We start from the raw sequence: 72,089 nt of genomic DNA on the forward strand, positions 1-72,089 counted from the left end.
TGGATAGACATTATGTAATTGTACCTATGCTGAGCTCCTCCCAAGTGACAAGCTCCTGACCCTATCTCGCCCAGCCAGCCTGTGGAGAAAGCTCATTTCGGCCGCCTGTATCCGGGATCTTGTTCTTTCGGTCATGACCCACAGCTCATGACCATAGGTGAGGGTATAACGTAGATTGACCGGTAAATCGAGAGCTTCGCCTTGCAGCTCAGCTCTTTCTTCACCACGACAGACCAGTACATCGACCGTGTTACTGCAGAAACTGCACCGATCCGTCTGTCAATCTCCCGTTCCATCCTTCCCTCACTCGTGAACAAGACCCCAAGATACTTGAACTCCTCCACTTGAGGCAGGAACTCTCCACCAACCTGAAGTGGGATTTGGAGGTGCTGTTTCTCATCCCAGCCGCTTCACACTCGGCTGCAAACCGTCCCAGTGCATGCTGAAGGTCCTGGTCTGATGGGGCCAGCATGACAACATCATCCGCAAAGAGCAGAGATGAGATCATGTGGTCCCCAAACCTGACACCCTCCGGCCCCTGGCTTCGCCTAGAAATTCTGTCCACAAAAATTATGAACAGAACCAGTGAAAAAGGGCCCTGCCGGAGTCCAACACATACCGGGAACAAGTCTGACTTACTGCCGGCAATGCGAACCAAGCTCCTGCTCCGGTTGTACAGGGACTGGACAGACCTTAGCCCACAGGACACCGTGAGGGACAGTCGAATGCCTTCTCCAAATCCACAAAGCACATGTGGATTGGTTGGGCAAACTCCCATGAACACTCCAGCACCCTGGAGAGGGTATTGAGCTGGTCCAGTGTTCCACGACCGGGACGAAAACCGCACTGTTTCTCTTGAATCCGAGGCTCTAGAGTATTGCATTTAATGAAACTAATGCTTTTCTTCAGCAAGGGAGCATTAAATTGATCAAAAGTGACAGTAATGGCATTTATAATGTTACAAAAGTTTTCTGTTTAAAATAAATGTAGCTCTTCTGAACTCTCTAATCATCAAAGAATCATGAAAAAATGTATCATGATTTTCACAAAAATATGAAGCAGCGAAACTTGATAATAATTGGAAATGGACCCCAACCGACCCCAAACTGTACCTTAAAATTAAAATGTTATAAATAGATATGTGTTGATTGAATACAAACATATCAAATGCATAAATATGTATTTAGTCAAATGTATCATTTTCTCACCTTTTTCTTGCATGTAAAGAGTCACACTAATATATTTGTATTTCAAAATATGAAGAAAAAAAAAATCCTGTTATATAATATAAAATATTGTTAATCCAGTCTTTTTCCTAAATTTCACCAGTGTAAGAAATGTTCTCCAAGGACATGTTTTCTCTCAGGCAATAACAGTGTGAGTTCAGTGAGTTCAGTGAGTTCAGTGATTTCAGTGAGTTCAGTGAGCGAGTGCAGTGCTCTACGACCATTCACATAGTGTATCACTACTTGCAGACCAGCCTGTACCCACCACAGAGACGGTGAACTGTTGTTTTTATTGCGCCTTTGTGTCTCGAAGGAAAGCGATGTCTGTTATTAGACAACATTATGACCCATTAACTTGTATTTATCTAAGACTCCCTCCCTTCCTCTGCTCCCACTCTCACTCCTGCCTTTGCTTAAGAACCGGCTGCATTTTTAAAAGAGGTATTGTTTTCTAGGCAGAAAGTTTGTTTTTTCTTTCGAATGAAATTTCCCCTACCCTTTTGACATTTCAATCGCTATCCTGTCTACGTGGCTCATTCTTTGTGACCAAGAAATTAATTTTGTTGATTTACCTCTCAGATATCTCTCATAATCATTTCCAAGCTCAAAAAATATCTGAAGCCAGTTGGGTTTGAGTCTTTTCAGTAAAGAAACACTGAATTTGTATATCCTAATTTTACAGAGAATAACTCTAAATTTTTTTTAGAGTATTTTTCTGTTATTTTAAATTATATTCAAAACTCTGTAAAATTACAAACAATATCTGTAAATTAATTAATTGACTGTTAATTTAAGGATTATATCATTAATTACAAATTAAAGTGATTCTTATTTTTTTCACAGGACAATTACTGTATTATTTATACTGTATTTTTCTGTTTTTTATTATATTCAAAACTCTGTAAAATTACAAACAATATCTGTAAATTAATTAATTGACTGCTAATTTAAGGATTATATCATTAATTACAAATTAAAGTGATTCTTATTTTTTTCACATGACAATTACTGTATTATTTATACAGTATTTTTCTGTTTTTTTTTTAAATTACATACAAAGTTGTGTAAAATTACAATCAAATTGTGTAATTAAATATGTAGCTCATTATATTAAAGGTTTATATCCATACTAACAATTTAACATATTTCCTTGTCATTTTAAAGTAAATGTTATTATTTTTAGATTTAAGTGTATTTTTACATTTAAACTCTGTAATTCTGGATACAAGCAAACTGCACAATTATTGTTAAATTGACCTTGCTGGTCAGACAGCAGGCCAACGGTTTAATATATAATCTGTTTGCTCTGTTAAATTGCTGTTTAGCAGAGCAGTGGTAAATATATGTTGTTATACAAGTTATTTTAAGTTTAATTTTTAATCATACACTGCAATGAAAACACCATTTAACCAATTGAATAAATATAACAGCCAGCCTACAAATACAGCTAAATAAATAGCACGTGTATATTTTTTCAAAACATGTCATCTTTTCCTGTAATTGCAATGTTACCACACTATTGGCTGTCTCTCCGAGTTGTTTTGAGCATGATTGGTTATTCAGACTGTCATCCAGGAATCTGGCCAATGACAACTATGCGCGCCTTTTACAGGTCAAGTTTGAATACGTCTGTTGGGGGTGTGTGTGTGCTGCTCGCTCGGGATCTCGTCGGTTCTGTGGCAAATATTGTTTAAAACATGGATTATTTTACATCGGACTGGTAAATTTTTATTTTGAGTGAGTTGCGGGATGTAAATGAAGAACAAACAAGGAATATGGACAACGCATTTTAACAACGTAACGGACATATTGCAATCTGCGGAAGGTAACATTAAATAACTTTTTATTTTATAAAGACAATTCTGCTACATCAAAATAATAGTGTGTTAAATTGAGAATCTAAACGCGATTAGAGCTATATCGATATTAGTACATGTTTCAATGTATTAGGCTAATGTTATGTGTTGCTAGCATGTGTAAATATTGTCAGCTAACGTTAACTTAGTTTAAAAAAAACAAAAAAACTCGGCATAGTTTTTGACTGCAATGACTGAGATCAATTGTCTCTTTAGACGGAGAGGGACTCGAACCACACTCTTTGACTCTAGAAGAATATGCAAACTAGGCTTTTGAATAGTTGTTGATCGCGGGATACGTTATAACGTTAGGCCTAACGTTACCGATCAGTCATCATAATATGTTGAAGTTGGTGAGTACAATTTTGCAAGCTTTCGCAAATGTCTCTGTTAGTAAAATGCTAATTAAGGGCGGGGGAGAAGGAGAGAGCGAGGCCCGCGGGAGGGGCTCCGGCGAGCGCTCAGCTGTTCCATCCGGCTCGGGAGGCCTTTGAGAGCGGCGTTTCTTCTTTTGCGGCCCGGTAGAGGCAGCCGGAGAAGGGGGAGGATCGTCAAACATGGCGAGTCGAGCCCGCAGGGTCGACATCGGCATATCCTCACACTGTTCGCAGCCACCCGTGGAGAGGGCGCGGGCTGCGTGGTCGAGGCCCAGGCAGAGAGCGCAGATCACATGGCGGTCTCTGTCTCTGAGCGGGGCTCTGCACGAGCCACAGGATGAGCGAGGCATTTTGAAGCAAACGCCTCGCGCTCTTTTAGATGCAGAGTGTGTCGCGGAGCGAACACACAACAAACAACACAGAGCAGTAAAAAGGATATAATCGCCGGATAGCGAAGCAGGCAGGGAATGCTGAAGGCGGCGAAGACGGCCGGCTTCCTCAGGTTGAGATCCTCGGCTTGCTGGTCGCTTGATTCGACGTCGGCTTCCTCAGAGTTCAGCGATGCGGAGAGCTTCGCTGAAGAGACAGAAATCAGTGAAGCAGCCTCTGAGCCTCGCTTATATACGCTAAGCCACACCCCTTTTCGCGGGCTGTGATGCATGAAGCACGCCAAGCGCGCTCATTGGACGTGACGTCACGCCAAGGCTCAGCGATAGGCTGCTGCAGTTGCCGCAGGGCAGCCAATGGGCACGCTAGCTAGCCTGCCCTAGGTCTGCATGCTGCTGCACTGCGTTGACAAGATTATTCAAAATTAAGGATAATTTTTGGCTTCAGTATCTCGAGAAAGAAGACTTTCCCGCAGCGTAAGCTACTTACGCAATACGAGAGAACCTCTCGTAAGAGAACTATCATAACTGTCATCTATTTGTCTAATGTGCTGCTCCTAGTGGACACTTACCAAACTACAAATGTATTACCAAACATTACATTTTAAATAAATGTTTTAATAATCCATCAAAGAAAACTTTAGAATGACAATGGCACTCTTTAAAATTATAAAGCCTTTATTATCGGATGGCTACATACAAAAACATCTAAACACTTTTCAGCGTTTCGGCCAATGCTCTCCTCAGCAGCACAACAAACTCAGCAACAGGTGAAAGCAGTATCATTTACTATGTCTTCTGAATAGTTAAAGAGGTCATCGGATGCCCATTTTCCACACGTTGCTATGATTCTTTAGGGGCTTCATGTAAAGTTTGTAACATACTTTGGTTAAAATTCCTCAATGGTTGTGCAACACCCTTTTTACCTCCTCAAAAACAGCTCTGTTCACAGCGACCCATTTCGGTGCATGTCTCTTTAAATCTCTCTTCCATGGGGTGTGTGGACACAAGACATGTAAAGTGCAGTATACAAACCAGTATACAAATAGCTAAGGGCGGAAATATGCTAATATGGAACAGTCCATCAGCGGTTGTGGGCGGAGCATGAGCAATATGACATATTGCTAAGAAAATCCAAACGGCTTGATTATTGAGTATTTCGGCTTTTTGAGGATTAAGAAAAGGGTTGAATGGATTTTTTTTCATTGTATGGTGGTTGTGTCCACACACTGCAAAGACATATTTGTACGCAAACCATATACAAGTGAATTTTGCATCCGATGACCCTTTTAACATATGTCATGTGACCAGCATCTCTTTACAGCATTTAAAATTCACCAATACAATGTATTTCCATACTCAAAAACATCACTTCAAATGTAAAAAAAGAAAAATAATATATATTTTTTCTTTTTTACATTTGAAGTGGATTTAACTCATTTTTATAATCTTTTTTTAATTATGTAGGTATTTTTATGTAAAGCAAACACTTTAAAAGTATAGCTTAATTCACGATTATATTGTCTGAGTGAAATGTATTGCAAAGGAAACTTCGACTAAATAAACATTACTCAACCTTTAACTAGCCAAGTTACTTAGTTAAGCAGAGTTTACTTAATTCCATATGTGAAATTTACTTAAAAAATATGTGTGTGAAATTTACTTTAAAAATATTTGTGCAAAAACTTTAAGTAAAATTAAGTAAATTTGACTTCTTTTTTTTCCAGTGTGATATTCACATGATCAATACAGTTTTAGGGTAGATGGACTACCATTATGCATTACTTTTTAAATGTTTTGCCATTTGATATTCTTCATTTACCTTCTTGGTGGCATATTTATGTTCAGCCAATCGATCCAGTAAACGTATTTTTGTTCTCCCAAACCTTACATTGAGGACATTCCAATTTGCACATACCACAACATGTCTAAACATTGGGTATAGCCAGGTGAAAATGCTTGTTGAATCTTGTTGACACATAACAGTAAAATACTTAATGTTAAGGTCTAAACCCAATGTTTAGACCTGTTGTGGTATTTATGCAAATTAGCACATACGTAATTAGATTATGCACCGTTTGTCCATGTTAACAAACGATTTAAAAAAACTTGTAATACAATTTTTATTTGTCTTGATGTAAGTAATCAACTCTATAATTTTCATGGTGATATCTAAAGGTTAAAATTTTTACCCTATTCAAGTCAGAAAAAGAATGAATAGGTGTATGAATAGGCTATTTGTGGGTCTTTTTCAAAACTTTCCCATAATGGGATTCTTCGGGACTTTTTTTCCTTACTCAGGACATATTGAGGATACAAAATCAGTTGAGTTTGCTTCTGTTGCAATTTGTTCAAGGTTGACCCCCATTTTGGCTTAAAATGACTGGACTATAAATAACATCAGTAGTTTGGCAAGACAAGAGCCTCTCGTAAGAGAACTATCATAACTGTCATCTATTTGTCTAATGTGCTGCTCCTAGTGGACACTTACCAAACTACAAATGTATTACCAAACATTACATTTTAAATAGAATGTTTTAATAATCCATCAAAGAAAACTTTAGAATGACAATGGCACTCTTTAAAATTATAAAGCCTTTATTATCGGATGGCTACATACAAAAACATCTAAACACTTTTCAGCGTTTCGGCCAATGCTCTCCTCAGCAGCACAACTCAGCAACAGGTGAAAGCAGTATCATTTACTATGTCTTCTGAATAGTTAAAGAGGTCATCGGATGCCCATTTTCCACAAGTTGCTATGATTCTTTAGGGGCTTCATGTAAAGTTTGTAACATACTTTGGTTAAAATTTCTCAATGGTTGTGCAACACCCTTTTTACCTCCTCAAAAACGTCTCGGGTTACGACTGTAACCCTTGTTCCCCGAGAAGGGAACGAGACACTGCGTCGTCGTGACGACACTATGGGAACGCCCCCAGCGTAAAGCATCTGAAGCATGAATGAAATCTGTCCAATCCTGATTGGTGCTGCGTCATGACGTAGTAGATGACGGCATACCCGGAAGATACAAAGGGACGCCGGCTCAAACACACGTTAGCTACTTTGCGATGAAGCAAGCGCTCTGAACGTGATAGGTGTGGCGGCGAGACGCAGTGTCTCGTTCCCTTCTCGGGGAACAAGGGCTGAGTCCCAATTCGCCTACTTATACTACGACCTAAAAGTATGTACTTTTTTTGTGATGAAAAAGTACATACTTTTGAGTGTGTAGCAAAAAAGTATGCACGTTCTGGGACATACTTCGATGACGTCATGCAACGTGAACTTGAACGTGGTTGCCTAGTTACGCACACCGCGACTGTTAACAAAACATTTAACATTTCATTCATTCTTATATATCTAATATAATTTTATTTACTAGTCCCATCTTTTTTTTCACAATACATTTACAATGTGTTTACCAAATTGAGGAGTGAAGCAGGGCGTCGTCGTAGATCAACCAAACGCAGGTCGTTTGTGAGGCGGCTGGTTCTGACGTTCATGTGCAAATGTGTGTAACGAAAGCTAGCGCTACTTATTTTCTGAGTTAAAATATTTAAAGTTTATAGTGTAACTATTGTTTAACGTATTTTATACTTAATCTTATACTTATGTATAATACTTAAAAATACCCCGATGAAAATGAACCATGCTTTTACTATAGTAAAAGTGTAGTAACCATGTTTCTTTGGTTGGACTGATAAAGTTAACATATGTACAGCCACAGTATTACTACAAATAAGTCAGACAGAAACATCAAAAGAAATACATAAAAAAAGAGCCTTTTTATTTATTGTTTTGTAGCCTGCAATGAGGCGCTCGGTATCTTCATCGGACCCTACAAGATAAACACGGTACTTTTTTGGCACAACATAAACCCATTAATATTACGAGACAATAAAATATAACTTTAATTAGGGTTAAACATTTGAATTCTTACACTTAAAAACTGAGGGCGCATCTCCGCTGCTGCATCCGACTGCCAGGTTTACATCACCATCATCACCGCAAAGCTCCTCCCTCCCGCACGCGATGGGTTGTGGGCAATATTAGCCGTTAGAGTGTGCATTGATCTGCACTTCGAATTCTAACCGGAAATAGTAGACCATCCGGGTATCTTTGGAATACTCATTTCAACATACTACGATTTGGGACGTACTAATTCTAGTTTCGCATACTATTTAGGACGGATAGTATGCGAATTGGGACTCAGCAAAGGGTTACAGTCATAACCCGAGACGTTCCCCTTCGAGGGAACTCGCACTGCGTCATCGTTGTGACGACACTATGGGAACGCAATGCCCACTATGCCACACCGTAAGCACGCCACCCTAGTATGAAGCTGGAAGACCAGGCACACTTAGGACGCGAGCACTCTGGCGCCAGGCGTCACAGGGAGTTGCAGACTATAAAATCTTATGAAGGTGTGCGGAGTGGCCCACCCAGCCGCTTCGCAAATATCTTGAAGCGAGGCTCCAGAAAGGAGGGCTACCGAAGAGGCCATGCTCCTGGTAGAATGAGCCCTCACAGCTATAGGTGAAGGCAGATTGCGCACCTGATAAGCCGTGGCTATAGCCTGAACAATCCAATTACTGATTGTCTGCTTGGATGCAGGCAGCCCTTTCTTGGGTGAACCAAAGCACACCAACAACTGGTCTGACTTCCTCCACTGAGAGGACCTCTCAAGGTACACTCTCAGGGCTTGATAACAGAGCAGGTGAAGTCTCCCCTCTTCCGCCGTCACGTGAGGTGGAGGATGGAATGCCTGAAGAACCACTGACCGTGCCACATTAGATGGCACCTTGGGCACATAGCCCGGTCTAGGGTGTAAGATGGCCTTAACTCCGCCAGGGGCAAACTCCAGGCAAGTTGGCATTATAGCCAAGGCCTGGAGATCCCCCACTCTCCTCAGAGAGGTGATAGCAAGGAGAAAGGCCACCTTAAGGGTCAGGTTCTTTGCCTCAGCCGACTTCAGTGGCTCGAAGGGGGCCTCAGCCAACCCTTCAAGTACCACCGCCAGGTCCCAGGTTGGAACTCTGGAGCGAGCCGCAGGCCTCATCCTCCGAGCCCCACGGAGGAAACGTACAACCAGATGGTGCTTCCCCAAAGGCCCATCACCTACAGACGAGTGGAAAGCCGCAATGGCAGCCACATACACCTTAAGTGTGGACGGGGTTAGACCGGCGGAGAAACGATCTTGGAGGAACTCCAGCACTGAAGCCACTGGGCAGTTAACTGGGTCCACCTCACACTCTCTACACCAAGTGGAAAACACATTCCACTTCAGGCTGTACAGTCTCCTGGTAGAGGGAGCCCTGGAGCTGAGTAAGGTCTCGACAACATCTGCTGACAGGCCAGCCTCTAGGTACCGAGCCCCCTCAGGGGCCAGACCCAAAGGTTCCACAGCTCTGGCCGGGGGTGAAATATTGAGCCCCCTGCCTGAGACAGCAGATCCCTCCTCAGAGGGACCTGCCACGGGAGGCCGTCTAGCAGAGCTATAATGTCCGAGAACCAAACTCGGGTCGGCCAACGGGGTGCTACTAAAAGTACACTGATCCCCTCTCGGCGAACCCGCTCCAAGACTCCCGGGAGCAGAGCGATCGGGGGAAATGCGTACAGACGCAGCCTCGGCCACGTCTGCATCATGGCATCCAGCCCCAGCGGAGCTGGATGCCTGAGAGAGAACCACAGTGGACAGTGGGACGTCTCTTGAGACGCAAAGAGATCCACTTCCACCGGGCCAAATCTCACGCATATGGCTTTCACCACCTCTGGGTGGAGTCGCCACTCCCCGGGCCTCAGCCCCTGCCTTGACAGGACGTCTGCTCCCTGATTTTGGTCCCCGGGGACGTACATCGCTCTGAGAGACGACAGTTTCCCCTGGGACCACAGGAGGATCTGGTGTGCCAGTCTGCATAGAGGGCGCGACCTCAGACCCCCCTGGTGATTCAGATACGCGACAACGGAAGTGTTGTCCGAGCGTATCAGGACATGGTGGCCGCGGAGGTCTGGGAAAAAGCTCCTCAGAGCTTTGTAGACCGCCAGCATTTCCAGGCAATTGATGTGCCAGGAAGAGTGCCGGGTCTCCCACAGACCTCTCGCAAAGCGGCCGTCCATGACCGCGCCCCAACCAGTGAGGGAGGCATCTGTTGAAACGGTTTTCCGGCAACATGATGCTCCCAGCACTGGTCCCTGGGACAGGAACCAAGGTTTCCTCCATATGACGAGAGAACGAAGGCCTCTGCGCGTTACTCTGATCATACGGAACTGATTTACTCTCTGGGAAAACCCCTTGGCTCTCAACCACCACTGTAGGGGTCTCATGTGTAGCAGGCCAAAAGGTATGACGTTGGACGCTGCTGCCATGTGCCCCAGCAGTATTTGAAACTGCTTCACAGTGAGGTTGTGGCCTAGCTTCACTCTGGAGACCAACGCCTGTATGGAACCCACCCGAGCAGGAGACATTTGTGCCCGCATCGTCATGGAGTCCCATACCACTCCCAGGAACGTAGTCCTCTGGGAGGGCGTCAACACGCTTTTCTTCGTGTTGAGTCTCAGCCCCAAGCACCTGATATGAGCGAGAACGACATCTCGATGTTGAACTGCCATATCGTACGACTTGGCTAATATTAGCCAGTCGTCGATGTAATTGAGTACATGAATGCCCTGGAGTCTCAGCGGAGCCAGCGCTGCATCCATGCACTTGGTGAAGGTGCGAGGGGAAAGAGCTAGGCCAAAGGGAAGAACCCGATATTGGTACGCTTCGCCCCCGAAAGCGAACCTCAGGAACTTCCTGTGACATGGAAGGATGGAGATATGGAAGTATGCGTCCTTCAGATCTATCGTGACGAACCAGTCCTCGAACTGGATCTGACTCACGATGGCTGGAATTGTGAGCATCTTGAACCTGAATCTCCTCAGAGAACGATTCAAGTGCCTGAGATCTATTATTGGACGCAACCCCCCATCCTTCTTGGGAACTATGAAGTACCGGCTGTAGAACCCGGACTCCCTGTCTGGCAGAGGAACACGTTCTATGGCCTCCTTGACCAACAGGGATTGAACTTCCTGTTCCATAACCCGAACCTGCTCTGGGCCGACCACAGTCCAGACCACCCCGTTGAACTTCGGGGGAGGGGAGCTGAACTGCAGTCTGTAACCCAGCTCTACAGTACGCAGGGCCCACGCAGATATATTCGGAAGGCATGACCATGCGCCGAGATAATCTACTAAGGGAACCAGCCTCTCGAGGCTGGCCTCGGGTGTCAACCGAGCCTCGTTCCCGACCCCCTGAAGCGGCTGACCGGCAGGGAGCAGTCGAGAATGATTTTCGGTGTGCGTACGCGTTCGCTGCCCAGCCGCAGGTCTTACTTGAGGCGGCTGGAGCGGCATGCGTGCGCGGGAAATCAGTGTGGCCCGAAGCGTACTGGACGGCGGGAGCACAGCACTGATTCCCCGAGAGCTCCGGGACGGAGGCGACCTCAATCGCTCCATCCCGGGGGGGACAGCTCTCAGTGGTCCGGCCACGCCTAGGACCGCTTAGAGGAAGCCTTCTTCGCCTGAAGGACGGTCCTCAGATCGACCTTAGGCTGGGAGGGCTTACCTCGAGAGCGTCGCCTCCTTTGCCAGGCTCCCTCAGGAGGGGCGCGGGCGGCGACACTCTATTTCTGCACCTGACGGTGCATGGAGCTGGTAGACGGCTGAGACTGCCCTTTTGCGGCAGTCTTCCCCGAGGAGCCAGGGCGGCGAGGGAGGTAATGATGGAAGGCAGCCGACTGCTGTTTCACCTCCTGAAACCTCTCGACTACGGAATTAACCGCGCTGCCGAAGAGGCCAGAAGGCGAAATCGGAGAGTCGAGAAGAAAATGCTTCTCCCTCTCCTTCATCCCTGATAAATTTAACCAGAGATGTCTCTCTACGCATACCAGACCAGCCATAGAGCGGCCGATTGCACGGGCCGTCTCTTTGGTGATGCGGAGAGACAAGTCAGTAGCCTTCCTCAGCTCCAAAATATCATCAGGAGAAGGACCCTCGCCTTCGTTTAGCTCTTTGAGGAGATCAGCCTGATAAGCCTGCAATACCGCCATGGTATGCAGGCAGCTACCAGCCCGCCCGGCCGCCATAAAAGCTCTGCCCACTAGAGAAGATGTTTCTCGGCATGGCTTGGTGGGCAATACCGGGGCCTTCAGGGAAGATGCGGCCTCGGGAGAAAGATAGCTCGCGAGAGCTTCCTCTACCCGCGGGATCTTCCCATAACCGCGCTCAGCCGTCCCCAGTACATTAGCGAAATCAAGCACTGGGGGATTGGAGAGCCTGGCTGAATAAGGTTTTTCCCATGACTTGCACAACTCATTGTGCAAGTCAGGAAAAAACGGAAGGCCCCGGCGTGGAGGCTGAGCCCGGCGCTTAAAGAACCTCTCATCCAGTTTACTAGATGGCTGGACTACAGGTTCTTCTTGTGGCCAATGTAATATTTAATTTGGCCACAGCGCGGGTCAAAACCTCCACCAGCTCTTCTTGAGTGGGTGTATGAAGCGGTGGATGGGGCTCCATAACACCCGCCTCGATGCTCACAGCATCTGACCCCTCAGAGCCAGATAGCTGAAGCATCGGTGCCTCTACCTCGCGGGAAGAAGCCGCATCGCGGGCTTCCACACGAGGCGGGAGAGCGTCAGGATCTTCAGACGAGGACTGGGAAGATGACGAATCAGTCCCATGTCCCGCTGAAAGATCCATCTGCGAACCCCACGATCTGCGGCGCTGCGCTGCCTCGGCAACAGCGGGCCCAGAACCGCGAGGCTCGCGAGCTTGGCCGAGCTGATCAAATGTAGCGAGCCGCGAGCGCAATACCCTCAGCGGCAGCTTCTCACACTCGCTACAAGCGGCTCCCTCGAGAGCCGCTCTAGCGTGCTGCGCGCCGAGACAATGCACACACATGTGGTGTGTGTCCGTGCCCGAAATGTAACGTGGACACGGGTGCACACACCTTTTAAACTGCTCGCTTGCCATGCTAATAATGCTTGTGAAAACTTGGACAAACAACACCAAATAAGACTCACAGAAACACAGAGCGCTTTAGCTGAAGAGCAAAAAGCTAACGTGTGTTTGAGCCGGCGTCCCTTTGTATCTTCCGGGTATGCCGTCATCTACTACGTCATGACGCAGCACCAATCAGGATTGGACAGATTTCATTCATGCTTCAGATGCGTTACGCTGGGGGCGTCACGACGACGACGCAGTGCGAGTTCCCTCGAAGGGGAACAGCTCTGTTCACAGCGACCCGTTTCGGTGCATGTCTCTTCCATGGGGTGTGTGGACACAAGACATGTAAAGTGCAGTATACAAACCAGTATACAAATGGCTAAGGGCGGAAATATGCTAATATGGAACAGTCCGTCAGCGGTTGTGGGCGGAGCATGAGCAATATGACATCATATTGCTAAGAAAATCCAAAGGCTTGATTATTGAGTATTTCGGCTTTTTGAGGATTAAGAAAAGGGTTTTTCATTGTATGGTGGTTGTGTCCACACACTGCAAAGACATATTTGTACGCAAACCATATACAAGTGAATTTTGCATCCGATGACCCTTTTAACATATGTCATGTGACCAGCATCTCTTTACAGCATTTAAAATTCACCAATACAATGTATTTCCATACTCAAAAACATCACTTCAAATGTAAAAAAAGAAAAATAATATATATTTTTTCTTTTTTACATTTGAAGTGGATTTAACTCATTTTTATCATCTTTTTTTAATTATGTAGGTATTTTTATGTAAAGCAAACACTTTAAAAGTATAGCTTAATTCACGATTATATTGTCTGAGTGAAATGTATTGCAAAGGAAACTTCGACTAAATAAACATTACTCAACCTTTAACTAGCCAAGTTACTTAGTTAAGCAGAGTTTACTTAATTCCATATGTGAAATTTACTTAAAAAATATGTGTGTGAAATTTACTTTAAAAATATTTGTGCAAAAACTTTAAGTAAAATTAAGTAAATTTTACTTCTTTTTTTTCCAGTGTGATATTCACATGATCAATACAGTTTTAGGGTAGATGGACTACCATTATGCATTACTTTTTAAATGTTTTGCCATTTGATATTCTTCATTTACCTTCTTGGTGGCATATTTATGTTCAGCCAATCGATCCAGTAAACGTATTTTTGTTCTCCCAAACCTTACATTGAGGACATTCCAATTTGCACATACCACAACATGTCTAAACATTGGGTATAGCCAGGTGAAAATGCTTGTTGAATCTTGTTGACACATAACAGTAAAATACTTAATGTTAAGGTCTAAACCCAATGTTTAGACCTGTTGTGGTATTTATGCAAATTAGCACATACGTAATTAGATTATGCACCATTTGTCCATGTTAACAAACGATTTAAAAAAACTTGTAATACAATTTTTATTTGTCTTGATGTAAGTAATCAACTCTATAATTTTCATGGTGATATCTAAAGGTTAAAATTTTTACCCTATTCAAGTAAGAAAAAGAATGAATAGGCGTATGATTAGGCTATATTTGGGTCTTTTTCAAAACTTTCCCATAATGGGATTCTTCAGGACTTTTTTTCCTTACTCAGGACATATTGAGTATACAAAATCAGTTGAGTTTGCTTCTGTTGCAATTTGTTCAAGGTTGACCCCCATTTTGGCTTAAAATGACTGGACTATAAATAACATCAGTAGTTTGGCAATTAATAAAATGTTTAATAGAATTTATCTTGTTTATTTTTACATATAAAAACGTTTTACCTTGCACAATATTATATCACAGTGATTACAATGGTGACATTTAAAGTAACCCTTAGGTTTAACCCCTAACCAGGAGCTTTCACGGTGGTAAATAGCTATACTAATTTGTCCACTAAGGTTGTACTTAAAAAAAAAAAAAAAAAAAAAAAAACTTATCATTGGGAATATATTTATCTTATCTGGGAATACATTTCTCAATAATTCATCACTCTGTAATATATATATATATATATATATATATATATATATATATATATATATATATATATATATATGTAGCAGGATGCAGTTGTTTGGATCATGCCTCCCTAAGTGACGCTTAATTTGCTGCAGCTGTGAGTGATTCTGGGCAGTTAACTTTGAGCCAACCGCGATGGTCGAGTCCCTATATAAATCGGGACCTTTCGTTTGACAAGCTACGTCATTGACACGCGACTGTTGTCCTGTCTACCTGCCCATAGACATGTATAGAAATGTACCTGCCGGTGTGGTGAATAATATGGTCACTCGGTGTATTGGGTCCGGGCGTAGGACCCAAGCAATCCGATTGGCTCAAAGTCCGTTTTATGGGTAATCGCTTTAGTGCCTGGTTATAAATCATACAAAATAATTTTATTATAGAAGACGTTTGTACTACGTTTTAGCGAGTCATTAATGTATTTAATGTATTTTAAATGATACGTTTCATATACTAGTATTTAACCGAAGCTATAGATTGTGAAATTAAAACATTTCTCGTTGTTCGTGTGTTTTTTAGTTAGCTTAGATAATAGCATAGCATACAGCTAACGTTATCCGATGATCGTGCTATGAGCTTAAACTGCACTGATACTGCCTTACCGTATTCACAGCCATTCGTAATGCAATTATAATTATGTGATTATTTTTTATCCTCAATAATCAGCGCAATATGTTACAAGTACACTTTTATTTATTAAAAGAGCCATAAAATAATATTTATTTGTGTATATTACTATTTTTAATATTACATTTAAATAAATTACAGAATGCTAGCTATGTTTTGTGGGCATAAATATTAATTGGTTGTCTAGCCTTGACTAAAGAACACTATAATATAATTATGGAATCACAATCTTAATGTAATTAATCAAACCCCTTAATTCATATAATAATCTTTATTTTAAAGAAATAACATGTTAAAGTATGTTTTGTGACAAAGTTATTTGTTATTAAGCAATAGGGCATAATATGCTTTTTTTATTACAAGCATGTAATTTGTGTACTAATGCATATGATTTATGTCATAATAATTATTAATACAGAACATCATACAACACAATAACATTTAATGTAATAAAATTAGAGAATCAAAACTTATATAAAAAATTTATTAAATTACACAATACAATACATAATGAATTCTGAAACTGAATTATGAGATGTAATATATTACATTTTTATTAACACAAAACTACAAGCAAAATGCACATCGTTTTAGGACATTTATAGAGCTTTTTAAAAATACACAACAATACAAAGCAGCTTTAAACAAACATACTCTAGTATGTCTTTACTTTCCTAAACACTTTTGTGATAGTCCTCTGGCTATACATTGTGAAGATTTAAAAACAATTAATGTTGAGTTAGCTGTGTTAAAATATTTAATGAACTGTAAGGTTAAAGTTTTTTGAGAGCTAATGAGACAAATAGATGCAGTGTATTTTGCTGTATGAAAAGTCAAATCTTTAGTTTGAAGTAAATTCATGTTGTCAAGGCAAGTCACCTTTATTTATATAGCGCTTTTTACAATACAGACTGTATCAAAGCAGCTTCACATTGATAAAATGAAAATAATACAACAAAGTTTGTTTCTAGAAGAAAATTGCATCATTGTCCACCCTAATTAAGCAGATCAATAATATTGTTGAATATTAAATGTCCCCAACTAAGCAAGCCAAAGCCAAGGCAACAGTGGCAAGGAACCAAAACTCCATCAGTGACAGAATGGAGAAAAAAGCCTTGGGAGAACCCAGGCTCAGTCGGGGGCCAGTTCTCCTCTGGCCAACGAGCGAACAGTGTATGATTATGATCCAGGCAGCATTACAGATCAGAAGTCAGATTGGTCGTGTCGACGAGGCCGGCACTTCAGGGATGCGTCATGGTTGGGTCCACGTGCAGGTCCACCATCTAGTCTGGATACGGCCGGAGTCCACATCACTTCAGAAACGGAGAGACACAAAACACAATTTCATTTTTTTTGAAAAATCAAAACACAACGGCTTGCCACTTGGTTGAAATATATAGGATGATGTACCAGGATGGGTCCACTGAAGAGGATGATGTGCAACTATGTCAGCTGCTATCATTACGCTAGTAATTCATTAAGTTAATTATAAAGTGTTGCTATGTTGTGAGAAGGTATTCCTTTGCAGAGATCCCAACCCTAACTAAGCATTTAACAAACAGAAAAAAGTGACATCTCATTACCAGATGTTCTCCAGTCCTAAAAGTAAAACAAAAACACAAACAATCTATATTTAAAAGATCTTTTAGAAAGTCATGGTCTCTTTTGAGCCTTTGTCAGTGATGCTTGATTTCTTTCAAGACAACATACTCTGAAATACTTCCCATGATCCCATACATAAAAAAAAAAATACATGCTGTGTTGGTGATATCATATTATATATATATATTAAAATATTCGTACATAGGCTATATAAAATAAAATGACACAACCCTGTCTCTTTTTGTTAAATTTCAGTTTTATTGATCAATAATAGCAATTATGAAAGTATAAGTAGCCATACAAGTCAAGAAATAAAGTAATTAAACGATTCAGTCAAATATAAGTCAGCAGGCACAACGTTAAAGATAAATAGCCTAAACAATTCAACGTTATATAAAGTTATAAAACTAAACTTTGCCCCCAGCCAAAACGAAAATGATAGATTAATGAGATCAAAGATCGTCCGTTAGACATAGCCTACACAAGACGAATTATACCACTCCACTAGACTCAGCGAGTAACGTCTGCTGCACTTGCCGAGATAAGGCTTTTTCAGGCGGGATACGTGAGCGCTGAGCGCCCGGTGATCCCTTGGATCTCCCGTCTCCGAAAACGTCAGATCAAAATTTGAAATAGGCGCTGTCTGTATAAACAAACAACATATTTGAGATTAAAACAACTACTTTCTCGACTGAAAAACTCTTAAAAATACATTTCGTGACACAATAACAGTAGTATTTTTAAATTTTGCGGTCTTTCTCCTGCTATTGACGCAACTTGAGATTGTAAATACTAGCTATACACAATTTACATATACAATATATAATTTAATAATTATAATTTATATAATTTAATTTTACCTTGCATATAGCAGCGGGATTTAGCATTCTACATAAAGCTACCACATAATAACACTTAAACAGCTCACGTTAGCTACAAGTTATCGCGAGAACAGATTTAGATCAGGCATACTACTGGCATACTAATTGGGTCCTCAGGGTTACCGTATACTATACGGTTACTGAATACTTCACCACACCGGCCTATCCGTCTGATGTCTGTCTTGTTCTGCCTTGGTCATCTATTCTATCCTAGCGTTACAGAATCCCCGTTGCTGTAGTAGCCCTGTTAGCAGCTAAAGTTGTGCCCGGTTATTGGTGATCAGAGCCTGGGGCCGTGACTGGATGCTGTTTAGCAAAGGGAAGGCTTTATAGCCGGGGTGTAGCGGCCAGTGGGCGACATCAGCGCCGAACGCCTGCTGCTTTGCTTACGTTTTTAACGTCACGATTTGTTTGCGGATATAATATGCTCATGTCAACAACTGCGGCTGCCTTTTTCACCCGGGACCTAGAATAAGTGGAACCGTGGTTTGCTCACGTTAATCGGCAGCTTCCTGGTGATCTCGTTCCTCCTGTTATACCGTGAATTGGTTTCATTCAGCATCATATGGCCAGTTTCATGGTTTAAGTGTGGAGTGTTGGATGGACTGACACCACTAACTGTAATTATTTTGGTCTTTATTTTATAGGCTCAGTGTTGTTTTGTTTGTTTATTTAAACTCTTGTATGGAGGCTTTTGTCTGCTGCTGATATACAAGAGCATTATTTTGATTTATTTGGGTTGATTATTTATTTGTTTTGCTTTGTCTACCCCGACCAAAGATCGTTAAGCCAGAGGGCATTTTTGCCCCATTGTGCTGGATGGGCTATGATATTTTGTTTGTTTAATTTGTATTTCGATTTGTGATTTAATTGCTACCCATATCTTTAACTCTAGTACCATCTTGGGTTTAACAGTGTTTTACAATTGTTGTGTGTAGTTTTGGTTGATTTTCACGTGTTTGTCTTTTGTCTAGGTGCTGAAGACCGCCAGTGGGAGCAGTGCCCCTTGTGGTGGTGGGTCCCTTGGTGTGTGCAGTGGCGGTGCTCTCCAAGTACAGCTCGCTGCATCGTGCGGTGGACATCCAACCCGGCCCACATCCAAGTGTGACGTCAGAAGATACGCCCATGTCCAAATACGGCACGTGACTCATTTCCCGCGGGGGATATCCAACCCGGCCCACATCCAAGTGTGACGTCAGAAGACACGCCCATATCCAAATACGGCACGTGACTCATTTCCCGCGGGGGATGTCGGTACACGATCCGTTCCACCTGCACGATCCGTTCTACGCATGCGTATAATGGGATTTTAGCAATATTGCGATTATACTTTACCAGTTTACCTCATGTAAACACAATACTAATAATGTGATTAAGCTCATAATTGCATAAACTATAATCGTATTAAAACAGGCGGCGTACGCTGTTTTAAATCGCAGCATGCGGTCATGTAAACACTTTAATCGCACTAACTGAAGTGCGCGTGTGTTTTTGTCACGCACCTTAAGCGCATATTCATTTTAAACTTGACATTAGGAAGTTTTCCCTGAACTCGTGTCAACACGACTCACTGTCAAAATACGTCCATAAGTCTGCCTTCATCCAGAAACAGCTCAAATAACGTGACAGTGTATAAAACTGTTACAGGCACCGACATAATATTTCTGTCTTCATCACGGCACAGAATAACAAAATACGTCCATAAGAACCCGTTTGTTATTTAACGTACGTAATTATGCGCATGCGTGAAACGGATCGTGCAGGTTGAACGGATCGTGTACCGACAGGGGATATCCAACCCGGCCCACATCCAAGTGTGACGTCAGAAGACACGCCCATATCCAAATACGGCACGTGACTCGCATGCGCAAAATGGCGCTGCACTTCCTGTAGGAAATGTTTACAGTTATCATAGTTATTGGTTTATAATAAAAATGGTAGGCCCATCTGCATTGCTCACTGGTTTTGTAAGTCAATGACATGGTAATACAAGTAAACAATGTACGTTAAAACAATATTTTTGTATTTCTGTTACACAAATGGTAATCAATAATCATGGTTTTGAAAAAACAATATGGTGAAACTTGAAAAAAAATATTGTGCAAGTTCATTTCAGTAATTCAACTAAAAGCTGATACTAATATATAATATAGATTCATTACATGCAAAGTGAGATATTTCAAGCCTTTATGTGTTCTAAATTTGATTATTATGGCTTACAGCTATGTTGAATTACTAAAATAAAGGAACTTTTGCACAATTTTCTAACACATAAAAACCAGTTAATCCCTCACTTATTTAGTAAGCTAGTTTAACATATCAAAATACCATCAGTTTAAAATATCTTGGTCACAAATTAATATTTTGTGTTAATACATCAAGTTTACACACATGGGTAAATTTTAATTTACACAAAACAATTAAAAAATGTATATCAATCTTTAAACAACTGAAAAATTGGAGTGAGTCTTAGTTTATTGAATTGTAATGATTAACCTCCTTAAGTTTAACTAATTTGCTCATTATCAGGTAAAATGATGATGCAATCATCATATGCAGTCACTAAATGATATGGCCAGATATAAGAAGGAAAAACTCGAGAATGATTCAAGAATGAATTTATTTATATATACATGCATTTATTTATATTATATGAAAAAATTATTTGTGGAAGAACAAAATATTGTGCTACAACAAAAGCACCAAAAAGATCCCCCTTTCAGTTGCTGCAAGAATGGCTGTAGGCTTCAACTCTGTGAGAGTGAGAGAGAGAAGAAATAGAAAGTTGTTTAACATGTTCAACTGAAATATATTTCTCTGATCTAACACTTATGGAACGTTGGGAGTTGTAGAGAGAGAAAGTCAAATAGAATATTAATGTTACTGACGCCTAATTTGTGTAAATGTAACGAGCAATACCCACCAATTGAATGGTCTCCCTTCTTTCCTCAATTGTTTGTCTATTTGTCTGTTAAAATCTTCCACTTCACTGAAATAGTTATCAGAGAACAGTCACTGTTGTGTTAACAGAAATATCAGTAGCAAAAGGGAGCACTGGGCATTGTGCAAAAATAATTAATAATCTACTCTGACCTGCAATGATAATTCGGACCAGAAAGGAAGACCTGCTCAGCCTCCTGTAAGGAGATATCCCGGAGGACAGCCAGGGCATTTATGATGGCCTATGAAAAACATTAATATAAATATACAATAATATCAGTATTAAACAGCCATTATATAGTAGTGCTAGCATACAGTTTATACAGTACATTTTATATGCACAGGAGCAGGACACACAAACACATTACATGGTTCAGCATACCTCTGGAAAAAGAACACCACAGATGAACTGCACTTCATCTTTAACGCTCAATTGTGTTGGTATCCTATCCAGCAATCCTCTCAGATATGAAAACAAGATGTCCTGCTGTTCCTCACTGTCGAGGTAGACAGGCACCCGGGAAGAAGTTACCTTACGTAACCACTTAGATGGCTTCCCGTTGAGTACACCCTAGGGTCAAACCATGGTGCAAAAACAATTATTTAAGGAATTAATACATTTAAGATAAAGATACAATAATTTGCAGCATAGTTGCATAGTCACTAATTAAAACATTGGCCCTTGGAGAATCTTTACTAGGAGTTAGTCTTTAAAGATGAATAAATGTGAACATTGTTAAAGTACCACCAAGTGTTCCTCGGATCCCTGTAACTTCACAATAAAGTCCACTAGTTTCTTTTCTTCAGCTGTGCGGACATTGACAGCTTCAATGTGGGCTGGGACTTTCTCAGAGATAGCTTTCTGTCTTGGCACTCTGTAGACAGGCTGAAGAGTTCCTTGTAACAAGCTTCTGGCCTCATCAGTCCAGAAGGCAAACCGCTGACCATGCCTTTCAAACATTAAGAAGGTAAATCTAAAGCACTGCATAGGCAAAAGCATACACAAAATGTCTGATTAAGTGGAAGGTGTGGTTTAAAACTGTTTAAACCACAGATAGTTCCAGTCTGTTTGTTCACCAAAATTAATACAATACCTATAAACAATTGTGACCATGGTACCTAGTGATGGGGACGAGACCGTCATTGAGTGATGATTGCCTGTCAACATTGCATTTATTTATTACTGTTAAGTGTTGTGTGTTTATTTATTTGAACATAAAAAAATGCGTTGGAAAAAAAATCTCAAGGACTCGTTCCGAAATTACGACTGTGGTCCGAGACCGAGTCAAGACCGAGTCTTTGAAGGAACGAGCCCGAGAAAGCAGAAATTGGTCTCGAGTCCGGTCCTACATCACTAATGGTACCATATAGTTGCAGCTGCATACAGAGTGAGGAAACTATTGTAAACATTACCCATTCACCTTACTTAAGTTACATGTAGCTAAATGGATGATAGTCATTATTCATATCTAGTGAACAGATTTATATCGATTTGAATAAATGAGCCAAGGCACAAAATGAACAATAGACTGCAAATGGAAACATAAATGTAATAAAAAACAGCACAAGGTATTAAAACCAGAAAAAGTTACAGAAATGAATATACACATTGTTTAGTGGCGTCATACCCTTCTATTTTGAAGCGCTCCATCAGAATGAGACACCACCACTTTCGAATGGAAGACATGTCCATCTGAAAGATGTGTGACAGTGACGAGGAGAATCTTTAGTTCATAATGTATCCATTTTCTTCATGATGAAGAGTGTGCACTCAGACAACATGTAAAGTGAGAAATTTCCTTTTGCATTTTTTTTAAAATCAACTAACCTCCTCGAAGTCAAACCCCACACCTGTCACAATGCAAAGGGTATACTGAAATATAAAAGACAGAAAACATTTTATTCACAGTGTTGACAGAAACTTGTACAGACTTGCCAAATAAACTGACCTTACCATAAGCATGAAAACCCCACAGTCATTTCCACAGATCTGGTGTGGCAATCCCTAAAAAGCAACAAAAAAAGGTAACATACATGTCAAATAGATGAAAGCATTACCATCTCGGTTACATTATGACATCTATGATATGCAGATTATGGAAATTAATAATATTTGTAGCTAAATATGCATTTATTAATCACCACAATATCATGTCCAGTTTTTTCAGTCCAGCTCCCAGGATCAATTTTTTGTGCAAGATTTCTACAAAAAAAAAGAAAAAAAGGATAAGAACGTAGCCGAAATATATCAGTACAGGCTATAAGAACGTAGCCGAAATATATCAGTACAGGCTATAAGAACGTAGCCAAATATGTATGTACAGGCTATTAGAACGTAGCCGAAATATATTAATACAGGCTATAAGAACGTAGCCAAAATATATCAGTACAGGCTATAAGAACGTAGCCAAATATGTATGTACAGGCTATAAGAACGTAGCCGAAATATATCAGTACAGGCTATAAGAACGTAGCCAAATATGTATGTACAGGCTATAAGAACGTAGCCGAAATATATCAGTACAGGCTATAAGAACGTAGCCAAATATGTATGTACAGGCTATAAGAACGTAGCCGAAATATATCAGTACAGGCTATAAGAACGTAGCCGAAATATAAATTGCTATATGAACATGTCAAACAGTATGCCTCATTTGTGAACCTAAAAATGGCTCTGTATTCAGCATCACCAAATCCAGACTCATGCAATGTGTAATGGGAGTCTAAAAATAACATCTCTCTCATGAGTGGCTTCATGACCTATAATGTGGTATTTGGTAAAAGATAAAGATACACAACATTGTACAAGTCGTTAGAAAAAAAATTATGGAATTCACAATTTCAATTTACATGATTTAACACTAACCGCCACATGTACAATCTAATATCTTAGAACAGTACCAATCCCTTACACAGAGAACGAAGTGATCTGGCCCAATTGAGTCTGTCCATGCCGGAAACACCAACAAGTCTTTCATGTCAACATCCTCCTAACATTAATCAAATGTCTTGTAATTATGCAGATCTAAATTTTTGGAACAACATACACATTGTACTTTTTGCATACTTACTGGAAAGTTGACAACCACATTATTTGGTGTACGCTTCCATGTAGGAACTACGTACATGTTCTCTATATATATGTCTTTTCCCTAAAGTACAAAAAAAAAGTAAATATATTTCTAAGTAAAAAGTTTATAACTACTTTGAGAGTAGACAATAAAATGAAAGAATATAGTAACTGATAAATTATGTTGAATTTAGGCTTTGGTCTAGTGTATATATAATACATATATAGAAGTTACATACGTGTTGCTGAGCTGCTTCATGGATCAATTTAAAGCAGGCATTCCCAATCTACAAACAAACAACCAAATAAAATATAAGACTATCATTAATTGTCTCCAAATATCAGTAATCATTAAAAAACTAATACAAACAGGGCTTTCCCCCCTCCTATTTTGAACAAACTTCCCACTATTCACCTGGGAATCCATGTATCTTTGTAGCCCTAGGCTCCAAAACTCTTCACGGGTAACACATATGGGCCCTTCTTTTATAATAATTTCCGCTCCAGGCCGTCTCGTGTCCAGAACATAGCTGAGCTGAAAATGACTATTATTAGTACAAGAGCAAAATACATGGCATTTTTTGTTAAAAGCTTCTAAAGTTATTAAGGCCAGAGGATTTTTTTTCTTTCTTAACATCAATTATAGAGTGGGTAACATGAACAATCTGGGGTGTAACCTGTAGAGATCATAGATCAAATATCGGTTACACCCATAACTGTGCAGAACCGAAGATATTGATCCAAACGGATCACGGATCAATGATGATCCGTTGCACCACTACACATCACATTTTAATAATTAGCTTACCAATTTGTCCTGGATAGGATTCAATTCTTTTTCCCAGGGTTTACTCAGTCCTGAGAAGCCGAGGGAAGCTGGACTGGGCGCAGTGAGGGACGCTGGACTGGGCGCAGCGAGGGACGCTGGACTGGGCGCAGCGAGGGACGCTGGACTGGGCGCAGCGAGGGACGCTGGACTGGGCGCAGCGAGGGACGCTGGACTGGGCGCAGCGAGGGACGCTGGACTGGGCGCAGCGAGGGACGCTGGACTGGGCGCAGCGAGGGACGATGGCTTGGGCACTGACTCTGCTGTAACTAAAACAGAAAATGACTGTAAGGGTTCCTATAAACCCATAAAATAAGCATTCTGTCATACAGAAAAACAAAATGAAAAGCTTGACAAAAGAAAAGCAGAATGAGTCCCTCATTACTCACCAGTTGCCGCAGTATCAAAAGAGGAGGATTGAGAATTCACAGCCATGGTTGCACCTAAAACACAAACAAACATCCTCACTCTTATAAAAAAAAATACATAAATAAATATATAATATTCACAATCAAAGATGATTGATCTTCCGACCACAACAACTGCACCTTCGTACCTGGAATTTGACTGCATGCTGCAGTATCAACAGAGGAGGATTGAGAATTCACAGCCATGGCTGCACCTAAAACACACATAAACAAACATCCTCACCTTAATAAAACAGACGCATATATAAATATATAATATTCACAATAATATCATTACCACTAAGACTTAATAATGAGGGTGGAATACATACCCAACACTGTCTGACCATTGGAATTTAACGCTATGTCCACTCCCATGCCCAGTCTAGTCTTCATGTTCTCTATGGTTCTGGAGTTTCTGTAGATGTTGTGGTGATGCAAGATGTTCCGCATCAGAAAGATGTGTGAGGAGGGAGTCATCATATTAAGAAAATGGTTATTTTTTCTCATTCCAGAGAAGAGCTGTTCGGCACACTGGCTATTGAGCCAACCACACAACTCCGGGACCAGTTCCACCTTACGCAAGGTATCCCTGGCGTCCTTAGAATTAGCCTCATGGAAACGATCATATAGGGCATAATGATCAGATGATCCTGTTATAGGGTGGCCATTTACATCTGGCACTGACTTTTCTGTGAGTAGCCACGGTAAGTTCACTTTAATCTGCCCAGAATTTGCAAGCTGAATGTTTTCCTCTGTAGGCTCTAGCAGCCTGCCCCCATGAGGATGGAAGGTTTCGGGTTTTCTAATGTTAGTGTGTGTTGCCAACCCTCTGGCAAAATCATACAATGAAATATTTGGAAAATGTTTCATTGAAAACAAAAGGTCTGTGAAGTCCCGTGGGCTCTCAGCTCTGATGTTAAATTTTACCCCATAGACCACAGCACAAGGACAGGTGACCACAGCCCATCCACCTGTTGAAGGAAAACACAAATCACAGGCCCGTTTGAAAGAACCGTAAACAAAGAACTGCTTGTAAAGTGTGAAAAGTTTTTTCTGTTATACAACATAACATACCAGATGCTCCCCAGATCTGTGAAAACACCTTGTCGTAACTGGCTCTGTTTTTCATTTCTTGCTGCAGTCGTCCAACCAAGTCCATTCGCGAGCCCTTGGGGTCGATGCCACACTCCCTACATAAGGAACGCACTGCCTCTATCTATAGTGAACATTAGCATATTTGAATAATTAACACATAGTATGATTCAGTAATACACATATATTAACTGACATAGCTCACAGTAAATGATTTAATGACTCAAATACCTTGAGTTTTAGAAGCTCATCTGTTAGCCGGTCCTCTGTGAGGGTAAACTCGGATTCCTCCTTTACACTATAAGGAGAATGCACCTTCTGATATTCTGTATTGAGAAGATGATTCCCGCTTCTTGTGTGAGGACCAATCCATGGAGCCCAGTTATGGTAGCTCGGACGAACCACAAAGGGGTTTGCCTTATTGTCTTTGAATAAGAAATTGTTAATAGAATATTCCATCATAATTCCATAGTAAAGAAAGCAAACACTAATATGTGATACCAGCTGTATCAGGGAATCATACTCACTTGGAACCAAGCCACGGCTGATCATTTCCAGAGAAACATGTTCCCAGAAATCTTCAGCATTCACCTTTCCATCAAAATCCTCTGGTGGTTCCTCAATGCTGCTCACTAAAAAGCAAGACTTTACTAAACACAAGTCTTACCTAAGTTGGACATGCAATGTACATGACATAACAAACGAGTAAAAAAATAAATAAATGTGTGGACTTACCAGGCATACTAAAAACACCCTTCTTATGAAGATCCATTACGACAGACACTGGATGGTAACCACATGTTACGCATGCAAAAGTGTAGGTGTGGTCGGATAGTGCCTCAAAACTCAAGTAGGCATGCAGGATCCTTGTTTTTGAAGGAAAGACTTTACCCGAGGTTCTCTCTAAGACCTCAATTGCACTTCCTACAGCCTGGTGAGTCTGCCAAATAGAGGTCACATTATGTAAACTTTACAATACATATTCATGCAAAATTCTTTGTTGTTGTTTTATACCACAAATTCAATACAACAAGGTTCTTTACCTGGAGACTGTTGCGCAGAAAATGGCACAAGTGTATCGACAGAAGTATGTGGTCGTCAAAATTATAGATACCATCGCACCACTCCTGATATCGATATACCATGCCACATCTATAGCACTGTTTCCTGTACATTGATATTCCTACCAAAAGCAAGTGCCAATAAAGAGGTTACCAATTTTTTTGTCACTGATTTACCGTACAACCCTAATACATTAAACACTAAAATGAGTGCATGGAGATGCTATTAAGCCTACAAGTGGAGAGGGAGACCCTGACAATCATGGTCATCAACACTTAACAGTACATGTAAATAGGAATTAAATGTTAAATTAATGATAAATTTAAATAAAACATAACAAACCTTCTATGACACTGGTCATCGTCAGGATTTTGGCTTTTGATGTGATGATCAATGGTTCACTCAGTGGAATTACCTCAGAACATTCTGTGCAAAAGGCTTCAGATGGTGTGAAGCTCAGAGGAAAATTACAAGAGTTTAACACATCTGAGGGGATGACTGCAGGTAGTTTCTTTTTATCAAAGATGTACCTAACCATCCGAGACAGATTCTGGCCTTCGGGTGGGTACTGGGCTCCGTCCTCTGCCTCAAAACCTTCTACATTGGTGGGAAATTGTTGTGCAATGCTATCCTCCTCCACACTTCTGGTTTTCCGGAAGAGTGCCCTGTCCACTTCAAATAGGTGCCACTTTGCAACATTTTTGTGAAGGCATGACTGCCTTGGTTTAGCACAAGGACAATGCCAAGAAATTGTTTTGGCATCATAGGAAACCATGACTCGACCAAGCCTGCTGTAGTAGGAAATGGTGGGCTCGAACACAGAAATGTATTTTTTATGGCTGGGCCCACAAACGGTCACTAGGCAGGAGAGAGGGACTCCTGCGTCAATTGCCTCTCTCTGGCGTGCCAAACATTTCTTCTTCTTGTCCTTTCCAAACCACCTATCATCAACCATGGCCTGTAAACCTTGCTCTGTCAGTAAGGAAATCTCCCTTCCGGCGGGTGGGCAGTATGCAAGTGATCGAAGGTGATGGCACTCATAGGAACGGATGTTTGATCTTTCTGCAAATTCTTTATTAATTCTGCAGATATCAAGTTCACATGCTGTTCTTTGTTCTGAGCCCCACGTCTTTCTGATTATGTGTATTGGAGTGTTGGGTGCTGAAAATGCTTTGGCTACTGCATAGACACCATTTCTATAATCCACACACTGTGATGTAAGGTGGTTCAGAGCGCTAATGTCCGTTTTTATTGGTGTATGTCGTCTCAGAATGTGTAGCCTTACATTACGTCTGTTAAGTAACAGTCCACAATGAGGACACATGACTGTGTTTGTCTTCTTTTCAATTTTTGGTGGGGGTGGTGCAAAGGAGCCAGGATCAGAGGTAAGGGAGTTAGAAACTAAAGACATCTTTCTCTTTCTTTGTATTTGTGGGGGTGGGAATGGTACAAAGCAAGGATCAGAGGAAAGGGGGGTAGAGACTGGAGCCTTGGTAACTAATGTAGCTGGGGGACAGGGTGTCGGGCATGCAGCTACAGAAAGAGCTGGAGATAGGGTAGGTGCTGAAAATACTTCTGTCTTAGAGCATTTGGAGACATGGCTTATGAATTGTTCCTTCCGTATTACTGTCTGGCTGCAGTACAGACAGTGAAAATGGGCTGTGGTCCTGCATAGTTTGTTGCATTTTGAGATGAAGTAACCTGCAAAATTATAGCAACTATGTTATCAACAGTGCAGAGTGTACACAGTAAGTTTAACAAAACACAGAAATAGATAAATAAACGTAACAACATTGTAGGGCTTCAGTGTAGGGCTATGTGATTTTTACGTTGACTAGTTAAACATTAAGAAATCGAATCGGTCAATAATTCTGAACAGGAAAAATCAAGATTTTAGTTTTTTGCCATAAAAGACCTGCCCTACTTCAGTGTTTCTACTTCAAGAAACTACAGCTCATCTTGTTTGTCTTTGTTTTGAGATGCAAGAACATATTTAGATTATACAGACATATTTGTGATTTAAAACCGCACAAATGTATCAATATCTAGAGAAATGCTCCACCATACCTCCATGCTTCACTGCATGACTTATATGGTTCTCAAGATGAATAGAAAATGAGAATTTCTCTTTAGTCATAAAACTGCAGCATGGACATTCAAACCCCCCATGCAGGCAGTATTGATCTGCATCAGGCTTGAACTGAAAATGTGTAGGATGCTGTAAAACATGGCAATGACAGTAATTATGTGATCTTTCCATTAATCTAGAATAGATAGAAGAATACACAGATCATTTGCCACACGCACACAGTTATCAAGTAAGATGTAGTGAAATGATTCAGTTGCTCTATCAAGTTACTTTGCAAGGGTTGTAAGTGATAAGTGATCAGACCAAACGTTTTAACCTAGCTATCGTTAAATTGTTAATTCCATTTCAGACTAACCTTTGTCCCGACAGTTAACAGTACACAAACTTAGGATACAAACCCCAAAGTTTATTTTTACTTACCGACATGACAAACAATCACTTGCTTTCAAAATTGTAGTACTCCTGAAAGAAGAAGTATAATATAGTTAAAAGACTGCTGATGTGATGGCTGGCTTGCTGTCACTGTATTTACTATGAATCATTAATAAAACTTATGCATATTACAACAGTTTATCATCACATTACATTATCTAAACGTGTATTGCTTATTTACATAAGCAATACACTTACATAGCAATGACTGAACATAGATTATTTACATAGCAATGACTGAACAACTTCAAATTTTTCAATATGCAGTTACAACTGACAGAGTGACAATCAATTCTCAAATTCTCTAGAAGCAGAATAAGATTTACAGAATGTAATGTCACACATAAGCACTGAAATAATATAATTTTCATATCTACCCTTAACGTTAGTTAACGTTAACTTGCCGATTCGAAATACACTCAGCCAATGTAACACACAACTCAGTTAAGAGACATCACAGGAGAGTTAAATGACCAAATATGTAAGTTGAAGATAATTCATAGTTCTAAAACAACATCATCAAATCTTATTCATTCGAATTACATCCATATTTTGACAATTTATTACATATCGCGGACTTTCGCGCTAATTGCGGAGCAGGCATGCTAGTCAAGTGATCAGTCGCACGTGCACTGACCTCATAAACTATTATTAAAGTAATAAGAGCTGCTTTCAACAGGTAACATTTCATTCTCATACAACTCATTCGTATAATGTTGAACAGTGTTTATACTAAAACCGCGTGTTTTGTGCATTTTGTTTCGCAGTTACCTTCGTCTTCTTGTCTTCTCTTCTCGATGCTTCTTCGTTAATGAGAATGTGTCCAATTTGGGCATGGGCGTGCCGGCCTAATGGCTTCTGACGTCACACTTGGATGTGGGCCGGGTTGGATGTCCACCGCAGGTTGCAGCGAGAGGCTTCTCGTGCGTTCACCAAATGTGATCATTTCCCTTGTGGTGCATTTTTATAAAAAGTAAAAGAAGAGAAATTAATAATAATAAAATTATATTTTTGTATTTGACCACTGTCTCTGGCTGATCCCTTCACGAACCTGAGTGCCTTGTTAGCGAAAAACCATTAAGTCTTTGGGTGTAAGTCCCATCGTGGCGTAGTCTGCTATTTGTCTGGGTCTAAGCCCAGCCATATATATTCCACCTGCCACACATATATATATATATATATATATATAGAGAGAGAGAGAGAGAGAGAGAGAGATTACAACTTTTGATTTTGTAGCCTGTTTATAAAACATTTTAATGCATAAAATATAACTTAAAATGTTTATCAATATAAAAAAACAGGTAATGTTGTTTATAGATACATGTTCTGATTATAATTTTTACTGTTACCATTTAAGATATAAAAGTCTTACTATGATATTGTTTGTTGTTATACAATGCTTTCATTTAGAAATATCACATTTTGCATGTCAAAGTCTTATGCCTCATTTTAATTTTCTGTTTCTTGCCTTGCTTGTAAGATGGTTTCTATGCATTCTACATTTAGATGATTAGTAATAGCTGTCATATTCAGAATTTTGGGTTGAGTTGCACAAAGCTAGCAGTCTTCCAACATTCTCCTTCAAAGTATTTATGAAGCCTGGTACACCCTGACTATAAAGGAGCCGATTCTCTCCAACATTTCCTGCTGCCTTTATCACATCTTCCATGCACTTCATCACAGGCCCAGAGAGGATGAAACGCTGAGTTTGCTTCTCCAATACAGTGGCTCTTCCACTAAGAACACTCAGAAGTTTCACAGCTTCCCTGGTTAATTGCTGATAATCAGCTATGAACTCTAGACGCTGCTTCACCTCTTCAATCTCCCTCTGAATTTTATCCAGCACCTTCTCAGTCTCTTTAATCTCATTCTGTATGGTAGAGATATTGGATTGGTAATTAGACACCTTTATGCTGTTGTCATTCACTTGGGACTGATTTTTTTTTTTAGCTCATCTTCAGCATCGCGTATAGCCTTTGAGGCATCATCACGTACACATGCTCCCGTAGCCATCATTATTGGCCCTAAAGGAAAGCAAGAAATCATATCAGCCACCAATATGGTTAGTTTTACTCATTAGGATGATAATATATAATATATAATAGTGAATCCGAGATGATTTCTCACCAACAATACATCCGCAAACTGGTATTGCAGTCACTGCTGCCCCTGCAATTGCTACACCTTCACCTGTTCTTCCTATCTGTCTCTCTATTTATTTCATCTTTTCTTAATGCTACAATTTTTTTAGCCTGCTCCAAAGCTGCTTTAGAATTCTTTAATGATTCTTCGGCAGATTTCTTCTTGATGTTTAATTCATCCATGGCCATGCGTTTTTTTTTGTTCCGTTGCTCAACATTTTCGTCTTTCGTTAGTAAGTTGCTCCATGCGTTTATCAAAAGATTTCAGTTTTTCTTCCATCATTTTCTTTGATTTTTTCAGGCACTGCTCAGCGTGCTCAATATGTTTCCTGATTTGTTTGTAATTGGAGAATTTGCCAGTGTTGGGATATGTAAGCTCAGCGTTAAGTTCTGCCAGGAAGACTCAATCAGCGCGTCATGAATTAACTCACTTCTAACCAATCATGTGTTAACACTATCAGTATAAAAGAACTGTACTTACACCTGTCTGAGTTTGCAGATACTGACGGCGCCAATTACCTCCATCCTCCCCACCACCACCAGGATGGTCCCTTCCTTTACCTCCAGGGGGTCGGCTGCGCCCCTGCCTTCATCTTCAGGCGGGATTTGCAGATTCCGTTACCCTCACATTGCTTGCTAAGGACGGGGCCTACGCCAAAGACTATGCTTGCTGAGCTATTAATAAAGTTACTCTTGTTATATCATTTTATCTCCCGAGTCTTTCTGGTAGAACTACATGTGCATCCAAGAGGGACTTGCAGATGTTGCAGATAGAGACAATTCCCTCATTTAGAGGCCCAGAAACTGCCTCCATGTCCTGCAAATCCATTACACTGCGAGTTCGAAGATATGGAAAGAAAAAAAATATTTTGACACCTTGAATGGCATTTACAATGGAAATATTTGTCATTTTTAAAGTACAACATCATATCAATAATTGATCATTCAATTTTAATACCAGCAACACTTTGTGAAGAGATTAGAGAAGTCAATGGTTAAGCCAAAGTTATGAAATTTGGCACACTGATAGAGGACGATCTGAACTGTCACCATAGCAAATTTGGAGTGTCAATCCCTCTAGTGCCACCATCTGTCCAAAGTTTCACTCATGTTTATGCTAATAACTTTTGAACTGTAAGGGCTAGAAACAAAATTCCCATTTCCTCTAATTCATTGGCTCAAGACAATTCAGGCTTGCACCCTTTGATGTCTTTTCCGTCATGAAAATTGGTCCGCCATTTTGAATTCTCTGAAAACCCTATTTTTTCTAACTCCTCCTAGGCCGTTGCTCCGATTTTCATGACAATTGAACCAGATCATCTTCAGACCATGCCTACAAAATGTTATGGAATTCATGTTGATTCGTCAAACGTTCTCGAATACTGCGCACACTAATTTTACGTAGTGCTTGCAAAAACAGACGTAAGGCTGTATCTTCGCAATGCTTTATCGTATTCAGACCAAACTTGGTACGTCATCACAAGCATGACCTGAGGCTACATGCTGAGTTTCGGCGCAGTGGCACCCTCTGGTCCGGAGATATACGAAAACTAGCTATTTTAGCTTATAACATTTGAACGGTTTGTCCAAAAATCATAATAGTGGTCTCGTTAGATTCAGGATATCATGCAGAGTCGACTGATATCCAATTTTTCCATATTGACCATTTTAGGCATCGGCCATTTTGAATTTTGTACCAAAATGCTGTATTTTATGAACGCATGAACGCATCGTTACAAAACTCGGTATGGGTCATCAGTACGATGCACTGAAGGAGCCAGAGAAGTTTCGAACCAGCGCCACCTAGTAGTAAAATACATTTTTCAAATGCTTATAACTCTGGGTGTGGTTGACTTATTTTTCCTTAGGTTCCTGAATTTTTTATACACAGATTTTTTATGTGGTTATACATATAAATGTTTAGAGCTCCAAAACAAAATGAGATATTTTCACCAAATTTGACACACACATGTATGGGCTCACTCTGAGAACACATAATCAAAATAACGGGATTGTGCCTCTTGTTGGCGCTATAATAGAACAAAACAGGAAATTGCCATTGACTTCAATACAGTATTATGATATAAAATGCTATACTTTATGAACGCATTAGCGTATCATTACGAAACTCGGTATGAGTCATTGGCACCATGCCTTGAAGGTACTCAAAAATTTGGGGGCAGCGCCACCATGTGGTAAAAAAGTTATAACAAAATTTCCAAAAATACTAATAACTTTTGAATAAATTTGCATATTGTAATGACACTGGTCTTAATAGATTTCTTGGGTTATGCCAAAAACATAGTTACCAATTTTGTCATAGTCAGCCAAACTTCCTGTCCGCAATCTTTATTTTCTTTTAAAACGTCTCTGGTTACTGATGTAACCTATGTTCTCTGAATAGGGGACGCTGCGTAGCTTAAGACGCAGTGGGAACGCCATCTGGGTGTGCCGATTGTCTGAAGCAGGGGCGGTTCTAGAGGTGGGGCCACAGGGGCCCTGGCCCCTGCTGAAATCTGATTGGCCCCTGATTGGCCCCCGTTCCTAGGGGTGGGGGAAAAAAATCGATTATTAGATGCATCTCTATGCGGACGTGGACGATTCTGAGTCGATTCACAAATGTCAAAAATCGATTTCTAAAAAAAATAAATATTTTTTTCCTAATAACGTAATATTGACGGAATGCAAAAGGCGGAACTCTAAAGCGGATGTGCAGTGCGCGGACAGTCTGTGGCGTGCACATAACAGAGACGCGCACATAACAGACGCATGATGGCTGAGCGCCAAATCCGAACGGCACCCTCTTCGTTAAAAGCTAACATATGGAAAATTGGCAATTTCATTGTTACCTATTTAGTATTTTTTGTATGAGAGCTGCTCTCTGTATTATTTAGTTTTCACATCAATATGCTGTGTAAACCGATCTGTTATACGAACGTTTTACTGCCCTCAACACTCACAGTGTTATCAGTGCAATGCCAGTCACACAAAGTTACATTTTGACTTTGCTCTCTGCAGATGTTCATTCACTGTATAAGCTGTTTTTGCAAACATTTCAAGTCATAACTCTTTATTATTTAGTTTTGAATAAGAGCGGCTTTGTTTGTTACTAATTATTCAGAATATGCGAGCTGCTGGTACATCATTCTATATTTATGAACGAAAACTGTTTGTGATATACTTTTTTTGTCTGAAGGATTATATTGCTCATTGGAAATAAGAGGATGTTGGTTAGAAGTCTATTATTAAATGCTAGAGATTTAGAATATGCTGAAGTGTGTATTAATTTACTACAAGTATGCTGCTACTAGTACAGGCACACATTTATTTTCCTGTTGGATCTTTGGTTGGGACATATGCTGGCAAATATAACCTTACAGTTGACTTGCCAAATCACTTCCATTTGTTTTATTAATAAAATTAATATAGGAAGTACTGGAAGTAAGTTCGTTATGGGTCATCATAAATACTTTGCTATATAAGTACGAAGAAGTAAAAAAAAAAAATCGTTAATAATCGATAATCGTTACCCTCTGAATCGTAATCTAATCGAATCGTGAGGTGCCTAGAGATTCCCACCCATCAATCATCGACGAGAAGAGATGATTTCCACAGATGCAATTCCACCCCCACACAATTAACAATAATTTACTGTTTATAAGCGACGACATGATTATGAAACTTGAAAGGTGGAATTCAGAAAGTGTTATACAATGTGCATTGTGCATTGTATAACATTCAGAAGTGCATTGTGTCCTTTATGCACAGTATAAATAAATGAAAAAAAAAATCATTAAGAACTTTACTGGCTCATATTTTTTTATTAGAGTGTTTGAAAAAGGAATGACTGCCGAAATGTATTTGCACCATAGCCTACTGAATAAATTATTTTGTGTGCTTGAATGTACCCTGTATTTGGCCCCTGAATGTAACAAGTGGCCCCTTAATGGCCCCTGTTACAGAAAAATCCTAGAACCGCCACTGGTCTGAAGCCCTTATAGAATCACGCCAATTCATTGGCTGATGGCGCGGGCGCCGCCCCAACGGTCTTACGTTGTCACATTATACAGGCGCGCGCGCCATCTGCTCCTCAGATTTCTCTGCCGAAAAAGAAGCTTGTCGGCAGCGCGAGGAGCTTGGCAACGAACGCAGCGTCTCATTCCCTATTCAGAGAACATAGGTTACATCAGTAACCAGAGACGTTCTCTTTCATAGGTTCACTCAACGCTGCGTAGCTTAAGACGCAGTGGGAATGATCCAAACTGTAAAATCTGATGTTAGAAATTAAGAATTCCAACACGAAAAGTACCTTTAGCCTACGTCTTTATTCGGGCATATGAATGAACAATTAACCAGCTGGGGAGACAATGCTCAAACTCATGAAACTCTATGTCTGGAATATATAGTGTAAGACTAAGGGGAGTTTGACCATCCTAACCAATGATACCATACATGACATCATATACATTGTATAACAAATCTATAAATGGTCAATATCCGGTAAAGTTTCCTTCTGAGCCTTGTGGTCCGAAGGCTTCCACACAATGCATAGAATAGAATAGCATAGAGGGCTCTCTCTACAGCCGAACACTCGAGTCCACTTAATAGATAACAGATGTGCATTACATACTTACAAAGGAATCTTGAACATACAGAACTGTCCTCTGGACATGGCCGAGAGGGAGAAAACTATGACTTCTAACAATGGCCCCTTTGATAAGATAATTATCATATAACATAATTATCATATCATATATTTCTCAGCATGTCCATTCTTATACATGAAAAATCCTTCAATCAAACATTTCCTTCAAAATCATGGATATTTTACAGTTCGGTTCATTAAAGCATATTGAGAAGATACAAAAGTATTCATACACTAATGAATAATGGACAGTCTAATTGTTCTTGATTCAGCCAGGTTTCATTACCACTGCTAATAATGGCTTGTGTATGACTAAGTACGTTTGTCAACACAAACAGGTATACTGTCAATTTTGCAAACATGTCTTAATAGATTCAATGATAATTATTGCTACTTCTCAATCAGCAATCTCGTTCTTCGTCTACTTCTCTGCCTCGCTCTCCTTTCGATCAGTGCTGGGTGTCCACTTCCGCATAGGCTTATGCGTTCCCCAAGGATGGAGTTGCCTTCACTCTGCTAGCATGGATCTACTGCGGCTGGAGGTCAGTCAGAACACCTGGCCTCGTCACAGCAATCACGTGGCAGGCCCCAGATAGTTTGGTTCCCCAAGTCTTGTGGGCTTCAAACACTTTATCAACACCTGTTGTCCTGGAACGAAAGGATGAGTTGGCTTTTCTGAGGGAACAGGGAGAGACAGAGAAACATCACCATTTATGCCATTTAAAGTTTTAACAAGGGAATCCATATAATCTGCGATGATCACCTCCGTGTCACCTGTGGAAAGATTGCCAGCGCGACCTCTGACCCAAGGGGTCGGGAAAGGTCTACCCATGAGAATTTCAAATGGAGACATTTTTTGTGGTGGCTGATGGAAACATTCTCATTTCTGTCAATACGGCAGGCAAAAAATCAACCCAATTTCTGCCCGTATCTAGACACGCTTTATTAAGACGTTCTTTTATCGTATTATTAGTCCCTCTCAATGTTCCCCGAGGACTGCGGCGCATATGCCAATTAATATTAAGCTCTTTGGCTAATAATCGTGTGACTTGAGGCAAACAGAGTTCCCTTGCCACTCGCTACAACGGTGGGAATGCCAAACCGCGGTATAATTTCTTTTGCAAGAACCTTTACTACCGTCTTTGCATTTTCTTTGACACACAGAAAAACTTCTGGCCACTTAGAAAATCGATCAATAATCACGAGCAGATATTTGTTATTTCCACATGGAGGCATGTGTGTAAAATCAATCTGTAAATATTGGAAAGGAAGTTCAGGATGCGGTAAAGCATCATGGGGGATTGCCTTGTGCCTGTTTGTTCTGGCACACACCAGGCAAGCATCCAATATCAACAAAGTTTTCCTTCGAACATTTGCTATGCAATATGATTCAAATTTTGTATCACTTTCTCTTTTGACACATGCGATACACCATGATAATGCCTGCACAACATTACAATGGTGGATGCAGGTAGTGCTATTCTACCTTGTTTATCTCTCAAAATACCAGCTTGATCTGGTTTTACTTCATTGGCTGCCCAATGATTCAAATCATCTTGAGTAGGATTCGCTTGTAGTATTTTTATGTCCAAATCATTAATCAATGACGAATTCATCATTGGCACTTCAGTGCTTTGGTCATTTACATGTGGGCTACGTATCGCTTCTTTTGGTGCCCATTTTGCTACTTCATCTGCAAATCTGTTTCCTTTGGCTTCATCAGATTCACCTGTCGTGTGACCAGCTACTTTAATGACAGCTAGCTTCAATGGTTGCTGTGCTGCACTAATCAGCTTGGTCACAATATTATGATGCGAAATTGGTTTTCCATCGGAGGTTTTAAAATTTCTTTCCTCCCACAAGTTAGCAAAATCATGGACTATGCCATACACATATTTTGAGTCAATGTATATGTTGATACACTGACCTTTTGCCAATTGACAAGCTCTCGTTAAAGCAATTAGTTCTGCAACTTGTGCTGATTTATATGGCAGCGAATATGCTTCAATTACACGATCAGGTAATTCAACAATAGTGTACCCACACAGGTATAAATTATCATTTGGTTTAAAGCAGGATCCATCGATATACGAATGCCTCCCCTAATGCCTCCCCTCCTCCAGGACAGATGTAGACACATCTGGCCTGCAAGCAGTCGAAGTCTGGATCCTGGTCAGGCAGTCATGGTCGTCACTCTGAAATTCACCTTGCGTCAGTAACCTGTGCAAATGTACAGTTGGACCATGGACAACAGGGTTACTTTCAAATTTAAATTGGCAGTAGCTAACAATATGGCCTCATAGCCTGAACGGCGTTGAGCAGTCATGTGTTGTACAGAAATATTATGCATAATGGCTCCAACCTGATGAGAAGTATGTACAGTGAGTGGATGTGATAACACAACTCTTTCAGCATCCTGTACTATGATCGCCGTAACAGCCACTGCGCACAGACAGGCAGGGAGACCCCTAGCCACTGAATCAAGGGTTTTAGATAAATAAGCAACTGGACGAAAGGTACCCCCATGATCTTGGGCCAGGATTGCGGCGGCTGTTCCTAAAGCCTCATGCATGCACAGATGAAATTCGCGAGAGTAACATAGTAGGCCGAGGGCGGGAGGCCTTAAGAGAGAGGATTTCAAATGTCTGAATGCCTGGTCCATTTCAGCTATCCATGTAATGTCCTCTTTATCAGCTAGTGTAGCTTCTCACAGGATCTTGTCATACATGGAGCAATTAGGCACTAAGCGGCAATAATTTACCAGTCCCAGAAAGCTTTGCATTTGCTTCCGTGTTGATGGATGCTTGAATGAACCGATGGCTTTGACCCTGTCAGCAGACAGGCGGACTTGGCCTTGTGACAGTTCATGGCCCAAGTAGGTGACTTTTCTCTGCACCCACTGAAGTTCCTCTTTAGATGCCTTGAAACCAGCCTCAGCTAGAATGTTGCAAACAATTGTAGTGGCAGCAGCACACATGTCCTCTGAAGCACCAGTGACTAGAATGTCATCAGCGTACTGGAACAGGCAGATGTCTGGAGGGAGGTTGACATCTTTCAGCGTTGCGTGCACTAAAGCAAAGAAAACAGCCGGACAATCTCTGAACCCTTGGGAGTCTGGTCCACATGTATTGACAATTTTGAAAACAAAATGCAAACAGTGGCTGAATTTTCATGATCAACAGGAATACTGAAGAAGACGAAGCTCAAATCAATAACAAAATAAAATGCATGGTCCGAAGGGATAGAATTAATTATAGTCTGTACATCTGCTACAATAGGAGCAAGTGGTTTTATCAAATCGTTGATTTTTCTCAGGTCTTGCGTTAAACGCCAAGAACCATTTGCCTTTTTTATAGGGTTAATTGGTGTATTATATGGTGAATGAGTGCGAACCAGAATGCCTTGAGCCAGTAATTGATCAATGAGGGGTTTAATTCCCTCCTCTTTTTCCTTTGAAAGCTGGTATTGCTTTTGAAACAGGCCTAGTAGTTGTCAAATTTGCCCTGTAGGGAGGTACATTGAAGAAGCCTATGTCATCCTTGTGAACCGCCCACAAATTAGAATTTACATCAGGTATGTCCTGTCTCAGCACAGTTGCAGGTAAATCGTCGATGAGAGCACTTCCTGTGTCAGTCGTAATGGAAAAAGCTGCAGGAAACATAAGTGTCAGAGAGTCAAAATCCAATTTCATATCAAGTTTATGCATTAAGTCTCTACCCATCAGGCAGAATGGAGAATTCGGTTTGATTGCAAAATCATGCATTTTGAACAATGATGGTACATCATTAGAAGTAACAGATAAAATTGACGTCATTTCAAATTTCACGGGGATGCTATCGATTCACACAGAGTTACTTTCTTCCCCGTGATGAAGACCGAGTTCATGACAGATGACAGCGAGAAAACCCTGTGTCGACGAGAAATGCATATGGATTATAATCAACATTTAATTCAATAAACAGCAAAACATTTGACTCAGTGGAATAACTCATTGAAATCAGTGAAAAACTTGGCTCCATTGGGCCGGCTCTTTTGCTGCTGAGTGGGAGAGAGCAAGGTGGGGGCTTTTTGGACCGTAGCCATCAGAGCGCCTACACATCTGGTTCCCATTAGCCTGCTGCATCTCGGCTTTTCTCCTGCAATATTTTGCAGTATGACCGGAACATCCACAACAATAGCACTTTGACTTGACTTTGACTTTGTATTTTTTTATTTTTTTTTATTTTTTATTGGACAATGGAACGCATTCACAAACAACAGACAATTGTTATCATCATTCATAACTCTAAGTCCACAAAAAGGTTTAGACAGATCAATGTTCTGAATTCGGATGGGAGGTACATCTTTAACTGGGTTTAGAAGATCGAACCCCTCAATTAATTCCTCCTCCGTAATTTCAGCAGGTAATGTTTTAGTTAAAATGAAGCGATAATCCCTACCAGTCAGTTGACTGTATGCTGTTAACCGTTTCAATACCGACACATAATGATGTGGAGATCGGGCCGGATCCGGTAATTCTTTGCAAATTGGCATCACTTCTGAGATATTAAGAAGGTGAATTTTAAATCTGTCTGAAGTTTCCACAAAGGGAAAAGCAGTCGTTGTCTTTAAATCAGATACAATCTGTTTTTTAGTGGGTTCAATGCAGACAGGGGCCGGAATACTTTCACATCTGGGAGGGGAGGGGTTGGAGCTCTTTTTCCCCCTCAGTCTACAAAGACTTTTTTTTGTCCCAGACTGAAAAAGGAAAACACTAGGAACCTCACCTTCAATATGCGAGGGAGAAATATTATTTTCTATCTTTTGGAGATTCATTAATTAACGGCGAACTAATTTTATTCCCCATTGTGAATCATACAAAAATCTCTCCTCTAGTCCAATTCAACTAAAACAAATTTTCAAAGAAGACCAATTTTGAAATAACCAAATAGAAAGCAAAGAAGAAAGAATCTGCAGTTTTAATTAATTGTGTTAGTACATTAGCCAAAAAGAGAAAAATACAGAGACAAAGAGAGTAGGAGAAAAGAGAGAGAGAAAAAAATCAAAGTAACCTATGTATTATTCATTCATAGCCCAAAAGACCGAAGCTCTTTAAAATATCTTTGCGAGAGAGAGAAAAAAGTTCTCAACTCGAAAGCCTTTTTCCTTCTTGCACAGCAAGGACATCCCAAAAAACGTAGAAAAGTGATCAGTTTTTTCTCACGCTCTTCCTGTGTCTTAATTAAAACACAAGGTACACTCAATTAATGACAAAAGATCACTTCTCTTGTCATTCTTTCCGCATTAATTAAAACACGCATTAATTAAAACACGAGGTAAACCATATAACAATAAACAGATGGATTAGTTCTCTTTATCGTTCTTCCCGCATTCAAACACGAGGTAAACTACATATCTGATTTTACCAAATATGGTAAAAATCACGGCACTTATCAAAAACGTATCTCAGCAGACAGTAAGAATTAATCAGAGAAAAATTTAATTCTTACCGTCTGGAGGATATCCCGGACGAGCCCCCAAGCTGTTAGAAATTAAGAATTCCAACACGAAAAGTGCCTTTAGCCTTCGTCTTTATTCAGGCATATGAATGAACAATTAACCAGCTGGGGAGACAATGCTCAAACTCATGAAACTCTATGTCTGGAATATATAGTGTAAGACTAAGGGGAGTTTGACCATCCTAACCAATGATACCATACATGACATCATATACATTGTATAACAAATCTATAAATGGTCAATATCCGGTAAAGTTTCCTTCTGAGCCTTGTGGTCCGAAGGCTTCCACACAATGCATAGAATAGAATAGCATAGAGGGCTCTCTCTACAGCCGAACACTCGAGTCCACTTAATAGATAACAGATGTGCATTACATACTTACAAAGGAATCTTGAACATACAGAACTGTTCTCTGGACATGGCTGAGAGGGAGAAAACTATGACTTCTAACATCTGACAAAAGTGTGTGGAGAGGACCAGCCAAATGTCTTCCAGGAGGGCCCCTCTAAAAAGAGCTTGAGAGGAAGCCACACTTCTGGTGGAATGTGCCCTGATGCTAAGAGGTGAAGGCAGACCGCGCACCTCATATGCCAGTGAAATAGCCTCTGTAACCCAGTGGGAAATTCTCTGCTTTGATGCGGCAAGCCCGCGGCGACCAGCACCAAAACATACCAAGAGCTGGTTCGATTTTCTCCAACCGCCAGAGTGATCCACATAGAACTTCAACGCTCGGACAGGGCAGAGCAAATTAAGTTTCCTGTCCTCCTCAGAAACAAAAGGAGGAAGATGGAAAGAGTGAAGGTTAATAACCTGAGAGCGAAATGCTGTGGACAATACTTTGGGTACATATCCTGGTCTCTGTCTCAAAGTAACCCTGACCAGACCAGGAGCGAAGTCCATACATGACTCGCTGACAGAAAGAGCTTGGAAATCCCCTACCTGTTTCAACGAAGTCAAAGCTAACAAAAGAGTAACCTTGAGAGCCAGCAACGTATACTCTCAGAGTTGTAGCGGCCGCTCCAGAAGCAAACTTCTCCTTTAGGAATTCCAGCACTGAACCCACTGGGCAGCTAACTGGGTCCCTAGTGTGTGCTGAACACCATGACTCAAAAACCCTCCACTTAGAGGAATACAGCCTTCTCGTGGAAAGGGCTCTCGCACTTTCCCCCCCATTCCCCCGACCTGAGCTTCTGCCTCGACAGAAAATCCGCTGCGAGGTTCAGGATCCCAGGGACATGGACTGCCCTCAGTGAAAGGAACTTGTCCTGAGACCACAGGAGGAGGTGGCACGCATGCCTGTTCAGGGTGTGCGACCGTGTCCGTTCTGACAATGACATGGTGTCCTTTGAGAAAAGGGAGAAAGTGGTGTAGAGCCAGAAAGACAGCTCTCAGCTCCAAGCTATTTATGTGCCAAGACAGGGTCTCGCCAGTCCATATCCCACAAGCTGGTCTGCCTTCGAAAACCGCTCCCCATCAGGTCAGAGAGGCATTCGTCGTAATCATCTGGCGACGGAATACCGCACCCATGCTGACCCCTTTCCGAAGGAAGAGGGGTTCCCGCCAAATTGACAGGGCGCGGAAGCAACTGCGCGACACCTTCAACAGGCGAAGGGCTGGACCCGTGGGCCAAGCCCCTGAGAGCTTCATCCACCAAAGAAAAGGTCTCATGTGGAGCAGACCTAGGGGTAGCACAGGGGAGGCTGCGGCCATGAGGCCCAGAAGCCTGCGGCAAGTGCCCACAGAAACATGATGGCGTAGCGTGAAGCAGGCCAAACATGTCACCAAACTGGAAATCCGCGCAGGAGCCAAGCAGGCCTGCATAAGAACGGAATCCATGTGTACCCCCAAGAAAGCAGTGTGTTGAGCTGGGGTAAGAACGCTCTTCTCTGTATTTAACCTCAAACCGAGAGACTGAATATGATGAAGGACAATGTTCCTGTGGTGAGTCACTAACTCCCTGGAGTGGGCTAAAAGGAGCCAATCATCCAGGTAATTGAGAATATGGATGCCCTGGAGCCGCAACGGGCCCAGAGCAGCATCCATACACTTCGTGAACGTCCTCAGTGCTAGAGCGAGGCCAAAAGGGAGGACCCTGTACTGGTACGCTCTTTCTCTAAAGGCGAACCTGTGTCGCCGTACGACCTGGATGTGAAAATAGGCATCCTTGAGGTCTACTGTCACAAACCAATCTCCCAACCGAATTTGAGATATGATAGTTTTCAGCGTCAACATCTTGAATTTCCCTTTGTAAAGGGAGAAATTTAGTCGGCGGAGGTCCAGTATGGGTCACAGGCCACCGCCCTTCTTCGGGACTAGGAAATAACGGCTGTAGAAGCCCTGTTCGATTTCCCCCGAAGGAACCTCCTCTATCGTCCCTTTGAGTAGAAGGGATGAAATCTCCTGCTGTAGTACAGAAGCCTTTGCGGCGCTGTCAACTACAGTAGGAAAGGGGGGGTTGCGACAAAACTGAAGCGTGTAGCCGAGTCGAACTGTGTGAAGGATCTAAGGCGATACCCCTGGTAGGCGCTCACATTCTTGAAAGAAATGTGATAGAGGAAGAGGGGTGTTGCAGTGCAGAGGACATACCTGAGTCAGGGTGTTGTGCTGATTCTCGTGGGGTGGCGTGGTTGTCCGTGGAGGAGAGCACCTGGCGTCCTGACACGTGATGGGAGGTACCACTGCCTGGATCAAAGTGACTGGGTCTGCCTGCTCCTGAGGAAAATGAAATGTGCCTCCGAGGATGCGATCGGCAGGTATAAAGTGCGTCGGTGGTGAGGGGAGAGAGCAAAGTGCGTCTCCTTCCTCCCGCGCCGGACTGAGTGAAAATGGTAAAATAGGGACTGCACTTCGAAACACGCTGGGTGGCGAAGGTGACAGGGTAGGAAAAGGAGAGCTGGTTAGAGGCGGGCAGAAATTCTTGCACAGTCTGTCCCAACCTCGTAGATGGAGAGGAGCTCTTCTTTTTCTGACCAGAGGGTCAGGAACGGCTCGAGGAAGCTGGACCGCTTCAGCTTAAGACGTCTGTGAGGTCGCTGGCGGGGAAACGGGCGACCGCGGGCTCCCCAAACCGTGGTTGGTGGGAGATGAGCCGGGTCACTCCTCCTAGTAGGGAACTCCGCTCTATGAGAGGGGCGTTCTCTGGGTTGAGAAGGGGAGGGGTTGGAAGATTCCTTAACCCTCCTAGGCATAAATTGCTTAAATGCAGCCGACTTAGCAGCTCGGAATTTCTCAACCACCGTGTTGACCGCCTCCCCAAACAGACCAAACTGTGAAATAGGGGCGTCTAGGAGAAAAACTTTCTCTTTGTCGCAGATCTCTGTGAGATTAAGCCATAGATGATGCTCCGCTGCAAACGCACCCGCCATAGAACGGCCTACAGCGCGTGCGGTGTGCTTGGTGGCTCTTAGGGCCAGATCCGTGGCTTTACGAAGCTCTTTGACAGCTTCAGCAGTCACTCCATTTCCCTCGTCCATTTCCTTCAGGACGTCCGCCTGGTAGGCCTGAATAATGGCCATAGTGTGTAGGGCCATGCCTGCCTGACCATCTGCCATGTAGGATTTCCCGATAAGGGAGGAAGTAGTCCTACATGCTTTAGAGGGAAGGAGGGGACGCGATTTCCATGATGGCGCAGACGACGGAGCGAGGTGATTAGCTAACGTGTCCTCGACCGCTGGAATGGCGGAATAACCCTGCTCCACAGAACCCACGAGGTTGGTGAAGTCAGCGGCTGCTGCATTCGTCAGACGAGCAGAGAAAGGCTGCTTCCAGGATCTGGAAATCTCGTGATGCAGATCACTGAAAAAGGGCAGCTTTCTTCGCTCTGGCCTAGAATTAGGGCCACTAAGAAATCTCTTGTCGAGTTTAGACGACTGTGACTCGCGGGGCTCGTCAGGCCAGTCGATAGCGCGCTTCTCCGTAGCGCCCAAAAGCACGTCCATAAGCTCCGTGTAAGCCGCCGTAGGCCGCGTTTCCTGGCCGCTAGGCGGGATAATGTCGTCGGTTAAAGCAGGCCCGGAATCCTCGGAGTCGGAAGCTGCAGTATAAATTACGTCTTCCAGCCCGAAAGAAACCGTCTCGCGTGCTCCCAGGCTGGGGCATAAATAATCATGTGCGAACTCGACTGGCATGCCACGTCCGTGCTCGGGAGAGGGAGGGAGAGAAAGGGCGAGGCCCGTCTGCTCATACTAAAGATGCTGGATTTCGTGTCGATAGACGAAACCGTTTTTGTATACCACAGCAGCAAAGTTGAGGCATGATGCCAAAATGGCTATTCAGGCTTTATCTCTACAATGCCTTGACATATTGACACCAAAATTTGTATCACTGTCACCTCACTGTGACCTCACCACATACATTTCGTAATTGTGCCACCTATTGGTCGAAAGTGATAATCCATTAAATCATATTTTGGTAACGCTTTAGATTACAGCACGGAAAGTACAGCGTAATTAAGACAAATTTACAGCGTAACTTTCTATAATTATAGTATACCTATAAAGTACTTACATGTAAGTATAAGGGAACAATATGTAAAGTTTAGGGAAAAAAGGGGTAACAACCAGGAGATTTAAAAAATCATTATACTGTTAGTATTATAGAACTAAGGGGTACATAATATACTATTATGATCCAACAATCTTACATTTGGGAGCAATTTAGCGAGAGCATACACTTGGCCGCGACTCTGGAGGACTTGGAGTTAAGTTTTTCTTTGAGAAAAGAGCAAAGAACGGCACTTAAGTCATTCTTAAAAAAAGGACGATGTGTTCGTAGTTTTGCCGGCCAGATATGTCAAAAGTTGAATCTATCAACTAGCTCCGCTGTTGGGAAAACACTCTGGTTGAATGAAGCGCTGTCCTATTGCGTGCAGAGTGAATTTTAAAGACAGCTGTTTATCCCGCCCCTCGGATTGAGCCGTGTCTATGGTGAGTTGCCAGATCTAACATCTTGATGTAGGTCTGGCTTGCCAGGCTAGTTTACCAATACATACTATATAGGCTTTTTAAAATTACAGGGTACATATCTATGCATTTATACAGTTGTTGTTTTTTTTTATACCAAAAAGATGTTTAAGTCTGGGCTTACATGTTTCAAGGCAAGTAAAGCTAAAACTATTAAAGGGGTGGTACAATGCCCTTTTTACAATATGTCAAATAATTATTTGATGTCCCCAGAGTGTATATATGAAGTTTTAGCTCAAAATACCAAACAAATATTTTTATATAGCATGTTAAAATTGTCACTTTTTGAGGGTCAGCAAAAACGCTCCATTTTTGTGTCTGTCCCTTTAAATGATCAATGACAATCTTATATCACTGACTCAGAAACTTTTATTAAATCAGAGAAAAGGGAGTTCCCTTTCGAGAGGTCTCTCGTATTGCGTAAGGCTAGCTTAAGCTATGGGAAAACTCCTTTTCTCGAGAATATTGAAGCAAAAATGCACAGCAGACATAGATGAGCGTCCAGTGTGGTCATTGGCTGTGCTGCGGCAACTGCACAAACCTATGGCGAGGCGGATCAGACGCGTGAACCACTCAGGGCATTTCCTGCCCTGACACGTCAGAGCCCGCCAAAATGGGTGTGGCTTTAGCCTATAAATATCCCATACCTCGCCTAGGACAACCAGATATTATATCCTTCAGCGAAATCACCACTTCGCTGATCTCCGGAATAGAAGAATCTTTGCCGTCGAAAAGCCTTCAGCGGAACAAGCAGCTGCATCGCAGTTCTGAGGACGCCGGCTTCTTGTCGCCGCCTTCAGCCCGCTGTTCTGCTGTGCCATCCGGCGCACATATCCTTTTAAAACGCAAGTGTGTTCGCCGTCGCGTCACACTTTTTGTCTAAAAGAGAATTTTTTCAGGCATTGTTGCAAATGCCTCACACCGCCTGCGCCTCGTGCAGAGGCCCTCTTGTCGGTGGAGACCGTCATATTCTCTCCGCTTCCTGTCTGGGCCGTGACCACGCAGAGGCTGTACTCGCTAAGGGCGGCTGCCCTGAGTGTGATGTGATGGATCTCACCACCCTGCGGGCCCGACTAGCTGTCTTCACCGACGACGACACTATTCCTGCTCTCTCTCTCCCTTTGCTCGAGCTGTGCAAAAAGAAGCGCTGTTCACAAAGGATGCCAGAGTGGACGGAGACGAGCGAGCACACGCCGGCCCAGTCCCTGTGTGCCTCGCTCTCTCCTGAGGAAACTCCCTCGCCGGTCCTGTTCACACAGGCAGACCAACACCCCTCTCTTCGAGCAGCGGGCCTCGTCTCTCAGCGCATCACGCTGTAGGTGTAATGCATGTAGTTTTTGTACCCACTATGATGTGCGCACCCCTACACACAAACACTGCCAACACAGTATCAACTCTCCCCCCAGCAAGCGCGGGAGAGATATTAAATGTAGATTGTGTGCCCACTGTAACATACGCACCACTACTCATGAAAACTGTTCCCACATTATCAGTTGTTCCCCAGCTCGCGCTCGAGATGTGATAAAGGATGCGCCCGCGGTAAAGCGCGCGCCCCTGCACATGAGTGCTGTTCACACGGTGTTAGAAGCACAAGATAGCTGGATGGTCGAGTCCCTATCTCACAGCTGCCCGTCTCCAGTTTTCATTCAACCCGAAACTGTTAGAAAAGGGAGCTGTCGAACCAGTTCCCCTTTTACAAAGCGAGTCGGGCTTTTACAGCCGTTACTTCCTCTTCCCAAAGAAAGATGGCGGTCTCAGACCCATTCTAGATCTCAGACACCTGAACAAAGCGCTTATTACGCGTCCGTTCAGGATGCTGACAACCAAGCAGATCCTCGCGCAAATTCGCCCGGGGGTTTGTTTTTTCTCAGTGGATCTGAAAGATGCTTATTTTCACATCCAGATATTGCCTCATCTTAGGCCATTTCTGAGATTCGCCTTCGAGGGGCAGGCTTACCAGTACACAGTACTACCTTTCGGCCTGTCACTGGCACCTCGTACATTTACGAAGTGTATGGACGCAGCACTAACCCCCCTGAGACAGCAGGGAGTGCGAGTGTTAAACTGCCTCGACGATTGGCTGATTATAGCTCAATCGAAGACTCAGTTGATAACGCACAGATCCTGGCTCCTCAGCCATCTAGAATGCCTGGGTCTCAGGATCAACGCTGCCAAGAGCACACTGTCTCCCAGCCAAAGTATTTCTTTCCTGGGCATAGTGATAGACTCTATACAAATGAAAGCGCATCTTACACCAGAGCGCGCGCTCTCCATTCAATGCCTAGCGGCATCTTTCAGAGTGGGTGCGTGCGCCCCCCTCAAAAGATTTCAGAGGATGTTGGGTCTCATGGCTTTAGCATCATCAGTACTCCAGCTAGGACTAATGAACATGCCTCTTCAGCACTGGCTGAAACCTCGTGTACCCGCTTACGCGTTGACGCTTCACGCGTCTGAGCCGCCTCGCCATAGGTTTGTGCAGTTGCTGCAGCACAGCCAATGACCGCGCTGGACGCTCATCTGTGTCTGCTGTGCAGCTGCACTGCGTTTTAAAGATTTTTGCTTCAATATTCTCGAGAAAGGGAGATTTCCCATAGCGTAAGCTAGCCTTCTGCAAAACTCGTTCCCTCATCTCAGGGAACTGAGGTTACGTTAGTATTATGTGTAAGCATGCATGAATCACAAATGAATCACTCCTTTGAGTTGATTCTGTTCAAAGACTTGATCAAACAAGTTGGCAAAACTGTCTAAATTGGTTCACAAATCAGTTTGAATTATTTGTTCAGTTCCCTGCACAAACTGAATGGTCTGAAGCGGTTTCTCACACAGAGTCGTAACAGGAAATTTAAAAAACATCAAGAGCGTAGGATGAAGTGGGCGTGGGCCATGATTTTTTAAATGTCTGCACGCTCTGCTTTTTAAGAAATATCGTAGTATCGGGCTACAGTGCATTATATCAGTTGCAATTCTGGTCCCTCCGTCTCAACAACACGACATACATTCACATTACATGTTAACGTAGAGGTAGCGGTACTCACGGGACTCTGCAATTCACAAAAGTTCATTATTTGCATGTGCTTTAAAGCCTTGCCGGTTAAACATTTCATTGTGTGCTGATGCGCTGTTCTAACAGGCGCTTTTCTGAGAGCATACACCCGAAGCGCACAGGTACTAAAAGCCTGTCAGACAGCGCCTGGTTACTGGACAAAGTTATCTTTCGAGTCTTATTGTGCCAATACTGTCAAATACACACAAGGTTTACATAAACACAGTTGGATATGTCTAAAGTGAAAGCAATCATTTGAGAGAAAATCTGGTGCATGTCATATGTGTGTATATTAGATGCATCCCAGTCTTAAAGTGACAGTAGCCTAATTGTAAACATGCTGCCGCTTGTCCTTAAAGGAGTTTTTTTTAGTTCACCCAAAAAAATTTAATTCTGTCATTATTTACTCACTCTTATGTTGTTCCAAACCTGTATTAATTTCTTTCTTGTGCTGAACACAAAATAAGATATTTTGAAGAATGTGGCTAACCAAACAGTTGCTGGTTCCCATTGACTTCCATATAGGAAAAAATAAACTATAGAAGTCACTGAGGACAGCACTGTTTGGTTACCCACATTCTTCAAAATAACTTTTATTTTCAACAGAAGAAAGAAACTTAATCGGGTTTAAAACAAATTGAGTGAGTAAATTATGACAATTTTCATTTTTGGGGGAACTATCCCTTTAATGTTAAGAAAACAACAAAACACAAAGAGAATATTACTCACTGCTCTTGACTGAGAACTTTAATAGTAGCTTTAATAAGAATCAATGTATAACTGTGCTTTATGGTTCTCAAACTGGTGGCTGCACAGAAGTTGTTGTTTTTTTAAGACTTGAATTGAAAATTTGTTAATAAATGTTGAAATGATATTCATCTGCATTTACTGTGAATAGTAAATTAATGATTAAAAGTATTCACTTTTGTTAATGGCTGTGTCGGTCAGCGTGATAACTATAATGTAATTTATAAAATGTATCATAAATAGTGTATTCAAACATTGGAGAAATAAGGCTACCAACCAACATAATTGATGTTCCAGCATTGTATAATTTAATATGCTTTTGCTTTAATTAAAATTGTAAGTTTGAGGTTATTTTGTGTCATGAATTTTCTTTGGAGGGCCCCAAAGTTAGGCACCCTACACCTTCATGCTGAAAAAGTTTGAGAACCACTAATGTAGGCTATAATAATCTTTAAGGTCTGTCATCTTTGATGCACAGGCATTCATAAGATTAACCAGTGATTTAGACTAACTAAAATTTGTGTTTTTGCAGTCCAGTATTCTGAAACTGAGGATGAATGATGTTGGATATAGGCATATTGCCAATTCAAATGCAGTTCGCTGACTGAAAATTCACGGTCAAGCTAGCCGCGACAAAAAACAATTAGCGCGTATTAGCCTACTATGATTATGGTAATTTCAGGAACAGCAGAGAGAGAGATTGCGCTTGCCATGTTTCGAGATTGTTGTGTAGGTAGCCTACTTCTGTTCATCTTTATACGTAGTGTCTATAGCCCTATTTGGACGGGACTAGTTTAACATGGAGAGGTGGGGTAATGTAGGCTAATTATTACCAGGAGCTTCTCAGTGATTTTAGTCCCGTTTGAATGTCACTGAGGAAAATGACCTCAGGTAACGTTAATAGTCTAGCCTACTAATCCCGTGCGAATAGAACCACTGTAAATATGTACGTAAATATTCCGTCATTTCCTGTTTAAAATAAGTAAGGAGACGCTTGAAAAAGCATTCAGTTGCGTTCTAGGCGGTGGGACAAATCTGTGGCTCTTTAACGAGAGTACTCTCGTGTTGCGTAAGTTTAGCTTACGCTACGGGAAAAACTCCTTTTTCTCGAGAATACTGAAGCCAAAAATTATCCTTAATTTTAAATAATTTAAAACGCATTTGCTACAGCAGCAGCCCTAGGCGAGGCAGCTCGCGCGCCCATAGGCTGCTCTGTGGCAACTGCTGCAACCTATCAGTTCGTCTGCCATGACTTCAGCGCCAATGGGAAGGCTTCCCTGCGCCACGTCATGGCCCGCCAATATGGGTGTGGCCTAAGCCTATAAATACCCATCGCTCAGGTTGCACTATGATTTCGTCTCCTTTCAGCGTTGTCTGCACATCGCTGGATTTTCCTTCGGAAAAAGAAGCCACGCCGTGGAAAGAGCATCTCAGCGGGACGAGCTTGAGCCTGAGGCCTTCACTCACCGTACCTGCTGCACTATCCGGTGCTTATATCCTTTTTCTGCTCCGTATGTGTTCGCTGCCACGACACGCACGTTTCTCTAAAAGAGCTAAAAGGAATTTTTCAATGCCCACCATGTCCTGCGGCTCGTGTCGACTCAGGCTCAGCGACGGGGACCGCCACACGCTGTGCGCTTCCTGCCTGGGCCAGGAGCACACGGATCTCGTGCTTGCCAACGGCGGCTGCCGTGAATGAGAAGCGCTGCCTCTCTCAAGGGGGAGAGAGATTTTCCGCCGGGTCTGTCCCCCAGATGCCTCCTGCTGGACCACGCCGTAAGAAGCGCCATTCGCAGAGGCCACCGGAAACTTCGGTGAAAGAGCTCTCGCCGACGGTTTCCCTGCGAGCCTCTCTCTCAGAGTCCCCCGTCTCCCTCACTGACGGTCAGCGCCCCGATTCAGCGGTGCTTGACGAGATGGACGGGGGTGCCATGGAGGATGACAGCTGCTCTCTCATCGCGTCTGGGAGCGAGGAATGGTCGGGATCTGTCCCGGACCCCGCCCCATCGACACGTGAGTCCAGCGTCAGGGCTTCGGTCGATGCTGAGCTTCTCCGCCTCCTCACGAAGGCCATGGAGGACCTCGGCATCGAGTGGACCGCGCCCCAGGAGCCCGCGCCAAAGAGGCTGGATGGCCGCTTTCTGCCTGGACGCCGCTCTTCGCCTGTTCTGAGGCCCGCTCCCTTCCTCCCTGAACTTCATGATGAGCTCTCCAGGTCGTGGGGAGCCCCGTATTCGCCCAGGCTGAGATCCTCTGTTTCTTCGGCGCTCTCTGCGGTTGACGGCGCCAAAGAAAGAGGATACCTTTCCATTCCTCCGGTCGAGGAAGCGGTGGCGACTTACTTGTGCCCGCCCTCTGTGGGATGGCAGTCCAAGTCGAGCCTGCCTACAAAAGCATGCCGGACCACCTCGGCGCTGATCGGCCAAGCCGCGTCCGCCTTACACGCTATGGCGATTTTGCAAATACACCAGGCCAACCTTCTCCGCTCGCTGGACGAGGCTGGCCCGACTTTGGAGCGTGTAACGGATCTGAGGAGTGCTACGAATCTGTCTCTGAGAGCTACCAAAGCCGCCACCCAGGCCATCGGACGTAACATGGCCGCCCTCACCGTTACGGAGCGTCACTTGTGGTTAACGCTGTCCGACATGTCTGATTCTGACCGCACCACTTTCTTGGACGCTCCTGTGTCACCGTCGGGTCTCTTCGGTCCCTCAGTGAAGGGCTTCGCGGAGCGCTATTCTGAGGTGCAGAAGGCGTCTTAGGCCATGAGACATTTTCTGCCACGACGTTCCAGTTCTGCGGCGGGCCGCGATAAGAAGCAGCCGTCCGCTCGGAAACCAGCGCCCCCTACTGCCTCCGCCGCCTGCCACCCAGCATCGCCAGGCTCGAGAGGAACGTCAGCGCTCGCGCTCCACCAGCCGACGCAGACCGCCTCCCTCCCGTAAACACCTTTCTCACGGCAACCCACACATATCTCAAAAAGAGCATTATGTCTGGTCTTTCTCCGGCTCACGCCGAAGGTGTTTGCTATGTAGGGAATGTGCCCACTACCCAGTGCCCACCCCTACACATAAACACTACCCCCTCTGTGTGTCACACTCATCCAGGGTTAAAATCAATAAAGCTGGCTCATGCCGCTCGACCTATGAGTGTAGGAAAAGTGCCCACTGCCTAGTGTTCACCCCTACACATAAGCACATTGCCTACATGTAAAACATGAACGGCAGAAGCCGGTTTGACTGATATGGACCCCGGGGTGGTGTGAGACACTGTGTGGGAAGCGCCATTCGCAGAGGCCACCGGAAACTTCGGTGAAAGAGCTCTCGCCGACGGTTTCCCTGCGAGCCTCTCTCTCAGAGTCCCCCGTCTCCCTCACTGACGGTCAGCGCCCCGATTCAGCGGTGCTTGACGAGATGGACGGGGGTGCCATGGAGGATGACAGCTGCTCTCTCATCGCGTCTGGGAGCGAGGAATGGTCGGGATCTGTCCCGGACCCCGCCCCATCGACACGTGAGTCCAGCGTCAGGGCTTCGGTCGATGCTGAGCTTCTCCGCCTCCTCACGAAGGCCATGGAGGACCTCGGCATCGAGTGGACCGCGCCCCAGGAGCCCGCGCCAAAGAGGCTGGATGGCCGCTTTCTGCCTGGACGCCGCTCTTCGCCTGTTCTGAGGCCCGCTCCCTTCCTCCCTGAACTTCATGATGAGCTCTCCAGGTCGTGGGGAGCCCCGTATTCGCCCAGGCTGAGATCCTCTGTTTCTTCGGCGCTCTCTGCGGTTGACGGCGCCAAAGAAAGAGGATACCTTTCCATTCCTCCGGTCGAGGAAGCCGTGGCGACTCACTTGTGCCCGCCCTCTGTGGGATGGCAGTCCAAGTCGAGCCTGCCTACAAAAGCATGCCGGACCACCTCGGCGCTGATCGGCCAAGCCGCGTCCGCCTTACACGCTATGGCGATTTTGCAAATACACCAGGCCAACCTTCTCCGCTCGCTGGACGAGGCTGGCCCGACTTTGGAGCGTGTAACGGATCTGAGGAGTGCTACGAATCTGTCTCTGAGAGCTACCAAAGCCGCCACCCAGGCCATCGGACGTAACATGGCCGCCCTCACCGTTACGGAGCGTCACTTGTGGTTAACGCTGTCCGACATGTCTGATTCTGACCGCACCACTTTCTTGGACGCTCCTGTGTCACCGTCGGGTCTCTTCGGTCCCTCAGTGAAGGGCTTCGCGGAGTGCTATTCTGAGGTGCAGAAGGCGTCTTAGGCCATGAGACATTTTCTGCCACGACGTTCCAGTTCTGTGGCGGGCCGCGATAAGAAGCAGCCGTCCGCTCGGAAACCAGCGCCCCCTACTGCCTCCGCCGCCTGCCACCCAGCATCGCCAGGCTCGAGAGGAACGTCAGCGCTCGCGCTCCACCAGCCGACGCAGACCGCCTCCCTCCCGTAAACACCTTTCTCACGGCAACCCACACATATCTCAAAAAGAGCATTATGTCTGGTCTTTCTCCGGCTCACGCCGAAGGTGTTTGCTATGTAGGGAATGTGCCCACTACCCAGTGCCCACCCCTACACATAAACACTACCCCCTCTGTGTGTCACACTCATCCAGGGTTAAAATCAATAAAGCTGGCTCATGCCGCTCGACCTATGAGTGTAGGAAAAGTGCCCACTGCCTAGTGTTCACCCCTACACATAAGCACATTGCCTACATGTAAAACATGAACGGCAGAAGCCGGTTTGACTGATATGGACCCCGGGGTGGTGTGAGACACTGTGTGGGTAACACAGTGTCTCACACCACCCCGGGGTCCATATCAGTCAAACCGGCTTCTGCCGTTCATGTTTTACATGTAGGCAATGTGCCCGCTGTACAGTGCCCACCCCTACCTATGAACATGACTGTATCTGTGTTGCTAAGCGCTCTGCGCCTTCCGCCACGAGCTCGCACAGCTTCGTCTGTAATACAACACCTTCCCGGTTCCACGGACGTGAAGCTAGATACGAAGCCGCTGCACGAAGTGCTGACTGCCCCATTGAATATGAGCTTGATGAACAAAGCATGTCATCATGGCTGGGACCCCGAGTCTCTGAATACCAGCGACCAGAACCCAGATTTCATTCTACCCCTGGCTATTCACGCGAAAGCATGGGAATCGATTCCAGGGGTCTCGAAATGGGTGCTAGAAATAGTAAAATGGGGGCTATTTGCTACAATTCGCTCGCAGATCACCACGCTTCACAGCACAATGTAGCAACAATGACGGCCAGATGGTCTGAATTAGCGAATCCTGATTGTTTCTCTCATGCTAAAATACATATGAGCATATACAGGTCCTATTCAGAAAGCATTGAATGATGTGGCCTGGTAGCATGTCTCCAAGTGTGCCAGCAGATCTCGCTGGTTAATGTTTACCACGACTTAATGAAATAAACGAACAGGTCCATAGTGTTTCTCAAGCTATCACGTGGTGCGACAACAATTCCCTTACTGTGTCTAACGTTAGTTCTTTGTGTACTGAAGGCAAATTAAAAGACTGACTCCTTTCAGTTCTCCACTACCATCTGCTTACCGCAGCATCAATTCTACAACACCTCAGGCTGTAAGTAACTTTTGCCACAGAACTACCATTGTCTTTGCTGAATGCCATTTTCCAATTGAACACCCCCCGACTTCACAGCCTCGTGACACACACACACACACACACACACACACACGCACACAAAAGCCCTTTGAGTGCAACTTCATATAGAAATATGGCTCTGGAATGTATACCTTCCGATATGTATGTGTGATTAGCTTTACTTTATAATAGAAGTGTGGTTTGCTAGAGTATAGGTTTGAATCCTAAATGTTCATTGAAAGGAATTCCTCAGTGGTGTCTTGTTTTAACCCTACCTCAGACCATAAAACTTTACGACCCAGGAAAACAGACATTCCAAGCGAGTCACGTCCCAAACGCACCACACACACACACAGATTTCCCATTGATTTACCCACATAGGACATTACCAAAATGTTGATATATTTCTGAGGTGCCTTTTGTTATGACCATGTCATATTGGGGTGTCTACGATTTTGTCATGTGGTAATCAAAACTTTAAATGTGTGTAATTCTGCATATCTCCTGTAACTTCGCATTTCTACAACCTTCATGTGATGTGTTTGATGTCTATGGAATTCTCTCAATATAACAGAGCCAAATTCCAATAGCAGAATGCAGTAATATACATTGTTCACACATTTCATATGTCTGGAATTGAAAGACTTAACCCTTTAGGCGCCAAGGTTTTTTTGAAAAAATGCTGGTTTTTGACATCAAAATTTCAAAAGCTTGTGGCTTGAAAGGGCTTAAAGATAGAGATCTACTGTAAATTAGAAAAATGTTGGGGATGACTGGAAGTTTATGTGGGGTGTAAATATACTCATCTAATTTACATATTATGACGTCATCAGGGGCGGCCCTCTTGAATTTCATAATATTCAGGAAATAGTAGACATTGAACTGATGTTTGAACTTATTTGCATGTTTTTTTTATTTTATTTTTCTATCCTCATTCTAAATGATGAGAAAAGAGGAAACCAAAAATAACAGGAGAAAGTACTAAATTATTACTATACTATATAGTAGTAAAACGCATGTGAACAGTAGCCTACTTTTTTTTATCAGTTCATCAGTAATATTCAGGAAAAAATATATATGGAGTGGGGTTTTTTTTTGGTCTTTTTATCCTCATTCCAAATGATCAGGAAAAGAGGAAATCAACAGTAAAACTATAAGTAACTATTTCTTCTACCTCTGCTGCCTTTACCTCTAGCAATAGCTCTCATATGTACACTAAGACCACGTCCACCCCTGCCAGCCCCATCCACGTTGGGCAAATGGTCAAAATGATCTGTTTGTGCTTCGTGAACACTCGCGCCTTGCGCGGCGGCACATGCACTACAAAGATGTTCCGGGAGAAGCGCGCGCGGCACCATTGTGCGGCAAAGATGTACCGGGAGAAGCGCGCGCGGCAAAGATGTTCCGAGAGAAGCGCGCGTGGCACCATTGTGCGGCAAAGATGTACCGGGAGAGGCGCGCGCGGCACCATTGTGCGGCAAAGATGTACCGGAAAAAGCGTGCGTGGCAAAGATGTACTGGGAGAAGTGCGCGTGACACCATTGCGCGGCAAAGATGTACCGGGAGAGGCGCGGGCGGCACCATTGCGCGGCAAAGATGTACCGGGAGAAGCGCGATCATTAGACGGCCGATCGTCATTTCCAAAAGGCAAATATTCCCATTCAGAGTCAGAATCGGCGAATAACATTTGCAACACATCCTCAAGGTACAAGTTTTTATTAGCCATTTGACGATTTTGTCTCACAAATCTCACAATTTACTCAGACGCTCTGAACTGAACTGCTTCCGCATAAATGACACGATCGCTCACTTGCTCTGCTGTTTCCTCCAACACTTTGAATAGAAACATGACGTCATTTTGGTCTTGAATCAAAGTATTACATGTCTGCCATCTAGTGGTAGGGAATACAAATGAGATATTACACCATATTAGGATCTACAGCCTGTTTTATTAAGTATGACGTCTTGTCGCAATTTTGCGACTTTGGCGCTTAGAGGGTTAAGTCAATCGTCACTGTAACTCGAGCCAGGAGACCGTTCCAAACGAACAAAGGGATCTTCCCGCTAGAAAAATCTCGACCGCTGATTCGTCCTACACGAAGAAGGGGGCGGTACATGGGACACTGATAAAAGTCCAAACCTTCAGTTTCTTTGCGCTCTTCTCCGGTCGCTCTCTCTCTTCTCCGGCTCTTTCCTTCTCACCTCCTGCTGCCGGCCTTCCTCCTCTCCGGCGCAGCGTTTCTCCAGGAACATCTGAAGAAGGCCCTGGCCTTCTCTATCGAACGAACGCATGTTCGAGTCATAGATTTCCCTCTTAGAAACCAAGATTTCCGGCCTCTTCCCTCCCGGAAGACGAATCTGAACTTTCTCGGTAACGTTACATTCAGTGAGCCTTTTTAAACTTCCGCGGCACCGGAAGACGCAGCAGAAACAGGATCGACACTGTCCACGCTGTCCTGCCTCAGTCTCAGCATCACCCGAACAGAAGACAAACTCGCAAGTATATCTGACAAAAGCTGTTCCAGGTGTCTCGTGAACTTAGGTTTCTGTATGTAATAATTACTAGCTTTTCCCTTCTCTCTATTTCTTTCTTTCTTTCTTTCTTTCATTTCATTTTATTCTGATCACGTATTTTCTTGTTTGGTTAAATGTGTGTTTTTTTTATTGTTTGTATTTTTACGTACGTGTGTATTTGTAGCTCATATAATCTCTAGTTTTACATTTATTAAAATCCATATATCCTTTTAACTGTCTCTGTATTTGAAAGCCCACTTTTATAAAGTCAATGAAACAAAAGATCTAGCTACAAGCTTGATATATATAGACTACATTGAGTAGTTTTAATTAATAAACTCAGAAAGTTTGATGTTCGTGGCCAGAAGATAAAACTTTCTTGGAGTTTGTAAAGGGATACCCCTTCTTAACTGTGATAATCTCACATTTATTCGCGGGACGAATAACTATCAGACCAGTTACAGAACAAGGTAATCTCTATAATTGATAAAATAAATGTACATGCGACTTATGAATTATGACCATGAGTCATAATTATTAATATTTCCAAAATTCCCTATATTCTTGAGCTAATTCAAATTAACCCAGAGTCGTATTCGTTACAACGGGTCGAAACCTCGGTGAATCAGGAAGTAGCACACCTACTTCGCGCCGAGATAGCGAATTTGCTAGGGAAAGGAGCGGTAGCAGAGAGCGAGTCGGGGTTCTACAGCCGTTACTTCTTAGTCCAAAAGAAGAATGGCGGGCTCCACCCTATACTAGATCTCAGGCTTTTGAACAAAGCTCTTATGATACGCTCGTTCAAAATGCTCACAACCAGACAAATCCTCGCTCGAATCTGGCCTCACGGTGAATCGGACATGCGCGGCGTCACTGAAACCATGGATGAGAGCCGACTGGTATCAGTCCGGCGTGAATCTGGGTTTACCCTCAGTGGTCAAAGTAGTCTCGACAGACGCCTCCAACACGGGTTGGGGTGCCCTTTACGAAGGGAGGCCATCGATGGGCCTGTGGTCAAACACAGAAAAGCGCCTACACATAAACTGTCTAGAGATGAAAGCGGTCGAGAATGCCCTGCAGTTCTTCCTCCCTGTGCTGAGGAGTCACCATGTTCTAGTCAGAACAGACAATATGTCAGTGGTGTCATATATAAACCGCCAAGGCGGCCTCAGGTCCCGGAGCCTTTTTGCAAGAGCAAAACACCTCCTTATATGGGCCCAGCACAACTTGCGCTCGCTGAGAGCAGCGCATGTTCCGGGCGCCGTGAACGTGGGCCCAGACATGCTGTCCAGGGCCAAGCTCCCCCCAGGGGAATGGTCCCTGCATCCCCTGGTAGTACAAAACATCTGGGGCATCTTCGGCAGAGCGGAGGTAGACCTATTCGCGTCACAGGCCAACGCTCATTGCCCAATATTCTTTTCGAAAGAAAGGGACGCGCTGGCCCTAAACTGGCCCAGACGTCTTCTATACGCATTTCCCCCGGTCGCCTTGTTACCACAGGTAATCAAGCGAATCAGGGAGTGCAAATGCTCAATAATTTTGATAGCTCCACGCTGGGAGAATCAAGTTTGGTTCCCAGAATTGATGGAGCTGGGGAGCGCACCCCCATGGCCGATTCCGCTGAGGAAGGACCTGCTGTCTCAGGCCGAGGGCGCGATTTGGCACCCACACCCCGAGCGATGAACACGATCACGCAGGCTAGAGCTCCGTCTACTAGACGGCTCTACGTGTCTAAATGGTCGGTGTTCGCAGAATGGTGTTCAGCTCATGAATTGGACCCGCTATGTGGCGAGGTAACGGTGGTGCTTTCCTTCTTGCAAGAGCTGCTGGACAGTGGGAGAACCCCATCCACGCTAAAGGTGTATGTGGCGGCCATAGCAGCTTTTACAAAGTCTGCAAATGGCCAGTTGCTGGGAAAGAACGACCTCATAATCCGTTTTCTCAGAGGTGCTAGGAGGCTGAACCATCCTCGACCTCCATCAGTTCCGATTTGGGACCTTTCTACGGTCCTAGAGGCCATGAAAGGTAGCCCATTTGAACCTTTACATGCGGTGGAGCTAAACTACCTCTCCTTCAAAACCGTTTTTCTGCTGGCAATGGCTTCAGTAAAACGGGTGAGCGACCTCAAACCAAGACATGGTTACGTTCCGAAGGCTGGGCCTCCCTGTCTATATTTATAAGGTTTTACAACCTGGAAGTGCCTGCCCTACAGGCTAGGCTGTTCTCAGTCTAATTATGCAGTATTAACTATGTCTACCCAACCCAGTTTGCTTAGACTGTTGATATATATTGCAATGTCCTGTGGGCCTATGCAGTTCAAGGCTGATATATTGTCTTAACTGTATATATGTGTAATCTTCATGTTACCGAGTCGTCACGCCCCGTTTGCCGCTATGCGTCTTTCCACTCATACATGAGCCCTGGGCATTCTGCCCTTGGGACATTTGTGTTGGACACTTAGCACGCACAGCGTTTTACATTGGGTTCCCGTAGTGTAAGCTAAACTTACGCAACACGAGAGTACTCTCGTAAGAGAACGATACTCGGTTACTAACGTAACCTTGGTTCTCTCTAGAGACACAACCTGCCGTGCTTGTGCTGCATTATGGTTTCTCTTCCAGTCGACTGAAATCATAGTGCAACCTGAGCGATGGGTATTTATAGGCTTAGGCCACACCCATATTGGTGGGCCATGACGTGGCGCAGGGAAGCCTTCCCATTGGCGCTGAAGTCATGGCAGACGCACTGATAGGTTGCAGCAGTTGCCGCAGAGCAGCCTAGGGCTGCTGCTGTAGCAAATGTGTTTTAAATTATTACAAATTAAGGATAATTTTTGGCTTCAGTATTCTCGAGAAAAAGGAGTTTTTCCTGTAGCGTAAGCTAAACTTACACAACACTCGTTCCCTCTCTAGAGAGAACCAAGGTTACGTTACGTTACGTCCTGCAGTTGCCACGTCCCATTTTTCTTTGCCACTCAGTTCCCCAAGCAGTTCACCACACCTTCAACTAATTAGCCTCAATCAGCCACAGACTTGTACACAGCACCTGTACACACAGCCCCTTCCTTTTGTTCATGTCACATGGAGGAATCCCTTTGTGTTGCTGCTGGAAATGCTGTGTCTCCTGCCTTGTGTGCGTTATTGAACTATGTAAGTTCCATACGTTTCTACTGTTAGATTGAACAGTTTAACTTGGTTTATATTGCTCATGTGACTCACTGTGGTAATTGTAAGAATATGTGCATTTGAGTATTTATAGGCATTACCAGTTTATTAGTTACGGGGCAGAGAAAACTTATGTATTGACTTTGTTTGTAGGCTACCTAGCTAATTTCCTGCATTCTAAGTTCTTGTACAAATGTTTGATTGTGGACTTGTATTGTGGCATTATGTAGCTAATTGTATCCCTTATTCTTTTCCCTCCTAGAAAACACATACACACATACACACATACCTAATAAAGAATTAAGTGTAATAAGTGTTGTATTACTTTGAATAATGTTTTTTCTTTCTTTAAAGGTCACTTTCTCAGTTTGTGTAAATCTACTTAGGGTTCAGAGTATTTATTTTTTCCCACATTAATTTCCCACGTCTAGTACAATTATGTGGTTTTGTTTTATTAATACAGTGTATACATTTTTCTTGATATACCTCGAAAGAATGGAAGTGAAATGTGACAACATGCCCCATAGGTGGGCTACATTGTAACATGTAAGGGGCACATAGTAAGCTAATATGACCATATGACAGCTTAAAATGTAATCTGATCTAATCAAAAAATATATATACAAGACAAACTAAATTGACAATGAACACACTGGAAACACAGCTATACAACATAGTTCAAAACAATAATAATAATAATAATTAATCATTTCTGAACATTGACTTTAAGTCTTTATTCACCTTTTTCTCATGTTTTCTCAAAAGAATTCATAAACGTATAGAATAGAAAATAGCATATTTATAATAGGGGCTCATTGTAACGCAGTGTTACAACATGCCCCACCTGTGCAACTGGGATTTAAACCCTGTTAGTGTCTTCTGCTGGTTAGATCAGCATTAAAGAATCATATCAACTGTTAAATAACATATTGGAGATTAAAATAATATCAGATTTGTCTAATAAAATAAACACCAAAATAGAGATGAAAAATTTACATAAATAAGCAATTTACTTTTGCTAGTTAAATGAAAGCGTAAGCGAAAGTTCTACTAGGAAGACTCTACTGTCACGTCATTAATTCACGCTACCAATCACAGCCTGACATCAAATATAAAAGACTGTTCTTACCGTCCCATTTTGTTGCCTGCAGGTGTCGTAGAAAAGTTTTCTTTTCACGCGCTTCCGTCACGCAGCTCGACATGACTCAAAAACCGATCGTAGACTTTGACTTTTCTGATTCAGATGATAATGAAATTCCACCTTCTCCTCAGTCAGTGTGCAGAAGCAGACGCATTCTAACTAGGGAATCTCCCTGGTCCCAACTGCCCTCTGAGAAAATTGTCAGTATCTTGGAAGAGAGTGGGTTCCCCGTCAGTAATGACCTCTCAAGGAACGATCTCATTCTCCTGGCTTCAAACACCCTGGGCACCTCTGCTGCCTCACCCGAAGGTGATCCTCCAGCCATTCTGGCTTCAACTTCTCAACCCAAATCAGCAGGCAGGAAGCGCTCCGTCAAGTCCTCTTCACCAGCTCAAGCCAAAAGGCCAAAACCTCTGCACCAACAACTTTGCCTAATCCTGGAACAGAAGGATTCAACACGCAGCTCGTAAAAGCTATCCAAGGTCGCACCGATACTGTTAAAGGCTTCGAAAGTAGGCTAGGAGTGTTTGAGTCCGCTTTTGCCTCGAAAACAACGGATTACCTATGCCATCTTCATCTCCAGACTTATGCTCTGCCTTCTCCACCTTTCCCGGTGTGACTGATCAGCTGACGGGTCCCTCCACGTCCGCCGCTTCGGGTTTCGTCCCACTCTCAGATCGAGCGCCATTTTCGAACGCTGCCACGTCAGCATCTACGCCACTCTTCAACCTCTCCACAGCTACACAAGCTCAAAACTTCGGTAGGCGCTTCGTTCCTCCTGCTGCAGTTACTGTGTCTCCTAAACTGAGATCGGATATCATTTTAGGCAAGGATATTAATTTAGCTGCTCTACTGCTTCCTTCGCCAGCAGTTGATAAGCAATTGGTTGACTGTGGTGATGTGGCAGTCTTCCTGAAATCCTCTGATCCCAGACTGCAACGCAACTTGTCATTCGGCGAATTCGTCATCGCGTTCGGGATTTTTAGAGACATATTGTGTCAAGTTTTTCCCGACCGCAGGGAAGAATTGGATCTATACTTGGCTATGCTGGCAGATTTCAATCAGAGATACGGAGGCACGCTCTTCTACGAATATCATAAATCTTTTTCGGCAAAATCCGCTTCTTTCACAACTCTGTTCAATACTAGACTGGACTGGTCTGTCACTGATTCCGAACTTTTGGTTCGTCATTTCGGTTGGTCAACGAGCTCTGGCTTGTGTTGTGTGCGGATCGCACGGTCACTCAGCTGGTTTTTGCCCCAAAGGACTCGCAACACGTGAATCAACCGCTGTCCATGGTGCTGATCCTTCACACGCCCCATTTGATGTAAAAGGCAGACCTATAATTGCTTTCAATGGCACCCCTCTATGTAATAACTTTAACGAATCTGTTTGTAACTATGCTAAGTGTAAGTTTTCGCATATTTGCAGCTTCTGCAGAGACCCGCACCCAAAATCTGTCTGCCCCAGACGCTTCAGACCAGCGTCCAGAGGAAGAGCGCTGCCTCAGAAAAAATTCTAAACGGTCACCCATCTACTCCTATCAACATAACCACACTCTCCAGCTACCTTTCCTCCCACCCTGATTCTTTCGTCGATTATTTAATTACTGGGCTCTCTCAAGGATTTCGGGTCGGAGTTTGTTCCCCCCTCTCTACCTCTTATGTAGCTAAAAATCTACAGTCTGCGCTAGCTGAACCTGACACAGTCTCAAGCCTTCTAGATAAGGAGTTAAATAAAGGATATATAATTGGCCCTTTCAGTTCATCTCCTTTTTCCTTGTATCGAATTAATTCCATAGGCATCGCTACACGCAAATATTCAGGAAAAAAGTGTCTGATCTTTGATATGTCTTCTCCCCATTCTAATAGCCTCGCAAGTGTCAACGAATGCATTCCTTCAGAGCCTTTTTCACTGTACTACGCCTCGGTAGACGATGCTATTCAACTAATTAAGATAGCAGGGTACGGTGCTTGGTTAGCCAAAGCAGATATTACTGATGCTTTCAAAATTATACCCATTCACCCTTCCGACTGGTGTTAAATGGGAATCTTTGCTCTACTTTGCAGTGAGACTCACTTTCGGGTGTAGAAGTAGTCCGAATATTTTTAATTGCTTATCTGAGGCTTTGTGTTGGATCCTGTTGAACGTTTGTAAGCTCCCGTTCGTTTTACATTTACTTGATGATTTTTTGCTAATAGATTTTCCTTCACCACAAAGTACAGTACTGGACTCGCTTAAATCACTATTCAATGACTTAGGCATGCCCCTTTCTATTGAGAAAACCATAGGTCCTTCTACTTCTCTTGAATTTCTAGGCATCATTCTCGATTCAGTTCAGATGCAAGCCTCTCTTCCTAACGACAAACTTCTTAGAATATGGTCGGTCCTGGAATCTTTCATCGTAGCCCACACGGTTTCAAAACGCGACATGCTCTCTCTACTTGGGCATCTTAATTTCGCCATGAGAATAATTCCCCAAGGTCGCTCCTTCATTTCTCGCCTGCTTACGCTGGCCCATTCAGTTGACAGTCTGCACGACTCGATCCTCTTAGACGATGGGTGTCGATCAGACCTCAGGTTTTGGTCACACCTGCTTAATAACTGGAACGGCATCTCTTTTTTTATAATGATGATTCCGAATCATCCGCCACACTCGAGCTATTCACAGACGCAGCCCCCTCTAATGGTTTTGGGGGTTTCTTTCAAGGACAATGGTTCGCAGAAAAATGGCCGGATGCATTTCTTTCCCTGATTGCGAACTCATCCTCAATTGCTCTTTACGAATTATACCCCATCGTCGTAGCTTGCGTTCTCTGGGGTACAGCTTTGTCTCGTAAACGTATTGATATGTACTGCGACAATCAAGCCACCGTCGATATCATAAACAAAGGACGTTCGAAATGCCCGGTAATCATGTCTCTACTTCGTCGCTTAACTTGGCAATCCGTTACACACAATTTCATCCTTAAAGCAATACATATTCCAGGACATTTTAATGGCATTGCTCTCTCTCGCTCTCATTTGCAGGCTTTCAGACGTCTTTGCCCAGCAGCAAACCAGGATCCAACACCATGCCCGAACCTAGCCGAGTTAATCCTCGATTAAGCTCTAAGTTTAATACCCTATTGAATTCTGCCAGATTTTATATCACTCAAGGAGTCTCGCCATCTACACTTAAATAATACAATTCTGCTTGGTCTCGGTTTTCCATTTTTTGTTTTTCGTTTCGAATTCCCCTACTACCCATTCTAATATCGACAGTTTGTGCTTTTTTAGTTCATTGCTCTGATTCTCGGTCTCTGAAGATTGCCACAATACGTAAATTACTGGCCGGCATTCAATTTCACGCACGAATTCATAAACCTAACTTTCCGAGCCTATTCTCTATGCCTACAATTCGGCTTTTACTCAAAGGCATAGAGAAGTCTGCCCAAAAGATTCCAGACAAACGTCTTCCTATTACACTAAGCCTTCTGCACAAACTTGTATCTTCTTTAAGTAATGGACTGTTTTGTGAGTATGTTAACATTCTTTTAGAAGCAGTGTTTTTAACCGCGTTCTAAGGATTTATGCGATCAGGAGAATTCAAATCTGATTCAAAACATTTTAATCCTGCTCGTGGCTTGGCTATTTCTGATTTACGTCTTTCCCCTTCTTTTTTCAATTTATTTATTAAGTTTTCGAAAACAGATTCTTCTGGATCAGGCGTTAATATTTTTATATCTAAAATCAATAATTCATATTGCCCTTATACCTCTATGGTTAGATTTCTCAAAGCACGACCACGCACTTTATTAAACTTTCCTTTATTTATATTACCGAATGGTCTTACAATGACAAAGCACTGGTTTAGAACTCATTTAGCTTCTGTCTTAATGCTCCTCGGTCTTTCTCCACATCTATAAACTGGGCATTCCTTTCGGATCGGAGCCGCTACAACAGCCGCTGAATGTGGCGTTCCCGACTACTATTCAAATGCTCGGCAGATGGTCGTCCTCAGCATTCAAGACCTACATCAGATCCGACACCCATGTCCTACTAAATGCTCAACAAGCCCTCTCAACCCATAATCAAGGTAATTCTTCGCTAGCTACTGGTGGTGGTTAACGATCCATACATCTGTCATACATTCGATTTTCGTTGCTGATCTGTAAGTTATACACGCAGTAAATCTTGGCTTTCTTGCTTTATTTTTACGTCAGCTCAGTCCATAGCTGATTATTGTAGAATAGCTTGACGAAAATACCTTATTTAATGCTTCAAGGTTATTCGTATCTCTGCTTGTTTATGTCTATCTTGACTTTTATTTTTGATAACTGCAATATGTCTAAGCCTATCGCGGCTTTTGAAACTCTACAATCATTTATTTATTTATTTATTTGTTTATTTGTTTATTACGGCCAATCACGGCCTAATTCATTAATGCAAATTACATTTAATCTCGGTTCCGACGTATGAACTCAGCCTATCGAGGCATTTGCCTATCGAGGCACTAACTCATCGAGGCATTAGCCTATCGAGGCATTTGCCTATCGAGGCACTAACCTATCGAGGCATTAGCCTATCGAGGCACTAACCTAGGTATAAGCCGATCGAGGCATCACTTTTGAACGAGTTTATGATTGCATTCCAAGTCAAATATTCATGGCAATCGCGGGTTTATATTAACGCACATCGTAGCTTCCCTGATTGCATCATCCCATTATGTTATCCCGGCCTATCGTGGCTACTCGTAAAGCGACAGCCTTATCATTTATTAATGCAAGGTCAATTGCGGTCCTAATTTTAAGTAAAATGGGGTCTAATGCATATGCTATCGAATTTTGTTCTCATTTATATTTTATTTTCTCTCTAGGGCGTAGTAGGGGAATACCTCGGATGTAGGCTATGCATTTTAAAATCTCAGCCTATCGAGGCTTCGTTTAAAATCTCCACCTCAAGTTTCGCGGCCAGACGTGGCTTTTGTTCTTGTTTTAAAGATGATAAGCTCAGTTCACATATAGTGTCATTTCCACACTCGATCTTGGTTAAGTTTCTATAATCAATCATCTTTATCTCAGTGTATCTCATAGTTATAATTTCTCACATACAGATATTCACATTAAATAAGCATTAAAGAAGCTGTCTAATTGCCTTTCCTATTTTACTAATTCTCCTGCATGCTTTCCAGAATCCTCATAGGTACGTACGGAATTAATCTCATATTCCTTATTTTTGGGGGTAGGCTCCGCCCCTGCCTCTATCATCAGGCAGGACCTACAAGCTAACTTTCAGACCCGGACGGAGGACGGGGCCTACGCCAAAGAACTGAGACGGAGCTTGTCGTGCATCTATTTTTATTTTGTCTGTAAAACCTTTCATAAAATAAATTCTATTTCATTCGAGAATCCTCCTGATTCTTTTTGGTAGAAATGAAAGCGTAAGCGAAAGTTCTACTAGAAAGACTCTACTGTCACGTCATTAATTCACAATTACACGCTACCAATCACAGCCTGACATCAAATATAAAAGACTGTTCTTACCGTCCCATTTTGTTGCCTGCAGGTGTCGTAGAAAAGTTTTCCCCCATCCTCCCCACCACCACCAGAATGGCTCCCGTCCACTCGTCAGGGGGTAGGCTCCGCCCCTGCCTCTATCATCAGGCAGGACCTACAAGCTAACTTTCAGACCCGGACGGAGGACGGGGCCTACGCCAAAGCAGGGCTTGACATTAACTTTTTGAGGCACTTGTCCTTCGGACAAGTAAATTTATGTTTTACTTGTCAAATCAAATCAAGTATATTTGTATAGCGCTTTTCACAATACAGATTGTATCAAAGCAGCTTCACAGTATTAAAATAAAATAATACAACAAAGTTTGTTTCTAGTGGAATTTATTGATTGATAGAATAAAATTAAATATCCCCAAAATATCCCCAACTGAGCAAGCCAAAGGCAACAGTGGCAAGGAACCGAAAAACTCAATCAAGTGACCTAATGGTGTCCTAAAACTCCATCAGGTGACCTAATGGAGAAAAAAAAAACCTTGGGAGAACCCAGGCTCAGTCGTCCATGCACAAAAGTCACTTGTCCGGATAAAGATTTATAATTTTATCATTTATTTATTTTTTGGTGTTTTGCTAATGCAGAATTCGAACAAACCATTGAAAGCATCCAAACACTATCAATATTAATACAATTCAGTTGAAACAGTAGAAAGGAACGTCTCCCAAGAACAGAGATCCCCTTCAAGAAATAAGGATCTCCAGACTCCAGATCTCCAGACTCCATAATACTTTGCACGCTGGTGTGCAGTGTATCACCAGAAGAAGTGGTGACTCTTGTAGGTATCCTCAGTGTTTGCAAGCTAGCTAGACTTACTGTATACTATATCTAAAATAATTTTGTAGACATAGAGATGCACTGATTACAATTTTCTAGGCCGATTCCAATTTCCGATTTTTCATTGAGTTTGACCTGCCGATTCCGATTTCTTTTTTTTCTAACCAGTTTACAGCACACACAAATATTTATTTTTGTTCTTTTCTTGAACCCTTTCACGCATAAGTTTAAAATATTATAACTGACAAACATTCCCTTTAATGTTTCCATGGCGACGCGTCACGCGATACACCGCAGCCACAATAATACTGTATGTGTCGCTTTTATTTCGATTTTTTTTATTTCGATTTTCCTTTTTTATTCAAAATATTCACAAACTTGCTTACCATGTCATCGACTAGCCTATCTGGTATTCCGATTCTCAAATACGTGTAAGTGAGTGTGTTTTAAAACCTTTATAAATAATATTGATCTGTAACATGAGATGGGCGCCACAATGTTGTCCTGTCAGTCGGATTTACAGCACGTGAATTCATCAGTTTCTCCCGAAATAAATGCAAGAAAGCGGCCGGTGAACTGAGAAGAATAGAGTAAACTCTATAGTTACTTCCACTATGTTTGTCTAATATGAATAACACATGTCGGCAAACTATATTTGAATAGATTGTTATTGCTGCTTCCACAGACATCAGTGTGTATTTTACAAACTCCAAATCTATTGTTTTACTCGTGCTTATGTGTATTTAAATATCTGAAACCTAAAATAAACATTAAAGCTGCAAGCAGCGATGAAAGGGCCCTCGCACCCGTGCCATCAACACTCGGTGGCTTTAGGAAGACAGAGCATGGTTGGGAAATGTACATTTAAGGAGGTATATATAGTAAGAGTATGTCAAAGTCAGTTACAAAATGTTTTGTATAATGGTGATAATAGCATGCTTCATGACTCAGCTAAGTGTTGCTAGCATGTTTAGTCTGTTTCTAGCATGCTTAGTACACAATAATTATGTGGTTAGTACTGCATTACTGTGTTAACCATGTCAGTTTCTGTTGCCAGTAGGTGGCGTTATGACTATAACTGAATATGAGCATGGATGTGTGTTCAGGACAGAACTCTTATCAAACTTGTGAAGTTTGGTGCAAATTGGACATTGCCTTCTTGAGTAACAACAAAGTCATGTTTCATTGAATTAGCATTCTTTAGCACTTAGCTAAGCATTACTAGCATGTTTTAATATGTTTCTAGCATGTTTAGAACTCAATGGCATTTTTAACATGTTGCTAGAACGGCATCAACGTGTTAAACATGTCACTTCCTGTTGCCAGTAGGTGGCGCTATTACTATAACTGAACATTCTCATGTAGATGTGTTCAGGCCATGACTCTTATCAAAAGTGTGAAGTTTGGGGCAGATTGGACATTCCATGCCTGAGTTACAGCAAATTCCTATTTAATTGCAATAATAGCATGCTTTAGCACTTAGCTAAGAGTTTGCTAGCATGTTTTAGCATGTTTCTAGTATGTTGTTAGCATGTTTAACACTTGCTGGCACTTTTTTATATGTTATTAGGAGTCCATAACAGTGTTAAACATGTCACTTCCTGTTGCCAGCAGGTGGCGCTATTACTGTAACTGAATATAAGCATGGTCATGTGTTCAGGACAGAACGCTTATCAAAAGTGTGAAGTTTGGGGCAGATTGGACATTCCATGCCTGAGTTACAGCAAATTCATATTTAATTGCAGTAATATCATTCTTTAGCACTTAGCTAAGTGTTTGCTAGTATGTTTTATTATGTCTCTAGTATGTTGGTAGGATGTTTAGCATCTACTGGCATTTTTTTATATGTTATTAGGAGTCAAGAACAGTGTTAAACGTCACTTCCTGTTGCCAGCAGGTGGCGCTATGACTATAACTAAATATGAGCATGGACATGTGTTCAAGAGATAACTCTTATCAAACATGTGAAGTTTGGGGTAGATTGTACATTGCCTTCTTGAGTAACAACAAAGTCCTGTTTCATTGAATTAGCATGCTTTAGCACTTAGCTAAGTATTGCTAGCATGTTTTAATATGTTTCTAGCATGTTTAGAACTCAATGGCATTTTTAACATGTTGCTAGAACGGCATCAACGTGTTAAACATGTCACTTCCTGTTGCCAGTAGGTGGCGCTATTACTATAACTGAATTTGAGCATAGACATGTGTTCAGGCCATGATTCTTATCAAACGTGTGAAGTTTAGGGCAGATTGGACATTCCATGCCTGAGTTACAGCAAATTCCTATTTAATTGCAGTAATAGCATGCTTTAGCACTTAACTAAGTGTTTGCTAGCATGTTTCTAGTATGTTGCTAACCTGTTTAGCACTTGCTGGCTCTTTTTTATATGTTATTAGGAGACCACAA

The 72,089-nt window shown here is 42.7% G+C and overlaps 2 protein-coding genes across 6 annotated transcripts; both read right to left on the reverse strand.

Moving 5' to 3' along the window:
- Positions 1-20,567: 20,567 nt before the first annotated feature.
- Positions 20,568-24,877, reverse strand: LOC307172950 (PWWP domain-containing DNA repair factor 3A-like). Of its 5 annotated transcripts, XM_079895714.1 has the most exons (14): positions 24,785-24,877; positions 24,392-24,511; positions 24,216-24,263; positions 23,978-24,058; positions 23,819-23,896; positions 23,049-23,109; positions 22,861-22,911; positions 22,735-22,779; positions 22,535-22,599; positions 21,652-21,856; positions 21,289-21,477; positions 21,060-21,148; positions 20,890-20,955; positions 20,568-20,719 (listed from the first exon to the last, which is right to left on the reverse strand). In XM_079895714.1, coding segments are annotated over exons 7-14 (669 nt in total). In that variant the 5' UTR covers positions 22,870-22,911; positions 23,049-23,109; positions 23,819-23,896; positions 23,978-24,058; positions 24,216-24,263; positions 24,392-24,511; positions 24,785-24,877; the 3' UTR covers positions 20,568-20,718. The 5 variants fall into 5 exon arrangements, with proteins under 5 accessions (XP_079751840.1, XP_079751838.1, XP_079751841.1 ...); XM_079895712.1 differs by lacking the exons at positions 23,819-23,896; positions 24,785-24,877 and having other exon boundaries at positions 24,392-24,496; XM_079895711.1 differs by lacking the exons at positions 20,568-20,719; positions 23,819-23,896; positions 24,785-24,877 and having other exon boundaries at positions 20,737-20,955; positions 24,392-24,496.
- LOC307172689 (uncharacterized protein) lies at positions 24,776-27,076 on the reverse strand (the record flags this gene model as incomplete). The annotated part of the gene is made up of 8 exons (XM_079895239.1): positions 24,776-25,071; positions 25,192-25,245; positions 25,359-25,424; positions 25,542-26,183; positions 26,287-26,428; positions 26,536-26,729; positions 26,832-26,936; positions 27,040-27,076. 8 exons carry the CDS (start codon positions 27,074-27,076, stop codon positions 24,776-24,778), a joined length of 1,536 nt encoding a protein of 511 aa, XP_079751365.1.
- Between the last annotated feature and the right edge of the window lie 45,013 nt (positions 27,077-72,089).

This window comes from Squalius cephalus, assembly GCF_949319135.1.
Source record: "Squalius cephalus genome assembly, chromosome: 15".
NCBI classification, from domain to species: Eukaryota; Metazoa; Chordata; class Actinopteri; order Cypriniformes; family Leuciscidae; genus Squalius; species Squalius cephalus.

What these genes read in the sequence shown, in the direction of transcription:
- LOC307172950 (XM_079895711.1), bottom strand. Translation starts at nt 23,997, where the DNA reads ATGTGGTTGTCAACTTTCCA. An exon ending in AAACTGGACATGATATTGTG is followed by an intron (nt 22,912 to 23,048) that starts GTGATTAATAAA and finishes GTTGCTTTTTAG; the next exon opens with GGATTGCCACACCAGATCTG. An exon ending in GATCCGAGGAACACTTGGTG is followed by an intron (nt 21,478 to 21,651) that starts GTACTTTAACAA and finishes GTTTGACCCTAG; the next exon opens with GGTGTACTCAACGGGAAGCC.